The 72,089-nt window shown below is 39.4% G+C and overlaps 3 protein-coding genes across 3 annotated transcripts in view; 2 read left to right on the forward strand and 1 right to left on the reverse strand.

Moving 5' to 3' along the window:
* Positions 1 to 4,799, forward strand: part of tmie (transmembrane inner ear) — a gene marked incomplete at its 3' end in the record, with an annotated part of 12,721 nt that extends 7,922 nt beyond the window's left edge. The window contains exon 4 of the mRNA XM_083689675.1: positions 4,459 to 4,799. Within this exon, the coding sequence (XP_083545801.1) occupies positions 4,459 to 4,799 (341 nt within the window). The remainder of the gene's footprint in view (positions 1 to 4,458) is intronic.
* A 3,633-nt stretch (positions 4,800 to 8,432) lies between these two features.
* pth1r (parathyroid hormone 1 receptor) lies at positions 8,433 to 48,350 on the reverse strand (the record flags this gene model as incomplete). The annotated part of the gene is made up of 13 exons (XM_083689674.1): positions 8,433 to 8,795; positions 9,064 to 9,105; positions 9,797 to 9,938; positions 10,208 to 10,302; positions 10,684 to 10,750; positions 11,032 to 11,092; positions 11,860 to 12,013; positions 13,260 to 13,446; positions 17,211 to 17,305; positions 20,005 to 20,129; positions 20,502 to 20,612; positions 28,730 to 28,832; positions 48,279 to 48,350. 13 exons carry the CDS (start codon positions 48,348 to 48,350, stop codon positions 8,433 to 8,435), a joined length of 1,617 nt encoding a protein of 538 aa, XP_083545800.1.
* Positions 48,351 to 63,881: 15,531 nt separating this feature from the next.
* Positions 63,882 to 68,017, forward strand: myl13 (myosin, light chain 13). The gene is made up of 6 exons (XM_083690087.1): positions 63,882 to 64,033; positions 65,703 to 65,730; positions 66,186 to 66,335; positions 66,914 to 67,087; positions 67,343 to 67,420; positions 67,784 to 68,017. Exons 1-6 carry the CDS (start codon positions 63,932 to 63,934, stop codon positions 67,810 to 67,812), a joined length of 561 nt encoding a protein of 186 aa, XP_083546213.1. The 5' UTR covers positions 63,882 to 63,931; the 3' UTR covers positions 67,813 to 68,017.
* Positions 68,018 to 72,089: the final 4,072 nt, after the last annotated feature.

Consider the following 72,089-nt stretch of genomic DNA (forward strand, 5'->3'; position numbering starts at 1 on the left):
TGCCCCCCCCCCTCTTCTCTTTCCTCCTCCCTGTCCTCTCTCTTACTCCTGCTCCCCCCCCCTCTTCTCTTTCCTCCTGCCTGTCCTCTCTCTCTTCCTTCTGCACCCCCCCCTTCAGCCGCCCTGGATGCTGCAGCCCTGCCTACAGTCTCTGAGCAGGTGCAGGCTCAGAGCGCGAGCAGCAACCAGCTCCCTGTGGTCAGAGAGGAGGACGAACACAGCGGGCCCCTCACTCAGCCTGAGACCGGATGACTTTCTTCTCCTCCTTCTTCTACTTTCTTCTCGTTTTCCCCTCCCTCTCTCTTTGCTCCTATAACTGACATACCCTAGTGAGGAACCCGCCACAGAGGGAATACCAGAGAAACATTTAGCTCAGCGTTCACTGCTTCCTGGACAGACCGACTTGAATGTGGAGAATGTTGCCAGAATGTTGCCAGAATTTTGCCAACTGTACAATTCAATGTATTTTATGTATTTCATCTTTTATATCTTATCATTGTTATTTTTTTTACTCATAAGCCTGGTCTGCTACTTGTTGATACATACATATGTTGATGACATATCAATTGTACATCAGACAAATCAGTTTATCGTAGCCTATTTAGGATGTAAAAACTAGAAATGAATCTTCTAGGTTTCTGTCAGTTATTATGCATGTCTATGTCTATGGCTATGGTTTGTCTTTTTCTGCCTCTCTTTTTGTCTCTCTGTCTGCCTCCCTCCCTCTGCAAGCTTGGTTTTGAATAAAACAAATATATCTCTTCCCTTTCTTAAGCACAAGTAAAAACATTTCACATACAGTGCCCTGCATAGGTAATGGGACGGCAAAGCATTTTTTCTTATTCATACCATTTCCAAATTAACTCATATTTAGTATTTGGTCGACAATCCTTTGCACCAGACACTCGGTGTCTTCTCTGGTGATGCTCTGCCAGGCCTGTACTGCAGCCATCTGTTTCTTTTCTTTTGAGGTATTTTTGCCAAAATTCTTATCATCAGGAAATGCATGTTCAGTTGGATTTAAATCTGAAGATTAATATGGCCAGTCAACAAAAGACGTTTCTGTACACTTTAGTACTATTCTGTTGCTGCTGTCAGCAGTCGCATGATCAATTAAGACAAGTTAGCCAGTTCGTGTGGCAGCTATACATGCCCAAACCTCACACCCCCTGCACCATGTTTCACAGATGAGGTGGTATGCTGTAAATCTTGGGCAGATCCTACTTTCCTCTTGCAATCCCTTTGGTACATTAGTACAATAGTACAATAGTATTTGTCTCATCTGTCCACAAGATCGTTTTCCAGATCTCTGCATGCTTTTTAGGTACTTTTTAGAAGACTGTAACCTGACCATCCTTTTTGAGGATAAATTACCTGGGTTTACCTGGGTTCAGCCAGGACACTTTAAGGAGGACGGGGCAGCCATCAGGTGACGGACAGCTGATCTCACGTATGAAAGAAAGCAAAACACATCACATGTTCGTGGGACTTAAAGGCTTAAAAGAGCTGAATTATGTAACACTCCAATATGGTTAAACAGTGTTTTCGCCAGTGGCTATGCAACTTTCATTTGTTGGTCGTCCCACCGGCCGCCCCAGCTTCCACCTGCAGGTTTGCTTTGTATTTACCTACCTACAGGGGATTTGATGGGCTCCCTGTCTTATAATATTGTATTTTATGTTGTTTAACTTCATCCAATTATGCCAAACCTAATGTATTACCATTTTCATTAAACTTTTTAAACCGACGTAAGTGTCCTGACTGAACTAGTGGTTTGCACCTTGCAGTGAAGCCACTGTAGTTCGGCTGGTGACGTATTTTGCGGATGGTTGTCTGACAAATTTACACCTACCTCCTGGAGAGTGTTCCTGATCTGTGGGACAGTTGTTTGGGTTTTTTTCTGATGTTGGTGAGCATTCTTTGGTCATCCACTGTAGAAGTCGTTCTTGGCCGACCAGCCTGTTTGCGATTGCTGAACTCACCAGTGTCTTTTTTTTCTTTTTAATGAAGTCAATAATGGCTTCCTTGACTTTCATTGACATCTCTTTGGTCCTCATATTGACAGACACCAGTAGCTGACTCCAAAGGCAAATGCAAAGCCTAGAATCAATACTAGACATTGACAGCTCTCTTATGCCTGCACAAATTATGTGATGGAACACACCTGACTAACCAGAAACACTTGTCAAGCCAATTTTCCAATACTTTTGGTGCCCTGAAATAGGGCCGGTCGATCTGTGGACTGTGGGGCTGGTGTATGGGCCGGTCGATCTGTGGGCCGCGGGGCTAGTGAGTGGCGTGATCTGTGGGCCCCCCCCCGTCGGCTGAAAGTTTTGTTGTCCCAGTCCGTCCCTGACGGGAACAAATGCATTTGGGGAGTGAGACTGGGGGGAGGGAGTGGAGCTTTAGCCATTATAAAGCAAAGGGATGAACAAATATCAAATCGTTGCACTCAAGCATGAACTCACATACAGTAGCTCTCTATGGTGTTTCCCTCTGGATTCACTCAAAGGAGACACAGTAAATATGCAAATGATGTCCCAGGGCCTCTCTCCACTAATTAAGACGTGCATAAATAATTTAGTTTAAAATATGTAACTGCGTGTGTGTGATGAATATGATAACTTTGTGCAAACACTTGATGGAGGGGAATGCATTTGTCTTGCAGACCATGTTACACTGCATTGCAAATACATGTACATATTCAATTACAGTAATTAATACATTTACAATTTACACATACATAATCTTAATACAGTGTGTTTTACAACATGATTCATTTATGTTGGGTGTATCTTAATCGAAATTAGGGCCATATCCAATCAAAAGCTGCAAACTGCATTTTTAATATAATTAGAATATATCCTTAATGTACTTTATTTATTGTTCCCATAAAAGAGTCTTTCACATTTATATACTCATTAGATGCATCCAATTATGACAAGTTGAATTTCACTTTTCTTCTTCCATGGGGATTAAAACATCATGACTCCCAGCAATGGCATATATGTATTTGTTATGAATAATATCTTATAAGAGTCACATCCAACATGTTTGTCCACATCCGCCACTCGACCCCACTTCCTTTTTAGCATTGAAATGAAGGAAGAGCCCCAGTATGATTCACTGAAGACTTCAGTTCAACAAAAAAAATAGCAATAACAAAGCTTTTTTAATGAATCAGAATCCGGATGACACCTGTTTATTTCACAGTTGTCCCCAGGAACCCATCCTTATTAACCATGTTGAGCATTATCTCCGATAATGTGTTGCTCAGCAGCTTCTCCTCAAGAAATGTCTCCTCTGGCTTAACTAGATGTTTTAATCATATTGTCTGGAGCAGCCACAGACTCAATAATGAGTAAACAAATAAATAATAAATAATAATGATTTTCAGTTCCTGAGGTGATATTCATAGGAGACCCTTAAAGCACTGATGTGAGCATTGCAATGAAGCATACATTTCTTCCCCCTTGTTATACAGATTAAGCAAAACCAATTAAAATGTAAAGCAAGTATTGACTTATAGACTTCTAACTTTGACCAGTGCTGCTAATACTCACAGTCATGGTGTGACGAGACAAGGGTGTCAAATTTCTCACAACAGATTTCTCACCTCCAATGTTGTAAGACATGCACAGACTCTGGCGCAGATACAGTATGCATGCTTGGTTACGTCTGTTGACATGTACACATCTATGTCTGTGTCTAAATCATCTCAATATTTTCATCTCCCCTTTACTGCATGTCTAAAAATGGTCTTTAGTGTCTTCCAACCCAGATAAAAGTAAATACAGTGAATGTGTAGAGTAAGGATCAGCTGGATCAGTGCCGAAATAGTCACATCCACCATTGATATAATTACCACTTATCATTGATCTTACTAGATCTTGTCCATTTTTCCTCAGTTGAATAACGTGTTTAGCCTACGTTAAATTTCGATGGTGTTCCAAACAAAACTCATATAAAATACTGGCCACATCAAACCAGCCAGATATCGCTAGTTTTATGAGGCTAATGAAGTACAGTAGAGAATGCAATAAAACCACTTCTCTATTTCACTCTGTTTTTCTTCTGATGCTTTGTTGTACCGGGCCATTTAGATTGTGACGGTCATCAGTATCAATAAACAGCCCTGAGGTAATATTTTCTGGAGTGCTTCTGCATTGCCATCTCTGAGACTCTGACAATTATTCAACAAACATCGGCTGATTATAAATCTCTGATCATTGCTTTCTCAGCCACTGCACTGAAACCTCATTAAGTCAATGAATAGGCCATGCTCATTAGAATGGATAGAGACAGATGCACTTTCATTAGAATGTGACCCACTTGAGGCAATATTATACTTTCCTTTCTACTTAACAGATTGTTGCAGGCAGGGTTTTGAAGATAACTAATGTTGTTGTGGTATTCATATGAGTGATTGTTGCCTTGTGCTTTTCTTTCATTTCTTAGCTGCAAAAGTTGAGGAAAAGAAAGAAGAGGTTACAACTGTTTCAGGAAAAGTGGACGCTGAAAAGGGGGATAAGAAAAAGGACGGCAATAAAAAAGAGGGCAAGGGTGCCAAAGAAGGAAAAGGTGATGAAAAGGATGGAGCAACAAAGAACAAAGGTGAAAAGGGTGAAAAGGGTGAAAAGGGTGAAAAGGGGGCAACGAAGAAAGGAGAGAAGGAAAGTGAAGGAAAAGGAGGAAAGAAGAATGGAGAGAAAGGGGAGAAAGGAGATAAAGGAGGAGATAAAGGAGGAGGTAAAGGAGGAGCGAAGGGAGGAGCCAAGAAACCCCCAGCAAAAAAGTGAACATTGGATCGTTAACACTGACTGTGCTAAAAAAAAACTTTTCATATCAACATTGTTTTTTTCACTTGTCGATTTTTGGATACTTTTTCTAAAAATGAAATTTGTATATTTATTGTATATAATAATAAAAGCACATATTAACTAAAATGCATTGTCTTATATGTGTAGAGTTTAAAACAAAAACAGAATAAGTACGGGAATGCACACGATTATAATATTAGATATCATTTCAGATGATTAAAATAAATGATGATGGTGAGTAAATACCATTTCAAATTCAATGAACAATAGATTTACAGTACAATAATACATTTATTGTCTTATTCACAATACAATGATGAACATTAAAGACTGGAAAACATCTTCATTTTCAATCAAACTTTACATTTACATTGACTTGTCTACAGTACAGTATATCAAGATGGCGTGATCAACTACTGTAGGTACCTGGCATTAAGCAGATTCATAAAAAGACCAATTTCTATTTCTCAGGGGACCATTACATTTTAATATGAGATGAAAAAAACTATTAACATATCAAAAGTGTATTTCATACTTCCAGGAGAGGTAATTCAAAAAAGAAGAGTACACTATTAGCTCTGTAAGATTTGGTGTATTTACATACTGAATTCCAAAACACAATCAATCAATTTACATGGTACAATCAACACAAAATATAATAGGGTACTAAAGTGCTCAAATATAAAATACATGTCAAAACTGCTTGAATCACTGGACAGTAACACAACAGACTGGCATATTCACTGTACATCATACTCCAATCCAAGATAAGTAACTAGTAGCATGTTGATTGCTAGCCTGGCTTTATGGGTGCAATCTGTAACTTTTCATTTCTGGTCAAAAATGCTGCATTTATTAATAAAACCAAGGGGGTGGGTCGTATTGAATGAAACGGTTTCTCTGCTAAAAAGTGTTTGTAATGTTTTGAGTTGCCACTGGGAGAATGAAAGTTACAGAACGCACCTTTAAGTGGGTGAATGTAGGAGTGAAATAGACTAATCTACACTTTTTCCCCCCCATTTTGGACGGTATTGTTAAGTGAGGCTTTATCTAAATATCTCCTTATGTCATGCAAAATACCTGTGATCTCAGTAAGGCAGCAAATCCTGCCTCTACTCTTTGATATACAGTCAACCTTAAGGTGCCCCAACCATTCCTAATGACCATGATATCGTCGAACAGGATAACCACTGAATTGAATTAAAATGTCTGTGAGGATAACCACATTGAGAGATTAGGAATTCATTGTAATGCAGACAGGTATAATGCATTATTACTTATTATAAGCATGTACTATATAAAGATTTATTACAAGAGTAATAATGTGTTATGTCTCAATTACTTGACTGACACAAAATGGCTAATAACTCAATGATGAGCGACACGTGATTATTGAATATGCATTATGACTGAATCCTAATGAACTACACCTGCCAGGTATTACTAAAATGCACATTATATACTGGGACTTACATTTGACACTCACTAAAAGACACAAATACTGGTTATGAGTAACAAAACCAAGGTTTCTCAAGTGAGGAATGTTCAATGTGTAGACGTTCTAATAGAGAAGTTCAATCATGACTTTGTTTACAACTCGAAAAGCGTGGTGTTGCAGCTTACAAGAACAATACGTTCAGAAATCAAATCACCTCCTCACACACCGCCTAGACTGTGGAGCAGCAAGGATGATGCATATTGCACTCAGATTGTATTGTATTGTATTGTAACTGTATACACTGATATTTTACATTTTAAAATTGCTATAAACCTAAACTTTTCAGGGGTTGTTGTGTTGATAAATTGTCTTCCCGGTTACTTTTACTCAACACAATGCCATGTTTTCCACATTGTTTACCCGGAATTGTGCGCCAGTCAATACGCAACTGCAGAAGGTTACTTTAATGTAAAGTGTTACCCAGTTTTGTTGCTTGAATCCCATTAAATGTCAGTCAACCGCCACATTCACAGACACATATGTGAAAGGAGAACACAGTTTTGAGTAATAGCAGTAGGATATTATGTTTGTCAGGCATTTTATGGAAATCTTCATTCAACGCTCCAGATACTGTACAGTATGCTTTCCTTACCTACAATATATTCTCCAGTTTCAATGTACTTATTATTATTATATACAGTATAAAATATTCCAAATATTCCACATCAAATATCATTTCCAACCTCTGTACAATATCAAATTAGAATACATATCTATCTATGAACATGAATACTATTATAGCTCACTATGAGAATGGATTTTTGATCTTTGTAAACATTGTGACTTCTATGTAAATGTATACATATATACAAAAAGAGCAGCATAACACTGGACCATATAAAACCTGTTGTGTGCTATTCAGTTCTGGTGTTCCTTCATTCAGAATTTGAGTCTCCCTTGGAATCCCAAGGGAATTTGAGATTCCCTTGGAATTCCTAATTTAATTAACATTCCATTGGACAACATTGCCAGTTTCCTGCACCCTATGTTTTCGAGGGGGTGCCTCCCTTTCAAATGTTAAGAAGGAAATTTGCTACAACTACATAATGTCAAAACATTCTCCTTTGATGTGATCTCTCCGACCCTTTACCCCAAAAATGGAGAGTGGGTCTCCAAGAAAATCTTCTTTTTTTGGCATTACATTATGTGACATCACTGCAGAATTCAAATCATCAAAACATCATTGAGACAAAGTCAACTTCCATCACCATTCCACTGTTGAATACAAGGATAGTCTCTTTTAAATAGCAAAAACTGTACAAAAAAGTTGATAATCATGGGAAAAAGTCTTACTTTAGCCATTACACGGCTGTGAAACAAACCTACACCTAAAACCGATGCACTATAATGGTAGGCTTAGATTACCTGAGTCTTATTCCCTTTTACATTGAAGTGGGTTAGGTTATCTAAATTTACATCCATAATTCCAAACTAATGGAAACAATTGCGAGAGTTTCTTAATCAGGTATAATCTACTGCAGGCATTACCTATAACCAGAAGAGCTGTAAGCTCCTGCTACTACAGAACGAGGATTTACTGTTTTGTGTAGACAGCTCTAAACACTGACCTGTGGACTCTGTAAGCTTATAGTCAAACAAACAAATTAAGCCAGCAGTTCATAGTCCAGTTCGAGTACACACGACTCACTATTTTGTAATGACTTTACATACGGAGTCGGAGACTATAACTTCCCCTGGAACGATTCTCTACAAACACACATTCAGATTCCAGGAGGACAGTCGAAACACTTGAATCTGAAAAGTTTTAAATGTATTGTGTACGTTGTGTAAACGTGTTTTTATCATCAAAACATGAATCGCAGTCTGTTCTCAGCCTGCAAAATGATCCGTGTGGCATGTAGAAATAGTTTTAGAGAGAGGAAAGGTTTGCTACAATGGAGAAGGTGATTGTTTTGGTGTTCCACCTCAAACAGAGGTATCGCCTTTTGCCATGAGCCTTTGTCCGCCAAAACCCTGGCTCGATTCACAGGAGAGAGAAAAAACTGGCAATGTCAACGCAGTCATCCTCGTATAACATCCTGAGAATAATGACAGTCTCGTGCCTCATTTCTTCCGGGACTGAACCCCTACAGACATAGTCCTTGACTGGGAGGTTACATGACTGTCTCCCTCTCTTCCTCCACCACGGGCGAGGGTTTCTCCTCCTCGCAGGAGCGCGTATTGTTCGAGTGCTCCTCCTCAGGAATGTGGAGCTCCTGGCCGGAGGAAGGGATGGAGTTCTCCGAGACAGAGCCGTTCTTGACGTACCCTGGGAGGTTCCGGTGTCCGTTGACGGCGACGGGCCCCAGGCGTGTGGTGAGGTGAAGGGCCAGGGGCCCCCGGGCCGTGACATTGGTCACGCTGGTGTGTGATACCATCGGTCCGTAACTGTACGTGTTACTGCCACTCCTGGCTTTCCTCTTAAAGTCCAGGGCTAGTGTCCGCCTACTCCAGGATTTCTTGATCTCTGCTTGGACCTAAAAGTAGCATGGAAACAAATATAAGATTATCACGAGAAAATAGATTGAATTTGTAAATCACTGGGTCTCATCTGTTAAGCTGCACAATGCTAAAAGTTGTACACAGCAGTACTTGTGTGAATCCTATGCCTGTACTAAACCAATATGGTATACATCAAGACCAAATTTCGCTCTCTGGAATCACATTGTCAATCAGCTTTGATTGATAACCATGCAGAAACTCTCACAGACAATCGGTAAAGACGTTAACCAAATAAGTCCTTACCTCTCCATTGCAGAAACAATATATAATTGCAACAAAGAATCCCTGAAAAAAGAGAAACACAAATGTGTCAAATATTGCTACTTATAACTTCATCTGAGTCTATGAATACCGAAATGTTGATATGAAAAGCCAAATGACTCCAGGTTATTTACCCTCCGTGTCTGAACCAGAGCTGTATAGTGAGACTAGATGACTGTACCGGGCAGCTCTCTCTGGTATTCCTTATCACAGTTTAATCGCAACTCAAAACCTAATTATGTCTACAGCTAGACTAGATGCACTGCTACTGTCCCGTAGTGGCCTTGAGCAGAATGATTTGAGGCGGCCAGACTATTTTTGGAGATCTTGGATGTTATGTTGGTATGTCATTCTAGGCCTACACTAGCACACCTGAGTCAGCTAATCAATCTTTTTTTTTTTTTTTTTTTTTTTTTAATTAGAACATCAGGTGTTTTAGAGCTGTGTTGAAATAAAATAAAAGTGCATACACCCTCCTATAGTTGTCCAGAAGTAGGGTTGGCCAACCTTGATCTATCCCATTTGACTCTAGTACAGAACATTCCATAGGCTCAATTCCTGGCGGCAAGACAATGAGTAAAGCCCACATCATAATAGTCATGGCCTACTGTACCTGGAATGAGTTGAATAGTCATGGCCTACTGTACCTGGAATGAGTTGAATAGTCATGGCCTACTGTACCTGGAATGAGTTGAATAGTCATGGCCTACTGTACCTGGAATGAGTTGAACAGCATCTCGTAGTGCATTTGAATCTGCCAGGGAACTCCAGTCACCTCAGTGTAAGGCATGGCCATGAACACAATGTAGTGGACACCAAACAGTGGCATCAGGACCAGCGTGGACTTCAACAATTTTCTATGAAGCAGAGCCGATGTTAAAAATTGTACCTGCTGCAAAGACCACCTTAAGTATTTCATACCTTAAATATTCATATTTAACTCATCAAAATATGAAGTCTCAGTTAGGCAACTAAATATCGCAAAAAAGTTAACCACAGCCGAGGAAAGGGTAAAAAATCATGTTAGGTTGTGTTTTCAGTGGGACATCCCGTTAAAGAAATGTACTACTCTTTGCATGACAGTCATGACTGGAAGATTGAGTTTTATCTCATGGACTTGCCTTACCTGTACTGTTGTCTCGTATCACATCTGCCAGCATTTGTTTCTCTTAGTTTAGTTGCCAAAACTCTGATTATATTCAGGAACAGCATAAAATTAACCTAGAGGGAAGACATGACGCAATTTATATCATCATGCAGTTGATCATGCTGTAATTGCAACACAACAAAGAATCGTGACCTAAAAACAGGCCTAATAAAACCCACCAACGCAAAACATACATCAACACTCTAAAAAGTAGGGGAAATGATAACATTTTTGAGTTCAACTTTATTTTACAAAAAAAAAAGTGGAAATTACACAACAATAATGCATTACTAGACATTTGATACCAGGTGGTGAACATTTTTCTTTTATTTATTTGAAATAGGTACCAGAATGTACCCGTATAATTTCCTTGGAAATACTAAATGAATACTAGTGGAGACTAAACTGTCAAAATAAAAGGCTACCAGGTTTTAACATTTAAAATATTTACTTACCACTATCGCTGTGAGAATGGGCACTTGAACTATCCATTTCATATTGCCTGCACTTAGATCCCAGCACCTGTGAGGGATAAACAGGACATTTAGTTAAGAAAGGGTCAGCTAAACTTAAGTGTTTGTGGGTGTGTTGTGTATCTGTTTGACTGTTGGATCATGGACTTGGGGTCAGAGCAGAGATGAAATAGCATACAAAAGGTGGGTAAATGTTGGACTCTGCTTTAAATTATGAGCGTGAACTCCAACATTAAGAAAGGGTAAAAGGTGGGTAAATGCTATTGCGCTTCACTACATTACTGGGTAAAAGAGCTTGCATAACATCATACTGTTTAGTCAGTCACTCACTCTGTGTCTGCCAAGGTAGCTCGAACACTTGCCCAAACTGTCACAAACATAGCTGGGACCCCTGCAAAACAATATCACTTTAATTACTTTATAACATAATAATAACAAAATAATATTATGAACAACTCAGATTAAATCAACAGCTGAAACCTTGGAGTCTGCTTCAGCTTTAGAGTCTACAATCACACAAACAATAATCCAACAAAATCATTCAATTCAAATCATCGTAGTACGTGATCATGTCCTTATAAAATTTAAGAATATTGTTTTTAGATCCTTGCAGTGAGAAAATTGAGCAACACGGCATCCACATTGTATGCGCTGTGCTAACATAATCAATACGCACAGTGTGTACAATGCAGGCACTGTGAAGCCTATTTTTCTGTAACTCTCAAATTCTGATTATGATGGTTTTGACACAAACGCATGAGTCATGTTTTCCTTTGTCCTGACACCGTAATGGTTCTACTGCCAACCTTAATGGTTCTAAGCCCTCCTGCCAACTCAAATGTAGAGTTACAATAGGCCTACGTATGACTTGTTAGTCATGGGTTTTGTACTCTTGCTGGGTTTTGTACTCAGTATAAATGACTTGAACATTCCAGTTTTGGAGTTTGATAATATAACCGATCCACACAAAAACAAGTGGAAATTAATTTTCTATGGAATCTAATGAAAAGGTTTTTGAAAAAACATTTTACACATATTTGCACATTGGTAAAAAAAAGAATCCTAATCTATACGTAGACCACTAATGATACAGTATCTTACTTCAGGAGGTAGTGGTCTACTGTCAGTTACCATACTGATGCATAGTGTCAAACTTACCCCATCCAATCAGAGTAAATCCCCAGAGATACTTCCTGTCTGAAAAGAACGTCATGAAGATGAGACTGTGGAGATAGAGGCCTTCGACTAGGATCCAGTAGTAATTGGTGGCCAAGAAGTACAGGAACAGAGTCACAGCCACTTTGCAGCCAATCTAAGACAAGACGACACACAAATAAATCAAAAGTTCATGATATGGATCCTTTTTGGATGGTCAATTCCAGCATCTGTCTGTCAGAATGAAAATATCAATTCAAAATGTGAAAAAAAGTTTCCTTTTAAGGAACTTTTTAAGTAATATAGCAACTTGACACCATAGCATCTCTATCATTCTATGAATCTCTACAATTCACCTTCAGTGTACTCAATCTACTCTGTGTAATGACAGATGGATAACATTTTATAATAACTTGTAATGAATGAGTATTTCAGCATTTATAAGCATTATCTGTAAATACAAATGCTTATCAATTAAACTCAGAATTAATATTAGATAAGCAATACCATCAAATGCAAAATCTCTGTGTTATTACTGTAAATCATTGTTGCAACATCTCCATGACTCTAGGCCCAACTCATGGTTGGTTCACAGTGTGATTTCTGCTAATCCAATTAATATGCCATATCGTTCAAACCCAGGGTGTTGATAGAATGTGTGCAAACTACAAGGGATCCCTGCCGATTCAGCCGGTGTATACCCCAAGGGAAGCCGACCTTTATGCCTGGGTATCCAACCAGCACTTTGATGTAAATGCCTAGTGTCTGGTCTGGGAAGCTTATTCTAACTCGGGATAATAGCTTTGAGACTTATCTTCTTAGCCTTTTCTCATATTCTGCTTCTCTTCACTTTTCATAGTCTGACTCTATTGTGTAAAATAGATAACCGTTTGGCCTAGTAGAGCAGCAGGAGCATTGATTAAGCCATTTGAGAATTTCTATGACATACAATACCGTACAGAAAGAGAACAAGGATAATGGAGATCATATGTACTGAATGCTGTTAGATAACTGTTGATGCAAGAACATATTGAAGAATCATAACATGTACATTGCACAGACTGCTCATGAAAGCTAAATGTGTTTGTCCCAATGGGCAAATTAATTAAAACATTTATTTCTTGTTAAAGGACAAGTTGGCCAATGACGTTGCCATCTGCTCTCTATAGTCCCGGGGCTACATACACTATCTTCATTAAAAATGAAATTAATTTAAAATGTTTGAACGCAAATAACACTTACTTACAGTAACTACACTACAGTCCTTCACAAACTAACAGAACGGCCTGTGAAGAAATGTACAGCTTTGTCAGTGTCAGTATAATTACGCTGCAGCTGCAGTAGGCTATATGAGGCATGGTGTTTCAAATGTGTATTATTTACATGAAATACTGTATACTTACAAACTGGGTTTTGCTGGCCGGTGGTGCTTCTGTGATGGACTTGAGGTCCTCCACACTGACTCGCTCCATGTCCTCCAAGGCAGAGCCCGAGTACAAGACCACATCCTTTACAAAGATGCTGATGCCTCGTAGCATGAAGGACACAAACAGGTGCATGTGGATATAGTTCCTGGTACAATGTAACCGTCTGGAGGGGGAAACAGGTGGAGAGAGAGACCATATGATAAAAAGGAAGAATTTTAGCCACACACACACACACACACACACACACACACACACACACACACACACACACACACACACACACACACACACACACACACACACACACACACACACACACAAGCTGGACAAAAAGTAAAAACTGTAGGAGAATAAAGTTAGAACAGTTAGAAAACTAACTGTTTTCTACAGAAGCTTTAGTGATAATAAAAATAATTTAAAAAAATGCTTCAAACAGCATGGTCTTCCATTTCAATATTTTAGGTTTTAAATCACTGAAGCTTATTATTAAAAGATCAGTGACCAGCAATCAGTGAGGGTACATTACTGTATTATACAAAGGAGGCATACGGTAATGATATTGATAGCCCAGTGATATTTGATAAGCAAGGATAAAATACAGAATTGTACTACGAAGGCTTACGCAAGTTAGTCAGAAAATGGGTTAGGGTGTGCATGTGCATCTTTGTGTGAGTGTACGCATGTTTGTATGTGTGTGTGTGTACGAATGTGCATGTGCATCTTTGTGCGAGTTTATGTTTCTTTGTTTATTTATGTGTGTGCGTGTGTGTGTGTGTGTGTGTGTGTGTCAGTGTGTGCGTGTATGAATGTGCATGTGAGTCTTTGTGTGAGTGCACACGTCTGTGTGTGTGTGTGTGTGTGTGTGTGTGTGTGTGTGTTGAGTATTTTCACACTCGTGAACAATACTCATCCTAATTAGAGCCAGCTGAACTCCGCGCTGACTCTAACACATTCTTGAGATTTAGGAGCTTGAAAAGCACAAATATTGAATTGCAGGGCTCAAAGTGAGCTGTAAAAACAAAATTGCAAGCATGTGTTGAGCAGATCCGAGGGCATGTGAATTCTCTCCCAGACAAGCAAAAGTTTATCTGTCACAATATTCTAAAACATCCTTTCTGAACATCTAAAATGGAGAAAAAAAAATGTTGCCATTTGTCCAACTTTGGGAGTGGACTTGCTGTCTCGTCAAACTGATTACATCACACAGATAGAATCTATGGCATCCTCTCATAATAATTAAGGCATTTTCATTCAATACATGGCAACTAATTTCGCTCTTCAATACACATCAACGCATTATTTTCATTATAAAAGCCGGTTTGGTTTATTTGGTTTAGAATACTGTACACCCTAATCATCGTATTTCTTTGGCAATAAGAGGACTAATTTAAGGCAGCCAATAATTATTTTACTCATTATTTGCCTGTGTCTGGCCTCGGCAGCCGTGCTCATTAGAAAAGCTGGCTGTTTGACGACATATCCTTTGGGGAAATATTGATTTGGAAGTTGAGGAAGGAAAAAAACCAATTCCCTGAACAGTTCCCGTGTGCACAGTGGAAGGAACACAGCTTCTAATGTGAAGTATCCCTCACTTAGTCCTCCCCTAGAAAACATTTACCAACACCCGTGTCTGAGGGCCTTAAAAGCTGACATGTTGAAGGGGGAGACATGGCTGGAGTGCTCCTGAACACGGTTGCTGGAACGTCAGTGAAGGCCCCATGGGACGTCTTATTAAACTAATTTTGCCCATAGTTTTCCGGTGCCAGTTTTAGGGCTTGCTTAAGCATGTTGCTCCCTCTCTGAGTGCCTGCCTGGACCTAAGTCACGTCAAGTGGAGCGTTTGTAAACAACGCCTTTGCACCAATTCTCGATACTCCCCTCCCACTAAACAAAATAAGCAAATAATGGAGAGGTTTCTTTGCATTAATTAAGTAGAGAAAAATGAAACCATTCAGTGCAACAAGAATTCAAACCTGGTCATGGTCAATTCTTCAGTCAAACTCTGATAGCTGTGAGTCATTACAGTCTCTGTTGTGAACAATGACAGAATTCTATCTGGTTATAACAAAACAACCTATTAAATTCTCTTTCAGCAGAAGCATTTCACCTCACTCAAGTAGCTTCCATGACAATCTTCTTATTCAGCTCAACATAATAAATTGGAGCACTGTAAACTGAATCTATGTATGTTTGCTGACAGCATCTCAATAAGTTGAAACACCACACTGATACTTTGCAGATGTATTTATGTAAACAGAATTATACAAACATTTCATATGGATCTCTAATGCCTGAGATCAATACATAGAGTATGAGAGAGACAGAGTATATAAACATCAACAAGAAGACGTATTGTATACTGGCCTGGAGGCATCAACCTCATAGGCAGGCTTCTCTAATCCTTTTAAAAGTCAAACGCACATGTAAAAGGTAAAGGTTAAACTTGAGAAGGTTAAACGTATCGGGCATGCTTTGTTCTCTTGTTTTACATTTTCATGTGTACGCTACTAGAGTTGCACGATATCAGGCTGTAGACTGTATGTTTTGTTTTGTTTTATGAGGAAGCCCCTAATTCAATCAATTGCAGATAAAGGGAAACCACACTGTTAGTTCAGTCACAATGTTTATGCTGTGTTTCAAGAACAGATGTGGCTGGAAATGGTCAATGATTATCTTATGGGGTATTTTTTAAATCATACCTCTGATACAATAAGAACATAAATTAAAGTACATCTCTTTTTTTCTTTATTATAATGGATTAATGCCTTTTCCCCTTTCACTTCACTGGCTAAGACCTCTAATACACCATACATATTAATTATTCATATGCACTGGCTGTGTTTAGTCAGGACTTAAGAATCATTAGAATACTACATTTCGGATTTTAAAGAGCTTACATATTGAATATAACCTAAACCTCTGGTCAAATGTGAAACGTCAATGCTTAATAGCAAATAAAACAGAACACAAATTTGAAGCAATAATGCCATGTAATGAAATATAATTCTACATATTTGCAAGAACGTCTATACACCAATAATTTGCTAAAGTTAAACAAATTAAAGACACAAATTGGACACAAAATCGCTTGTTCTTTCAGTGGCTATGCACCTTTACGCAAATGTGTCAGCTGTTATGCTCCACCATGTAAACCACATTCAAAACAAATATTGATGTTGTCTCCTGGGTTAGAACAAGCAATCGAGTTACGCAGAAAAGTGTTCCAAATGTCTGTTATGGTGGCAAAATTGTCCACCTACTGCACATCTTGTGCCCTTATCATCAATCAGATACACATAGGCTACTGTAGCCTACATACACACAGGTGGAGAGAAATATGTTCTAATAGACTAAGAGCAATGTTGTGGCTCAAGTAAAACAAATGTAATTAGCCTACATTTCGACATACAGGTATGATGAAGGGTACGTGTCTGTTTTTCGCAGGCTGGGTGCGCTTCAGATGTAATCGCTTTGATAATGCAAACAACTGTTATTGTCTGTCTATCTATGTTGCTGATATCTCCATTGCGGGTGTAATGGGTAAGCTATTCATAAGTTCAGTTTCGATTCACCATGATGAGAGTAAAGCTACGGTGAGGGGATGGGGGCAGGTGTTAATTGTGATTCAGGAAGTGACTTGGACTTGTTGGCTATCAAAAAATAGTGTGGTAGTCATGAAAATGGTTCCAGATGTGAGATTTTGAAATTGTAACAACTTTATTATTTTTTATTAAAAAGTGTCACATCCCGTCCGTGGACCTCTGTTGGGACAGCTAGTGTTAAAGTATACGCACTCACCATACCATCAAATATTAAACATGGTTGTCTTGTTTTTTCTACCATTATCCCAACTAAAACCTGGCCATAAATTCTCATCCAAGGGGGTTTTGTTAAAGGGAAAGATTTCCAGCGACAACAGAAACTCACCGGAAATATCCCAAGATGACCACGGCCACCATAAGTGATCCCAGAGAAATGGAGTAGCCCACAGTGTAGATGAGATACAGACGGTCAAAGACTTCCTGTGGAGAGAGAAGAGGCCATTTAAAAAGGAGAATTTTGGTCATGTCAACAGTGTACTGTGTTTTGAGTACTCAGAAGTGAATAGTGGCGCTTGGCTGGCAAGGTAATTGTGTGATGTGGCTCAATAGGTCTATGGTCAGCATAAGCCTTGAGTTCTTTATTGATAGCTTCAATATATAAAATGACAGAAATAGCGAAGAAACCTTTGAAACAGGACCAACTAAATTAATACACAGTACTGCATCATCTATCAAGCTAATATACACACACACAACATACACACGCATCAAAACACATTTGCCCCAGATATCATGGACCACTTTGGCTACATTTTCACAGGCACAGAGTATAATGTTACACCGACAAATGACCCACAGTTGGAAGCTAACGTTGCAACACAGAAACGGAGGAACAAAAACAAAACAGCATGCAGCGAAAGGTCAATGTTTCATTGGCATGCACCTTTGCTTTGATTCGTTTCAAAAAAGTTCATTGCTTTTGACAACGAGCTGCTATGAGGCGACCATGGTGTCCCCACTAGTAACCAGAGATTTCTAATGAAAAACAACCATTTGGCCTGAGTGATGAAGCTGACAAAAGCAGGGTGGGGCCGCGCTGGGGCTTCTAGCAAGGGAGATTACTGCAGAGAGCAAGGCAGCCAGAGGACATAATCGGGAGGGGGGGGGGGAGGGGGGGGGGCACCGCGGCTAACGCTAACCATGGTCTCTGGATCAACACACACTGACTGGAGGGGCCACTCTGAGGGTGATGTAACCAGACACTCAGACTGCTGTTATCATTTAGCATTTGGGACCCAGCGCCAAACCTAGGGTCTCTTAAGTTGTTGCGGTGGTGTGGAGTAATTGCGCCATGAAGAGGAGGGTTTAATTTGGTGCGTATGCATTTTTCATGAACTGCTTGCAAAGATTCCTGGACCTGGGAGCCCATCAATGTAAACATTTGAAAGTCGAAAAAATTGGGGGGCCCTCAAAATGTGGGAATGCCCATCTCTGCCCACATCCTTTATGTAGAGAGCCACATTTTAAAAAGAGGACAGAAGAATGCATGATGTGGGAGAGCCATTTGGTTGGATAGTATGAAGTACCATTGTGGTGTGCAGTCAGTGGTCTCCAATGCATATCATTGGAAAGTTACAGCAAAACGTAGCAGCAGTGAGAAGAAAACAGACCCTGTTTACCTCTGGGTAACACTTTACTTAGAGCATACAGTTATATACATGTTCATAGCATATTATAAGACGTTATAAGCATGTATGACCGCATGATCAAATATATTATCATCTCTTCATGATCCTGAGCTATAATCAGCCATTCTCCATCAGTTGAAAATGTGAATGTGTGTGCCTCACAGAGAGTGTTACCAATCTCATTATCTGACTGCTGAGTTTTCTCAGGGACACTGCTCCACTTTCTCTGGCTCTCTTATCTTGTCAGTTGTAATGAGACTGACCTCACAAGGGTAGAAGAGACTACTCTACTTCAGGTACCTTTCTAAACTCTTGTCGCTGACCTTCCTTAGGTTAAGTGGAGAAACTATTCGCAGATGTTTTGCTTTGTGCTCTGGGCTCATCATTGAGGGGGTTGATTGCTGTGCCTCTTTATCAACACCATGTGATAGAACTGACAATCTGATATCAATGGCAACTGAACTGTGACTGGAAATCTATGAGATGAATGAGCTTGTCAAATAACAGTTGTTGTGTGAGCATATCACCTATTGGTACATATTATGGATTTCTGGTCAATGTAGTAACCTGTCATGATAAAGGGATATGGTAAAGTAAATACAGCAGAATAGAGTGAATTGTCATATACATGTAAATACAGTATGGACACATTTATATGTTTTTTCACACTGTTTTTCATTGTTAAGTTCCCCTCAAAAATTAGTCACACTGATCATAATCCATTTTATGCCAGTGGAGGTGGTTTGTCATATCAATACAGGATTTATATCAGATTGTAAGAACTAGTTCAAGTGAGATAAAGCCTAAGGTAATCTATTTTTTAACCCATCCCATGGACTGTTCAAATACAGTCATCTCCCTGGGAAATACTCTCCTGCATCAGTAAAGAACGGTCTTCCATTAGAAATTAACATTTTTTGGGGGGGACAAGACCCTTCTGGCGACATTCCTCATCTAAATGGTAAACAGGTTTCATTTGTGCCTTTACTATATTTGGCCATAGTATTGAATGAGCAGGAGATGAGCAGGAGAAACATCAGAAACAAACTAAATCTAAAACAAGGAAAGCATAATAAATGGGTGACATGAACCTGAACACATTGGCAACACAGGGTGATTGAGCCCTTAGAGACATACTGTAGCTCAAGCAGGCTTTCACACAATAAGCCCCTTATATAATAACGTCTTTTTAATGTGTGGCAGAAATTAAAACATGCCAACAACTGCACACCACTGAAAGGGCCTTTTGTTGAAGGGGGATCACAAGTCCAATATTAATCAAAATTACATTGACTGTGAATGTGATTGTTATGCAAGCCTTATGCAGCCTTAACCACAAGGGCAGAAATGTCACACGTTTGTTGTTAACGAATGCGCCTCAATAGCTATTGTTTTATATGTTCCTTTTGTAACGAGTCGCTGACAAAGTCGCCATTGTTGTAATGGCACAGAGCTACTGTACAGTAATGCTGGGGTGGCCTTGACACTCACCTTCTCATGGTTTTGGTTGTAGTGTGAGAGGAATTTTGCACATTCACTGTAATTGGCCCAAGTCTTGTTGTTGGTGGTGGTTATCTCCCAGGTTCCGTTGTTGTCACAGCGACGGTACGCTAGTCCTGTTAAAGACACACAATAATATAAGTCTATCATTCAGTACACACTTCAGTACACATGCTTAACTAAAGGCTAAAAATAGAACATCTCTTAAAGTAGCAACCATGTAGGCTATCGTATGCACATTCACACATTGCTAAAATTTAACTTTTTTTGTGCCAACCCTCCTCCTGGAGAACGAAGGTATTCACACTTTTGGGCTTTAACAAAAAGATGCAAGTGTGTTTGTTTGTGTTTGTCTTCTTCTTCTTCTTCTTCTTCTTTTTCTTCTTCAATGTATGCACCATGAAGCCCTTATTTATTTGACACTACCCATCATTGTAAATGAGCCTCAAGGCCAAGAAGTGTTGAACTGCATCCAGGCCCAGTCTTACCTTTATGGTTGAAGTCGAAGATGTACTCAGGACAGGAAGTGGACACCAGCTTCCCTGGAGACCCCTCGGGCCAGCAAACGATGCCATCCCACTCTGGCGAGCAGTAACCATCTGCGAACACAACAGCGGGGTGACATTTAAGACTAGGGATGTGGAGTGCTCACTGCCTCCCTCCAACATTACATGGCTGTAGGCTTGTTTTCCAGAGCGCCAGTGAGTTATGGTCAGGTTATCCTCTCAAAAACAGGGTGATACGTTAATGAACTTTAACCTAATGTCATGACCATAAATAGTATGCAAATTAAATTTCACTTGTGACCCTGACGTAATGCACAACTCCAGTCACCCAGACCTGTGATGTCTACTGGGCAAAGATTTGGTCTTTCAGAGAAGATATCCCACTGCTGATCTCCATAAATCAAACTCCAATAAAACCTCAACTAACCAGCATGGGTTTCCCTCAACACACATTGCTCTATGCTCATACAGATGGAACAAAATAGATTGCGTGGAAAGTGAGGATCACAGAATACAAAAGGAATATCAGAAATGTTATTATTATTGACATATGTAATGCTATGAATTATATTCTATTTACATATTATATGTTACTTTATTGTGAAGCACTTTGGTACATCTATGGATGTGACATCATTTCTAAATATGGATGACTACTAAGAATAACAACAAACGAAGAATGACTCAACAGAAACAATGCTTTTCTCCATTGATTTTATTTTGTAAAATGGTAAATGAAAGAACTACAGTAATAAATGCTTTCAGGCATGGGGCGCCAATTTCAGTACCCTGCGTGCCACCGGTGAATGGGCATCTTTGGGTCTTAGAAAAACGCTTATCTCGCTGTAATCAGCTGTCGGTGACCATTCTTCTCCATTCACCCAAGCGAGCTCATTTCCGCGTATATATTTCCAAACTAAATAACGACTACATTTCAACCACATAGGTCCTAGCTGCTAGTTTCAAGGTCATGTAAGAAGCAGTTTGCATTGAGCAAGGGGAGGGAGAGAGCAGGAGACACTTCTGAATTGTCATTGCAATTCCCATTGGGAGCGAAAAGAGGGCGCAATCCTGCATATGGTGCCTTTGAGTCGTCAGACGTTGGCGGCAGAAAAGTGGAATGGGTGACCAAGGAAGTGTGGGCTTTAGGCTAGGTTGCGGTCAGTAGTGGAGATATTAAGGAATGAGCTAAGATAGAGAGGGACTTGTGAATAAATGGGTACCTATGACAACTCCCCCATTCCTTGACTTATAATCCAAATAATGGATTGATGCACATGCCAAACATTCTGTATTGTTCTGTAATGGGCTATCATGTAGTTACAGAACCTAAATTAAATCAAATCTGTGTCTGGGGTGAGAACGTGTGAAAAACCCTAATCAAATGTTTGTTCCTTATTGTAGCCACGATCAAATGTATAGCCTTGTGTGCCAGAAACAATGTTCCAAATCAAGTGTAAAATTAAAGTCTCATTGCAGTATGTCTCAAGGAAATGTATTCACAAGTCATGCTTCCGGCCTTGATAAGGCATTTGATGTATTGTTATGATTATAGATGGCTAAATTCTAGTCAATAAAGAAGAAGAAGAAGAGGAAGAAGAAGAAGAAAAAGAAGAAGAAGAAGAAGAAGAAGAAGAAGAAGAAGAAGAAGAAGAAGAAGAAGAAGAAGAAGCATTGCAAAACAAATTCAATCTTGGAATCTTCCCCGACAAATGATAGCCCAGACAGACAGAACGGCAGGAGCACAAATCACGATATGCCAGAATATACGCACAATTTACTACCAACATCTGGCAACCGAGGTCAGTGCACAAGGTCAACTTTAGCTTGCCTCAGTTCACTGTGACAGAGGCACGAATGAAGCGCGCACGATTGCTGCATTGTCACATGCAATATATTTGGCTCCATCTGTACCATTTATCAAATCATTCATACTGTACGTATTTGTTTGTTTGTATCGTCTATGAAAATGTGCTGCTTTTCATGACGAGGAATCTCTTGAAAAGGAGATATGTAATGGATAAATAATGGATACATAAGAGAAGAAAAATCATGGGAAACAACAATCACAGGTTTGTTTGTTGTAGTCGGTTCCTCAAGGCCTGAGACTTCAATGTCGCAGTCATGAAATAACTTCAAGGGCAACATGGGCAAGCATGTTTCTAAATGGGCAACTGACAGTGTACAATATTACCACAGCACTCGCATGCTTCAACATATAGCATATCTTGTTCTGGTCAATTGGTTTCAATTATGGATCTTATTTCCAAGATTCCATGCAAAATCAAGAAAACAACACCAACAACGGTGCAGTGTTCTGGCACTCCGAATGGAAACAAAGATACTATGTTACACCGCAGAGAGATTAAGCCGGGCAAAAATGTTGTCCACCAAGCTCTCTAAATTCCATCTCTTGTTTTCTAGTTTTAATAAGTTGCTGTTTGTACAGATGTACTGTACATGTCAACAATTTACAATGAACTGAACTTGCTTTGTCAAACAGCCTTGCTTTGTAGAGGCCTAGAGATTACTGCATGAATCCTCGCCTTTCGGTATCCACAACTGCATGATCCCTGAAACTATATAGGCAGCATTTTTGGACAAAATGTTTCTTAATTGTTCACTAAACCAATGTCTGCAGAGGCCCCAGCCCTCCGATAGTGGAAGTGTAGTCCCTTTCCCCACAGATTCCTGGCAAACACTGGATTTTGGCTTGGCTTTTATATTCTATTATTGAAAACATCTGCCCCACTCTCACCACTAATAACTAGTTAAGGATAAAAACTAAAACTGTGTTCTCTTTGCTGTAGATCTATTATTTTCTCGTTCCTGTAATCAAAGTCACAAAGAAACATCAGAGGCTATGACGAGATGCCTTTTTATGTGCCTTCAAAACGGTCCGTCACTCTGTGCACATAATTAAAGAGTAGACTGCACCGTATGCATTCAACTGATTTTTGGGAGATTTCTGGCTTGACAGAGAGTGAGCTTCACGTTCTAAAAATCACATGTCCTGCAAGTGAGAGAGTGAAATCGGTTTGAAAAAAGGTGCCGCTTTGCCATCAAAATTACGCTTTGCCGTCATCTTGTGTTTTACTACCCTAGGACCACCTACTAACAGGCTCAAATTAAACACCGAACACACACATATAATTTCCTGTAAATTCCATGACCATGATTTAAATATAAACGTGACTATGGAGGACTTTGGTATCGATGATGTAATTGAGGTTTTTATTAAGGTTTTCTTTTCCCTCCACTCATTTGATTCAGGCCCTGCAGATGTCAAAACATATATCGCCCCCAAGTTTTGATATATGCAAGCTTTTATGATGATTGCTGATGTTATTCTACACCCAGACCACAGGTTTGAATACTGAGCTATTTTCACACACTGCAAGGTCTGGGGCCTTGAACCCACATCCCTCCACTGTCCTACCCAGGCAAACCTCAGTGTCTCCCTCAATGAAAACCTTGTCTCAGGGAAGTAATGGAGACTCCTGCGTATTTGAGGCACAAATGGGAAATAATAACAAATAGATGGGGACTTCACAGTAAAACACTGCAACACAAGCAAGAGTCTGGCCTTGACTGAGGCTGGCGCCACACCACTTCCAAAATAGCTAGAATAGCAAGATCAATTCATTACTATTTGCTAATTTTACGTAGCCACACAGTGCAAACAATTTGAAACAGTCCTCACTCCACAGTTCTAATAATAGCCTGGCTAACCATGGGTTTACGGTGGCAGGGAACACCAAGGGTGGTCACACAAGACATGGGCAAGACAAATCTGGACGAAAAGCCAAAGTCCTCAAAAATGCATCCAGTTGCTATTCTTTGAGTTTGACTCAGCACACACACAGGTTTCAAGGTTTTTCCACAATAGGAGACCGAAATGAGCAGAGGTCCAAATAGAGTGAGGTCTTGTCTTGGCCAAAGCCTTGCAAATTATGAAAAAATAAAAACTATTCATACATTTTAATGGCCAGTAGCAGAGACAGTTTCCACAATCATTTCTGCAGGTCATCATAAGGCTTAGTACAACTACAGTAAATCATGATGTGGAACTCTCAACCACCAGGTATAATACAGTACATTTAACAATGATCACAAATCTATCTGACTTTACAAAAGATATGGCATCTAATCAAAAATGCTTGATGACTTGACTCGTGTAAAAGAAAACATGTTTTAAAAAAAATCTAAAAGTAAACAGATCATTTAAGGGTTGAAGTAAGGTTCAAATTCAAAAAGCTTGTAATCACAATGCTATAAAAGCAAATAATCTGAAATCAAGCATTCCAAATGAGGTCTTAAGCATGTAAAAAGCACATCGGAGCCTTTTTCTCTTACCTAATTTCTTTTTAAGCTATAATTGGAAAGACGTGTGCAACCTTCCAAAAGGGGTCGGAAAACAGCCATCAGATAAAGGCCAAGGTTGATCCACTCCACCAGCGTCATAAGGTACTATAAGCACCTCTGACACACTAACCCCCCCCCCACCAACCCCCCCAGAGCCATGAGCTATAGCATCATACAGAATCCACATCCAGATACAGCACCTTAGGCCAAATCTACTGCACACCTGTGATCGGAATGCGGCCACATTCCAGTGTGTTCAGATGTTTCTGACAGTGTCAGTGCGCACACATTTTGATCAGTATGTTATCAGATCTGCCTGGGGGCAAAACTTTTTTTTTTTTCCGATTTCTGCTCCATGGCCTGGGGCACCCCCCCCAAAAAATACGATTTCTGATCTGTGTGGATGCAATCCAGCCACCGAAAGCACATACAGCCTATAAACCAAAGCGCTGGGGAAAGAATACGGACATAATGTACTGAAGGCAAAGGACACTGATAAAACATAAAACGTGTATCTGTGATCTGTGATAGTGATCTGATCATTATGTATTTTGTATTATCATTACGGATAACAAAATGTGCATGTAAATGCAAGTTGTATACAAGAGCCATACAGGATCCACATTCAACAATAGCATCGTCCACATCCAGCAACAACATCAGATAAGAACTACATACAAACAACAAAATCCAATAGAAGCCACATCCAGCGACAGAATCATATACAGTAGAAACCACATCCAACAATAAACATTGTATAGACAGGAAGCACATACAACAACCACGTCAAATAGGAACCATTTTAGCATCAGATAGAATCCACATCCAACACCAGCCTCATATACAGTACAGTAACCATGTCACCGAATGTGTCTTAAAATGTGCTACTACTGTATCTGCACATGTCAGCAAAGGGAAACCATCAAGTAAAATCTTTGAAAAATGACATGAGATTTGTATTGCTGCTCATTACAGTGGATCCTAATGACATGTGAAATGTAATCCTACTGTATGTAACATTTAGACCTTATACAGTATTGGAGGGAAAATGTAGAGGGGGTGGCTTTCCCCCCCGGAAATCTACTCCAAGATACCTGGAAAAGTTTAAAGGCCTGATTTGACAGTGACACGCATGTCATGTCAGGCTGAATTAGAGATGACGGTGGTCAGACGAGGGAATTCGAGCCTCATCTTAGAAAACCCTAATGTGTATCTGAGTGCTCTGCTCAGTGTTAGTGTCTGTGATCCTCTGATCAATACACTTTGAGGAACTGCATGTGCACTTTTTTCCCTTTTTCCTGTAAACACCAAAAACATCTCTTACAAACGGTGTTTTAATGATAGTCATCATCGTACACAGGGTGGCTTTGAGTCGTATTCTGAGTGAAAACAGAGCCGTGGACATGTAGAATATATTCACACTTGGGAAGATATTGTGAGATAATACAATAACGCTGGGTGCATAAACAATGCCCTTTGTGTTCTTAGTTTGGAAAATAAACATTTGTAATGGTGTGTTTCATTTATAAAAAGGGTTTTGTTTAGAAAGTCTTAAGAACCCAGAATACAAAGAGACCACAATGCACCAGGGTTAAGGAGAAAATAATATGACTGGCTGGATACCAAATCCAAAAATGCTTCAGAACAATCAAAAAACTGACCACAGAAAGAGGGATGCTGGGGTCAGCCCAAAAATTACGATTTTCACACACCCACAAGTAAACAAATATGTGCTGGAACAGCTTTGCTCAAAAAAGCCCCTTGACAATTCCAAACTTCTAAAAAAAGCCACAGGGAAAATAGACTACATTCTTCGATCTCACTTTCATACTACGGTCCATTGTATGCAAAGTCATAATAAAGTAGGTGTCAGACACATGGCTCCTCTGAGCACATAATTAATGTGAATCAAAACAACCTTTCACCAAAATGGAATTGGATTCAATGCTGATTAAGAAAGACATTCTCCTCGCATGAGATATATCTATTGTTTAGTTTTCAGCTTTCTGTCAAAGCAGGCACTCATTTATCTAATAAAAATGTTACGTGAACCATTTCACATCAATGAAACAAGAAAAAAATAAATTAAATACATGTCAGGTTTCAGAAGTTGTACTTATTTTTATAGGTAACACTTTATAATAACGTTCATTTATAAACAATGCATACATAATGAACTCATTATTTACAAATTATTATTCCAACATTTTAAACATTAATTTATTATTAACTAATCATAAACATTTAGAAATGATGTGTTATAGAAATCAAAACACATTGCACCAAGCCATTTGTAGACCTTAATACATAAATTGTGACCTTTTCCCAATTGTTCCTCATATTTTATGATTGATTTGTAAATTCATCCCGCAATCATTTGTTAATCCTTTGTAGTTTTTTGCAATCTCTAATCTAAAGTTTAAATAAATACACATGTATAAAGGTTTATCAGCCATTTGTAGACCATTCGGGCAAATTGGTAGGTTTGATCATCTCAATATCAAAAACCATACAGTGAAGCATTCAAATGACTAAATAAACCTACAAATTCACAGAGGAAATAAAATGATTTATATTTCTCTGAACAATTTCAGTTATATTTGACATAGGAGAAACAAACATTTAAATAGCTACCATACAGTCAAAAACCATCATCAAACACATTAAACTAGAATTCTACTGCAGCTAACTAGCGTAGCTCACTTGCCAAACCACACAGTAGCCAGTTCGCTAACAACATCAGGTATCTATGCAAGGCTGAATAGCTACAGTCCTCAAAATAACAATGTTATGTGCTTGGTCTTGGTACAGTTAAACCAAATATTTAAAAACATTTCCATGCAGGTTCCTTGGTACCTGTACTAGCTAGCTAGCCAACATGGCTGTACATTGTCATGAAAGGAGAAGAGGAACTTAGTTCCCGCGTTGCAAAACATGAACGTTTTGCTTAAAAGTGCTTCCTCAAAATATACATTTTCAAATAAAATGTTCATATATATCCTATATATTTCATACACATATAAAAAATAAATACTGGACAGTTGGACTGCCAGTTGCTGCTACATTCTGCTGGCTTTACAAAGCTTAGACGTTAAACAGAGTTGTGGCTAGATGGTAAACAGCTACAAATGAGAGTGACATCAATGAAAATTGTCTGTTAACCTTCAGACTTTTATTTGGGACAATAATTGCGTCTGCAAGCTGTCTGCTGCAATATGTCCTACCGGCTTCACTGAGCTATGCTTCACTGTCTAAGGCTTTTCATGACAAGACATGTGTTGGCTAGCTAGCTAGTACAGCTTCCAAGGAACATTCATGCAAAAGATGTGGTTTATTTGTAGCGAGATAGACATCAAGCACACAAAATTGTGATTGAGGACTGCAGCTCGTAGTTCGCCTTGCATGGAAAGCCTAATGTCCTAGGTACAGTAGCTAACTTATTTTGTTGTTGTTGTTTGCTTTAACTAGCTACAGTAACTGTAGTAGTATTCTAGTTTCATGACTTGATGATTTTTTATATTGTATGGTAGCTAATTACATGTTCACATTTCACTGACATTGTTCAAAGAATAAAAAAATAATTGTCATTTCTTCTGTGGTTTGTGGGTTGATGATCAAACAATTTGCACCAAAGGTCTACAAATGATGTTTAACAAATAATCTGTAAATCATTTGCATAGTATTTATGAATATATCTACTAACAGTTTATAAAGCATTTAAAAACATTTATAACTGTTGGAATAATGATTTGTTCATAGTGAGTTTATTATTTATTTATGGTTTATGAATGTCTTATAAATTAACATAAAGTGTTAGATTTTTATAATTGTTCACAAATACTCACCACCAATCTTGTGTTTGGACCTGATGGCTCCTTCACATTTCCGTTTGGCTTTAAACAACAGGCCGATCTGTTCTTCTTTGGTGAGCACGTCATCTGCATATACCTGCATGGAAGGGCAAATACATGGAGTTGAACGGGTAATGGGTGAACGGGTAATGGTGACCGGGTAATCATTATCCCTTAAACATTAAACAGTAAATTCAACATGAGACTACAACACTTCATATACTACAGTGGAGCGCAGCATTGCTCTGAGACCTAATTGGATTTGCTACATCAATGAGCATGTGATGCAAGTTGACAACGTTCTGAAATACATTAATTGGCTGATATCCAGATACGAGTTTCTTGACAAATACAGCTGCTGCACACACGCCACACCCATACTGTAGAGAAACAGTAACCCCAGCCAACAGCAGTAGGTGGTAGTGGTGGGTGCATGGACACTATCCATTATCAAAATCCCATCAAACCTATCACTGGCACACAGCATCCTAAAAGGCAGAACATTTTCCTCCTCAGTACATTTAAAACAAAGTCAAAGTCGGGGCACCATGCCAACTGTAAGTCATCATGATTTGTGTAAACGTAAGTTGGTTACATATTTTTATTCCTGTCTTAACTGCCCATGAATCAAAGGGTTATAAAAGACCTTGTGGTTCGTTTCTTGTCTAAACAGTATCAGTTTCCCTCTTTGTTTATAGTCCCAGCTGGTACTCCTGTGATTTTAGCCACTCTGTGGGCAGTATCCATTAGGCACTAATCAGACATGACACTGTCAGAAATGGGGAAGAGAGACATTTTATAGCAAAAACGTTTTCCCTCTAACACCTCACAACATTTTCTCAGCTTTCAAACACTGGCGCTGGAGAGAGGGATAATAGCCCAGGTGTGGTTTTCCATTCAAGGAAGCGTCTTCTCTTCCAACAGGTCCCTTTGGCTGGCTTGGCTGTGTACCCTGGGATCAACTCCCATCAGCAACAAATAAAGTCGTATTGACTTTGACAGGTGTCATCTTTGGCATTGGTGACAAAAAAGGTGAGGTGTTTCACAGTGGGTTTCATAGCCAAAACCTTAAGCTTGCCAAAATCAATAGTTTGGAACATCATAAAAAAACATGAAAAATAAAGAAAACACTGGTGAGCTAGCCAAAACCATAATTAAAAGGAAAGAAAGCACTGGTGAGCTCAGCAATCATAAACAGGCTGGTAGGCCAAGGAAGACTTCTACAGTGGAAGACCAAAGACCATAATTAAGAAGCCCCCCAAAACAACCGTCCCAACGATCAGGAACACTCTCCAGGAGGTAGGCGTGAATGTGTCAGAGACTACCATCCGCAGAATACGTCACCAGCTGAACTACAGAGGCTTCACTGAAAGGTACAAACCAGTTACCCTCAAAAAGGATGGTCATGTTACAGTTTGCTAAAAAGCCAGTAGAGGTCTGGAAAGTGGTCTTGTGGATAGATACGACGAATATATTCATGTATCAGAGTGACTGCAAGAGGAAAGTTTAGAGAAAAAAATATCTGCCCAAGATTTACAGCATAGCACCTAATGTGTGAAACATGGTGGAGCGGGTGTTATGATTTGGGCATGTACAGTATAGCTGCCACTAGAACTGGCTAACTTGTCTTAATCGATGATACAGATTTATAGATGCAGTAGCAGAACATATTCTGTAGTGCACAGAAACATCTTGTCTGTTCACGTACAAGCAAATTCGAAAATTCATTGGATGGCACTTCATCATACAGTAAGATGATGAACCAAAACATACTGCCATAGCAACTAGGGAGTTTTTCATAGGCAAAACGTCTTGTCTGGCCTAGTCCAATTTTCAGACTTAAATTCAAATGAACATGCATTTAATTTCCTGACAAGATTTTTGGCAAAAATACCTAAAACAAATAGCAACTAAAAAGATGGCTGCAATACAGGCCTGGCAGAGCATCACCAGAGAAGATACCCAGCGCCTGGTGGGGTCAATGAGTTGCAGACTTCAGGCAGTTATTGCATGCACATTATTGTTTACCAAATACTAAACATGAGTGTTTAATTTGGACATTATTTTAATCTGTCCCATTACTTTTGGTGCCCCAAAATAGGGGAACTATGTATAAAAAGTGTTGTAATTTCTGTACAAATATACCCTTAAATAAAATAGTAATTGTTTGATTTCAAATCCAAACTTTTGTAGTATAGAGGCAAAAGAAGACAAAATGCTTCACTGTCCCATTACATCTGCAGGGCACTGTGTGTAATGGGTTGGTCTAATATTGATTTCAATTAATTTTAAAGACAAACTTATTTTTTGCATGTGCACACTTTGTGTTATGGACATGGATTGGAGCACCAATCAGGAATCTCTAATCATTGGGCAACTAAGATATGTGTGTTTTGTCTCTGCAGCAAGAGCTTACAGCCCTTTCAGAGCTGCATATTCAACTGCAAATACCAGGCCCCCACAGGGTTGCAGCAAATGAAACCATAATGCCTGGATCCATCAATATTTTCACTACTTTCAGGCTCGAAATAAGGATGTCCATTTTGAGACCTGAATGGAGTTACAGACGGAAGACGTTTATGGCTTTGCACAGTAAACAACCACAGATGGAACAACATCTCACCGCGGACGAACAAGGATAGATACAACCTGTTTACTGTACTGGCTAAGCCAATATAGAATATTCCAACGTCCATTCCAGAGACGCTAAGATCATTTTCATCTAAATCGTTGGCTTCTGTTACTTTATGCACAGGTTGTGCCAGTGACAAGCCAGAAAAGCCGCCAAAACGGACTTGCTAACGTCAGCTCTTGAATAGACAGGTGTCTTCAACATCAAGGGGGGGGGGGGGGGGGGGTTGTTGTTTCTTCAAAACATAATAAGTGCAAATGGAATGACATTGCTGTACATTTGTGTCCAAATGCAATATTTTCAATTTCAAACAAACAAATACATTTTCTTAACAGTGTAGCCCTTAGCACACTTCTCTATTTGACACCATATTCATTTATCACACATCATTTTTAAGAGATTTGGCCTGTGAATGATAAAGTATTGCCCAGAATAATAGTTTAAGCTCAAAAACAAACTAGCACACAGTAGTGTGTGCCAAATTAGTACCAACCCTGTTTTTTAGGCATAGAGTGGTAGTAGTGGTACTTTAAAAATAAAGAATGTCTCGCACTGAGAGACAGCAAGCCAGTATGAGAGCACCATCTTGTTCTTTTCTTTATGTTTAAGGGCTACAGTAGGCCACCTGGAGGGAAACAGCATGTCACAGTTTGTAAGTCTTTTCAAAAATGATTTTAACCTTGGGGTTATGGGGGTATTGTCGTCGTCTTAAGATATAGAACAAAAATCTCAACCGTTCCAATATGGCTAGCTTTGTCAACTGATCGATATGTGTAACAACAAGAGGAGGTAGGTTCTGCAGTTCATTTAGGGCTTTGTGTCATGTGTCAAATCAGTCAAGAAAATGGGTCGAAGTGTGCAAGGGGCACGCAGTGATATGAAATTGTCCTCCATCTGCAGACTCCAGACAGTGTTAAACTGGCACATATCTTGGTGAAGAGATTACCTATTTTTATATCAAGATTGAAGTATCATTTTGGATTAAGCCATCCCTAGAGGAGGATCCAAGGTAATAACTCTGTGCCTGACGATTCTTTTTTGAAAACTATTCCTTCTCTGCTGGCTGGAGTCCAAACCACCAAAGTCAACATAACTCTCACAGGAAGAAGCTTGCATATTCTTATTTACAGCATTTCATTCAAAAAATACAGTATTCTTTTTGTTAAATACATTTGACAGTGTGCCAAAAAGAAAATGAGAAAAATACACACGCCATATAAATATGAGTTTTCATCATTGGGTCCTTCTAAATACAAACCCTACTTCAATGAACCACACGTTTTCTGTTTGTCTTCTGAGACTGTGGGTGAATGACTGACTGAAACTAAGTAAAGGAAATAAATGGACCAATATTGAGTTTGCTGTATTTAGGCTGGAGTGACAAGTCTATTTCAAACTACAGCACCATGTTGGACCACAGACTGTTACAAGTGGAATACAGTTGTATACGCCCTTTCCTAATCTGTGGACACTCAATAACGGCGTGGGATTCGGTGTATTTTCTAGATTTTTATTTGTAATTTTTTATTTTACTGTTTTTATCTTTATGTGAAGCACATTGCATTGCATTAATGTACAAAATGTGCTATGAATACATACTGATTGATCTGTCGATACTGCATCCATTCAAAAATGAACATTAAAATAGTTGCCTGCCACTTTGAGTGTCTAAAGAGAGTATTCTTTTTGTCAAAGCAACAAAAACCAAAGCTATGTTTAAGTAAAGACTATCAGACAGTCTTGATTATGGACAGTCTTACACAATGGAAGTTTTTTTTTTTTTTTTTTTTTTTTTGTGGTAAACCAAAGCCTGCTCCTGAAATGGTCCTTGGTGTATTGGTGGAAACTGGGAATGTACAGTAAATTCTCACATTCAAAAACAGAACAACGATGTCTGTGCTCCTAAAAGATTAAATAAACAAATTACCTACTAGCAGATGGTTAGTCATTACTGCAATTATATGAATCCACAAATCAAAAGATGTGCAATACTAATATGGTTATGGCCAAGATTCCCCTATTACCCTATACTGTATGCTTGAAACAACATATTTACTGACAAACTAACCTATGATTGATTACCTATAAAAAATAGTTATAGATACTGTACCAAAGACAAATAACATGTAATTGGCTATGTTGTACCTGTGTATTTTGTGGATAATGTTTTGGGGATTTGGGGGGGGGGGGGGGGGAGTTTAATTTGAGAACAGGAGTATCACTGTAGGAAGGAGTACTCACAACATGCAAAGAGCTAGGCCGTTATGCTTTAGAAACTATAACATGCATCGCCACATGAACACTTCATGCATATTAAATGCATGTAATGCTTGTGAAACCAACTTGCAGTACTTGAGTGAAAAGAAGAAAATCTGGTCACACAAACATAATCATAAACTGTAAAGAGTTAATACTTTACTGGCATTCATGATTGTTTCCCCTTTCAGGAGATTAAGCTTATATAGTAGGTCTTTCTACAGAGCCATAGGTGTAAATAACTAACATTAACATACAGAACTTCTTATTTTTTATATATTTGAAATTTGTCATGAAATGAAATGCAGCAATATCGATATATAAAATCTTGTTGCTTTTCATTTCATGGCAAATTTCACTTGACAGATTTTCAAAACTTAGGTCATTTAGGGATAAGCTCAACACCAAACATTAAATCATTTTAATGTGGTGGGGGAGGGGGGTTGTTGGGTTAAGGCAAATACTGTGTATTATTGACACAAAGGTTCTGTGTCCAGAAGTTCTGACTCCAGATATATGATTTGCCTGTCAACACAGACCTCCTGATCAAAACTCCAGTAGCATTTTAATCAAAAAAATCTGCCTCATATCAATTCCCTGAATCACCAAGTATTTTTGTAATAATGGTGCTCTCTGTCGGTTTATATGTTACTGAGGATGGGATTCTTGGGTAAATGGCCATGTAAAGTGAGACTTACCATTCCAAATCACACTTCGTCACATAGATGATAAATAATATACAGATAATATTTACCCTGGTCGCAGTAAAGCCCTGTATTATGGGAATACAGGTATATGTTTGTTTTTTGTACTTGTGTTGGTCATTTGCCCTTCTTTACACCATAGGCTAACATTTCCTTCCTTGTTGTTGGCTTATTTTCAAAATGCGATCCCAAGGGCTTTTTGACTTTCCCCCACTTTTTTTTCTTAAAAAATAGGGGATCTTGTAAATTATAGCTCCACCGAATCTTGTTTTTAATGGCCTGTCCACTATCTGGAAAAAACATGAATATGTTACTTTTGACATATTGCACCGCATGAATGTTTTAGCGGATGAAGTTGCTGGATATTATAAACTCTATGAGTCAGTGCCACTCCTCTTCAACTGTGCAATTTGCATTTGATGATAAAAACCACAAACCACAAGACTGGTTGTCCTTTGGAAATGCTCGCAAACCACACTCTGACTTAAAGCAGCATTCAGTTCCTAATTATACCCTGCCCTGGCCAGATATGCTTGAAGAACAGCACTTTTGTCCCTGATGGAAACATTGTGTGTGCATTGGGAAGCCGTGTACATATCATGGGGCCAGAAGAGGTCCGTCTGTGTTGTTTTCTCTAATTGAAAATTGAGCACTTATTTTTCAGAAGTTATGTAAGTGCTTTTAATAAAGGGAGTATGGGGCTATTCTATCACTCAAGCAATACCAGGACAGCATTTCAATTTTCATCAAAAGCTTAAAAACTACAAATGGTTACATAACAATCAAAGGCACCAGACATTTCATAATATCCTAATGGATGTTAGAAACATAGCCATTAATCACACAGGGGGAAGAGCGGCGGGTTGCCAGCACGATAATAGGTTACATTTACATGCATCTGGAAAATACAGTATATGCACAGTTTGTCGTTAAGGGTAGTGATTCTGTGACATATGTAGATTATCTAGATTATGGATTAAATATATTTTTCAAATGGTCTCCTAAGAGCTTTCTATTTTAGCATTTTACTCTGGACTGTGATACCATAATGGCACATTATGTCCTCTCAGTTACTGCATAAAATCATTAACAACAATCCATTTTCATCTATATCTCTTTTTTTTTTTTACCATACAGTTAGGACAAGTGAAACTTCAACTGGAAATGGGGTACAGTATCCTGTGAACTTTTCATAACAACCTTTAAAGGACAGTGTTTGAACATTGGCTCTATCTCCATGTTTTTAATCTCATAATCCCACAGGTCTAAACATCCCCTACTACAGTATGGTTTTACGGTAAAGTGGATTTTTGTGGACACATTTCTGTGTCTGGTAGCAGATAACAGGAAAGATGCACGATTGTGGACCAACATGATTGAGGCACATAGCCATGACCTCATTGTGCAAAAGATATAGGTGAGCTCGCAGAAAGCCAGACACTACAATATTAACTACCATGGACTGCAGGTGAGTTCTAATGGACTCATTCATTTTTCAAAAGAGGGTTACAAAGAAAAACACATCCAGAGGGGAACGAAGAAGAACAAGACTCCTGAAACGTCTGAAAGCCCTGAAAGGGTAAATGTTGTTGTTTTTTCCTGACAAAAAGTTCTATAAATGAATGATGAAAGCGAATGAAAAGTCCAAGACATGGGACTTCAGAGGTTCGGCATAATTCACTTCAAATACACCTTTAGACACACACATATATATATATATATATATATATACACACACACACACACACACACACACACACACACACACACACACACACACACACACACACACATCTAGGTTCTAGGTTCAGGTTCAATTGTTCAAACAGCCACATCTCCAACTTTAATTATTGGAATTATCATCATGACACTGACGTCTTAGGCCTCCAATCAGTAGATTTCCCCACTGTAATCCTAACGCAGAATCAACATTCTGAACCGCAGCTGAGCCTCGTTCAATAACGCAATAGTTCAGTGTTATCTTGCACACGTAGAGCAAAGATGCATTAACATTCTAAGCAAGTCTTTTTCCTCTGATTGTGTTGTCGACAACAAAACTTTTACTCTGAAGGTTCCTTTCACTGAGATTGCAACTATTCACACCAACCCGCCACCGTGATAGTTGTCACATTTCAGTGACATCTCACAGTGTCAGAAAAGCCTGTCAGTGTTATTCAAAAAACGTCCATTTCCACGGCCAAGGCCTTGCAGCCATTCAATCTGCTTTGCCAGATAACATAATAGGGTGGGCGTCTCTGCAGATCAGCACCTTCGCTAGCCTAAATGGATCTGACACACTGATACATCAGCCAGCGTCAAACCATAAACGTATCAAAAGACCTCCAACGGGCATGGCAACTGAATCATGCTGCTTACTCACGCTTGTTATATTTAAATGGGGAAGGCTGCTAATTTTCTCGCATTCTGTGGAGAAACAGCTTTCTGATGATGTTCTTGGACCACTCGACTGGACCGATAGTAAGAGATTTGCTCCTTCGTGTGGGGGTCATATATTAACAAGAGGAAATATAGTGAGGACATTTCAAAATGGTGAGCTATTTTGCCTGTGAGAGGTATTAGGTCATGCTCCAGAGAAGATTCCAGATGAATGAATTTCCCTACATTGAGACTGATCTAATTCAAGCATGCTTAGGTTAAGGGGGCAATCTGTAATTGGTACATTGATTTTTGGGCTTTTAAATTAATGGTATATGGCCTTTGATTATTGAAGATATCACTTATAAATGCTTCATGAGCTTAGTTCAACTGTCATTCCCCATCAGAACCCAAATTATAAGCTTGTTTTACTGCATTGTTTGTAAACAATACAATTGTAAACAAACACTGTATAGCTGTTTTACAGAGGTCATGCACAACTACATACTGTTTGCGATAAATGGATGTTAGATGTATTTATGTTGCCAACTTTGCTTTTTTGCTGTTATTTGGGCAACTTAAATAATGAATGAATCATCAATGGTGAGGAGAGAGAGAAATGCACTCATTGAAGAACACGATAAAGCAAATTGTAGAATTTAATATTTTTATCACAAACTCTGAATCGGACCATTTGAATACGCAATGGAAGTCCTGTGTCATAAACTGCAGAACGTAAACATAACTGGAGACGTGTCACTTTTGGAGACAGGTTGGACTGGTAAGTAATTAACGGTAAATATGTGTAGTCTGATCCTATGTGGACTGTTTCACCCCAAGATGAACGGTTTTCAAGCTAAAAATGTAAAGTAAAACATTTAGTCATTTACTACTGTTGGCAACCACTTCAACGCTCTCCTAGCAATCATAATTAACGTTGCTGCCTGTCCCCAGAAATGACGAGTGTGTGTCTCCAGTTATTTTAACCTAGGCCTACATTCTAGAGACGGAGTACGGACTTTCATAGCGTATTATGACCAATGACGTAATTAAAATATGAAGTGAGGAATATAGATGTAATATGGAATATGTACAGTCCCCTGCATAAGTAATGGCACAGTGAAGCGTGGTTTCTTCTTTTGGCTCGACACTCCAGAAGTTTGAAATCAAACAATTACTATTAGGTTAAAGTATGGCTTCACCATTCAGAAATAACACTTTTTATGCATAGTCCCTCTAATTCAGGGTATGCAAAAGTGATGGGACAATTGGCTTGACAGATGTTTCTGGTTCATTAGATGATGCTAGATGGTCATTAGATGGTTCATTATTAGATTCTAGGCTTTGCATTTGCCTTTGGAGTCTGATATTGGTGTCTGTGAACATGAGGACCAAAAAGTCATCAATGAAAGTCAGGGAAGCCATTATGAGGCTGAAATATCATAAAAACATAGCCAAAGCCATAATTAAAAAGGAAAGAAAGCACTGGTGAGCTCAGCAATCTCAAATGGCCTGGTAGGCCAACTTCTACAGTGGTTGGCCGAAGAATGCTTATCATAATTAAGAAAAACCACAAAACAACTGTCCCACATATCAAGAACACTCTCCAGGAGGAAGGCATGAATGTGTCAGAGATGACCATCCACAAGGTGGCTACACTGCAAGGTGCAAACCACTAGTTACCCACAAAAACAAGATGGCCAGGTTACAGTTTGCTAAAAAAAAAAAAAAAAAAAAAAAAAGAAAGAAAAAGAGCCTGCAGAATTCTGGGAAAAGGTCTTGTGAACAGATGAGACAAAGATTAACATGTACCAGTGTGATGGTGAGAGTAAAGTATGGAGAAAAAAAGGAACTGCCCAATATCCACAGCATACCACCTCATCTGTGAAATATGGTGGAGGGGGTGTTATGGCTTGGGCATGTATAACTTCTACTGGAACTGGCTCACTTGTCTTCATTGATGATGTAACTGCTGACTGCAGCAGCAGCAGAACAAACTCATTGGACGGCGCTTCATCATACAGCAGGACAATGACCCAAAACATACTGCCATAGAACTAGGGAGGTTTTCAGGCACAAAAAGTGGAAAGTTGTTGACTTGACAAATCAATCTCCAGATTCAAGTCCTATTGAACATGCATTTTGTTTGCTGAAGAAGAGACTTAAGGAAAACGTCCTCAAGACAACATCTGAAGATGGCTGCAGTACAGGCCTGGCAGAGCATCACCAGAGAAGATACCCAGCGCCTGGTGGGGTCAATGGGTCACAGACCTCAGGTAGTTATTGCATGCAAAGGATTGTCGACCAAATACTAAACATGAGTGCTTAATTTGGACATTTGATGAATCTGTCCCATCACTTTTGGGTACCCTGAAATAGGGGGACTATGCATAAAACGTGTTGTAATTCCTGAGAACTAAAACCAATATGTGCACAAATACCATAAAATAAAAGCTGAGCATCTCTACTTTAACCTAATAGTAATTGTTTGATTTCAAATCAAAACTTTTGGAGTGTAGAGCCAAAAAATGCTTCACTGTCCCATTACTTACGCAGGGCACTCTATGTCTATGATAATGACAAAAAAAATACTCAGTGGTAGTTACGGCCCTGCTTCAAAACATGGTTAAAACTATAATGTTGATCTTGTGGATGATCAGTCTTTGCATCCATAGCTCTGTCTATGAAATTGAGAGTGGTTACGTTTCTCCAGCCCCATCCTTCAGCTGTTTACCAAAAAGTGCCGCTTTGTTGTTTGAGTTACAGATTGCACCGTAAATGTGTCTTTGAAAATACCCCCAAAAAAATGTGCGTCTTTGTTTACAGTTTAAAGTGTTTAGTATTTAAGACTTAAAAAGATCAATACATTACAACTGCAAGCTGACAAAATATATTAAATACTGGCTAAAATGTATATAGAAACATTGTGAATGTTATCTTCATATCTATCTCCCTTGTACCTCTCTAGTGCTAAGCACACCAGCAGCTGCCTGTGTAGAGCACAACATCCAATTCCATAATGAGGCAATAAATGAGAAATCTCTTGTTCAACAACTTATCTGATGTGTGCTCTGTCTGGTCATAACAAATCACTACTTTTTCCATATTTCACCACCTCCTTTGTCTGAGTGAGACAAAAGTATGGCCCCCAGCACACAGCATGACCATTTCTCTGAAACGATTTGGCACTCAATTTCTGTTTGACAAAATGGGTGTGGAAAAAGTCAATTTTACCAGGCACTTTAGCTTCCCTTACGGCGCCAAATAGCCCCCTTTTTCCACTGTCATTCAAGGGCACAACCGCCTGAGGAGAATTGAATGGGTCGTCGTTTGTGTAATACCCCTAATTGCTACTGCCTTTGCAATAAAGCCACATCCAAATTGGAGGATAATCAGTGGCAGCTTAATTACCTGAGGTGTCTCTTGTTGCCCTAAACATCACACCCTTTTGATTGTTGGAGGGCTCTTATTGACAGGAAGGTCAGACTGAATCTCAAGTGTTTTTCAGATGAGTTCCACAAGCACTGGTGTAAAATCAGATAGGTCTTTTGATGTGAAAGCACACTAAAATGAGGCGGGAGCACTTAGAAAGATAAGACGGACCGCCTGCATTGTGTTGTGCATGCACCTCTTCGACCCTGGAGCAGATGCTGGCCACAGAATAAGCGTAGTGTTTACTTGTAAATGTAAACATCATTACACTCTATTGTAACTCACTTTGAATCATTACAGACGTACAAATGGAAACACTGCTATGGTTCACTGCCATGCTATTTTTGAGGCAGGTGAAGAGGACATATTATTTTGTGATAATTTCCTGGTAGTGAAACGACCGCTCCGATGATGTAATGTTAAAACCTCTATGAACACATGACACCTCACAATTTGCATATGCTGCCTCCGTCCTATGGCGTTACTAGAGGGGCCAGAGGGAATAGCATGGGGTTTTTGACAAGCATTGGCCTCAAGGAGAATACATACGGCTACACACAACATACTTCCATGTAGTTCAGATTTCAAGCATTAGAGGAAAAACGTGCGCCTTGAAATAGAATCTTCCGACATGCCAGCATCAGTCAAGCCTAAAAAACCCCAAACAACAAAATGCTACTGTATCTGCAAGGTTTTGAAATACACACACTCGCAGCATTTCTCACTGACGACCCAAAACATGGGTCATTTTTGGGTTTGATTGCATTCATTGGGGGGGAACCACGCTGGTCAGTCCTGTGTTACCCTGTAGGAGATGTTTAACAGTAACACTTTCTATGAGACACACACAACAGTCATTATAGGCATGTACAAAATGTAATACAGTAAAACGTTTTTTTTCAACTGACCCAAACATATCTGATTAAAGCTCAGGATCATTATGAAAACACATAAGACATTATAATCATACATGCTCATAAGTCTTATAGAGCGCTATTAAAGCACTGTAACGGTATGCTGTATATTGTTACAGTAAGTGTCATGCATCTACAGCACACAGCCCTTAGTGGATTAACATCATAACGGAAACACTACTAGCAAAGCCAACACACAGCATGTTCTGTATTTTGGCACAGATCACATGAATTGCAAACAAATAACTTGCACCCCTTAATCCTTTTTCAAAAGGCCTGGAATGTGTATAGCTGTACTCTAACAAATACACAAGTGTTAGCTTGCTCCATATATGTAAAGTGCAGTATATGATAAAAGTGATGCAAATTAAATTTAAATATAGGAGCATCTACTTATCAAAATACTGTGGAAATATTTGTCAGTGAAAATATGAATTTCTTGCTCCTTTCACAGCTTAGCATATAGATACATACATGCTTCAACTGTACATGGTAGATTCCAGTTGAGTGGTCTGCTATTAGCCTTTCAGCATGGGCTTTCCAGTTTCCACATACTACAAGGCCACTGGCCTTTGAAATCTTGTATTTATATTTGACCAGAAATGGGTACTGGGGGTACCTCGAGAAAGAGTCTAAGTCAATAGGCGACAGTGTGCTAGAATGCCAAACTTCGAGGACCGGACAAGTTGATAACACACATTTTACAGTAGCCTGTATGGTCTTAGCATACATTAATGTTCAGGCATGAAGGCTCAAACGGCCCTGGATAAATGAGGCCCAGTGTTTCCCTCCAACGTCACTGAAATAGTGTTTCTCAATGAGTCACTCTATTTACGTATCTCTTACACCATCATGTCATGGTGGTGAGTGGCTCATAGGATGACTGTCATTGGATTCAACAACTTGTTCATTCATTGTTGTACAACAAGGTCTAATGTGTATCCAGTAGGTCCAGTTATCCTTTTGCCACCACTCAACTGACCATCACCCTGATCATGTTTTGAACATATGCTGGAAAACTTCTATTCACATTCAAATGACCCTCAGTGACATCGTGGACAAACAGTGCTCATAATCTGGGCCAAACTCCACGTCACAATAGACCATAACCCTGATCATGTTTTGAATATATGCTGGAAAACATGCATTGATTAGGCCAACAGAGTTCTATTCACATGGATAAGCTTGCAACAGCACTCAGAGATGTTCTGCTCTCAATGGATGACATGTTAAATACCACATTGCTAGCAATGCAGCCATCCGGGCAGGCCTCTTACTGTTATCTGAATTGGCTCCGATCTACCCCTGTTGCTGCCTGCAATAAGATGATTTCTCTTACTCTTTTTGCTGGAAAATTTGGAGCTGTGAACTGCATACTTACAAACCCATAAGCCCCAGAGGTTTGAAATGAAACTAATAAAGGTCCTTTTAAGAAATCCTCCCTCCTCGCTGCAATATGCCATGTGCCAACCCAGGAGGAGGAGGGTTGGTCCTGCCCAAGAACTGAGCTTCATCCAAATCACGTCAACAACCGTATCAGAACTGAGGATTCCTACCGCAGATCCAACACCCCCCTTGACCTTGTAAATGGATTCTGTGAAGGTCCATTTGATGCTCTGTTATAAGAAGAAATACAATTTTAAAATCAAAATGAAGCATATGTCTGAGGTTGTGTTTGAAATGCTATCCCTAGGGCACCAGTGGGGGAGGGCGTTGCAGGACTTTGTCAATGGGGAAGGCAGCTACAAGGCTGAGAACTTTCACAAGTCAATGCAATTGAGGTGCCCTGGGAGTTCAGGAATGCTCACCACATGGAATTCAATGCCAGAATTTTCATACAGGGGGTAGCAAGGAGAAAGAAGAGGCTACAGGACAAAACATTAGATTGGTGATTCAGCGTTTTTCATGGCAAATTTACTTGACTGACTATTATGTTCTTGCATACCATAGAGCTGATACAGAACAACACTGTTCACCATTTCTTATTTGAAATCAGAACTCAATTAGTAGCAGCAATCCAGAGAATTGGCCAACTGAAACTATCCAACATATTGGCAATGTAAAACAATGAAATAACAAAATTAATGTCTCCTACCACAGAAGGTACTCACACTTACTACAAACTGTGGCTGACATTCAGTAACACTTTCCATAATTTTCATACTCTGATACTGCACTTTGATAAAGGTCGTTGAAGGATATTGGTAGTAATGCATTTGTATCAGCTTAGAATAGATACAAAAAAAGTCTGGTTTGCTAAAGCTTGTTAAACCATGTCAATAAATTGGTCAATGTCATATGTCATGTCGCTTTGTAGGAAGTAGTATCTGTGTCATTATGACAATCACAGAGAACGTTTTATGGTTGTATTGAATATGGCTTTCATCGGTAATGAACACTTTAAAAATGAACTGTACAGTAGGTGGTATTATCAAATGTTGGCAGTAAAGCACAAGAGTGATTTCCCTGAGGTTGGACAAATCATTTCACACATAGCTTTACCATTTCAGAAAGCCTTCCCCCACATATATATTTATGTCTCTTGATATCATTTTAAAACATGACAACTGCCCACATGCGACAAAATCACTCTTTCTTTACCAAGGCCCTATGAAAAACCAAGCGTAGACATTTGTGTCTGTGTAAAAGATCAGTACAGTCAGTTCCCCATTTTCCTCGTCACACTCTTCTGTGCCTTTTGCTGGTATTTAATACTGTGGCCTTTCTTGGCCTTAAGATTTCTGCTTTTCTAACTGTGGGTTTAGGTATTATCTTCTTAAAATACTCCATGCAGAGATGATTAATTATGTGATATTATTACATGATATATGCACAGAGATGATTAACCCAATGATATGCAGTCAGTGATAGAGACAATACTGCCTACTGAGTAATGTGGTGTTACTATCTGAAAGGAGCTACTGTACGGTTCGTGTTGTATTGATAACAGCACAAACATTCCCCAAAATGTGTACTAGCATCAAAGATACAAAACTGCACTGGCCTGTGAAGCATTTTTTGTCATGGAATTCCAAAATAAGGCATGGTGCCCGAACTATTAGTCTAAAGACATAAAACTATATACAGTAGAAATGTAATGTTTCATTCAAACCCAAAATAACATGTTTCTCTTTGCTAGAAGAGCAGTAGGAACCGTACAGCAGAGGCACATCATTCAAATATCTGTGTTAGTGGTGTAACTTTTTCAGTGAGGTGTAAAAGTGGCATTGAGTTACTCACACTCCCGCATTCTTTAAGTGGAAAAGTTTGGAAAAAAAGAGAAGGTCACGGGAAGTCAAGAAAACAAGCCCTTTCCTGAGTCAAACACAGCCATGGTATAACCTTACCACGCCAATGAAACTGAAGCCTCCACTATTAACAGGCACGTTATGAGACTGAGTCATATGGGCCTTCTCAAAAGTGTGCTGTGTGTCAGTCAACAGCACTGTGCGATAGCGAAGGATACGTTTCTAATAGAGGATTTAAGAAGTCATAAAAGGAATGAACAGAACAACTTTAGAAAGTACTTTTTTTTTTAATTCTAAGCGCATAGTGATAGTGTTGTCCATGGAATGTTTTCCCCCTTAAAGTTGCCTGGTGTGAGAGGAATCTGTAGGTAATCCCATGAAAAATCAGGAAAACAAGTTTTAAGAGACCAGTGACGACAGTGAATGACCTTTCTCACCTAGCATCCAAAGAGATGAGCAGAAACACATTACTAGGAAAGAACCTTCTACGGATCCGTAAGTGCTCACGCAACCTGTACATCTTTACTTCCATCTCTAATTTGACAGCAATATTATCAAGTTTGTAATATAATAAAAGACATCTTTCAGACTGCGTGGGAGTAAATTAGATGTGTGTATTCTGTGTCACATCCATGAAGATTAACTTGCTCCCTTCTGTCCTCTTCAATTGTGCTGCAGTCCGTCTCACACGCATTACTCATCCTGCCAACCCCTGGAACCTCAACATGACGTCTTGGTGTGTTTTGGTGACTGGAATAAAGGGGGGGGGGGGGGGGGGGGAGGCAAGAAGCCGTCCCTGAATAGTATTGCTACTTTTGTTTATCTTTTAATCCTTTGTTGTAAGATGTGTTGCGACGTGTGAAATGCACTTTAAAATTAACTTGATTTGATTTATCTGCTCTGTTATGATGACTGCCATTGTTAGTCCAGTTATCCACCAGCTTGCTCTGAGATGCCTTCAAGTGACTGCACAAGGTTAGGAGCCATGAATTGAAAAGGCTGATTGCAATCACGCTAATTTGGATCTTGAATGGACACACAAATAGAAGACCAATCTAGTGAGAATTCTCGCCACGGTTCGACACTACTGTCTTGGCAACTGCAGTGTGAAAAATCATAAGGGAAAAAGTTGCCCCCCCCCCTTGTATGGCGATGGTTTAAATATCTGTTTCCAAACAAAAATACACATTATCCTGAGCCCTAACCTCTCCTTCTTCGGTGAGCTCTGTGAGAATTGTAGAAGTTCTACCATGAAGCCTTGCAGCTGTCTCAGTTGGATCCATTGGTGCACCTTGGAGGTCTTAGGGTTCAGTGATACATGATGCAATTTATGATTGCAAGCCTCCCTACTTCTCTCAAGCTATTCTGAGGGCACTTGAGGTTGAGGTTGAGATCAGAGAAGCATCTGCCGACTATACAATTATTCACACCTACATGACAAAACAAACCGAAGAAGCCATAAGAGGATCATATATAAAATGGAAAAAATTGTTGCCAAGATTGAGGCATGTACTGTAGCGAATTGACTACCATTGAATTCACATCCTACTCAAGATGAGTCAAGGGTTCAATTATGGCTTTGATTAAAATGTTATGTCAACAGAAACAGGGCTCAACGTTAGTACCTAGGGATTTAAAACGGTATACGGTATGGCCAACAACTTACATCAGCTACAATTGATTTGACTAGCTGGAGAAACAGACAGTTAAAAGATTGTAACATGTTTCCAAGCTGAGAAAATGTGTCCTCCTACTGAGCATCAGGGCTTGTTTAAATCATAATGTGGACAGCGTGTGGCCAGGTAAAAACCTGGTGCCAGTCATTTTGACTTCATAAACAGAAGACTAAAAGCAGGTGGCAAGTAGCTAATGGCGCTTTCATATCATATCAGTGTCACTTCAAATCAATTAGTGTTAGCTAGCCAAGGAAAACAGAAGCATCTATTGGTGACTCACAACTGGTATTTGTCCTGGGGAAAGGATTTAGCCTATGTGGACCACATCATTTGCAACAAGTAATGATGTGAAATATTTGTGTTGAATACATACTCAGTCGGTGATGAAGTTGACAAATGAATCAGGTGTCTTTGTCTAAATAGTAAGTGGGCCATTCAATAGTGTTAGGGTTAGGGTTCTACCACAAAGAGACACTGACTGCAGTCTCCACCACCACAGCTGACAGTGTGTGAATTGCATTTCAAGTCCTTATAAAATCCATATCAAAGTGTTTACCCTGTATGATGTCATTTACCTACACCAATGTCCTTGACACAACAAGTATTGTACAGATAGAATTTCTCGGATAGAGTCAAATTTTTGGTCATTGTGTCCAAAATCAAACCCTTTTAAACAGCGACCTATATTATACTGTACGTTACATGTTAAAGTCTCACTCTGAGGACTCAGGCACGTGTAAGTTATCAGGGAGCCAAAACACAGTCATGAGGTAGGAATTAGATGCCCACCGAGGTTCCTGAATGAAGCGCTTCCTCCTAATGAATGCAATAACCAAGTGAGTCACTCTAGAAGAGAGGATCCTGCCAGGCAGAGCGCTGGCCATGTCTGGGAGTTGCCACTTAAGTAAGAGTGTCAGGGTGAGAACACAGCAGAGAGTGACATTGTCTTCACAGATAATTCAGCTACAACAAGCAGACTTTATGCACCGTCGGTCCATATCAATATGGGTTTTTTTTTGATAAGATTTGGAATAACATGACAGAGCTCAATGAAAGGACCGAATTAGCTTCGGCCTTGCGTCTCCTCTGAGATGGTCTCATAAATGTTAGTTATCCATTCCTAGTCTTGGCGAGCAGAGAGATCTGTCATTTTTGGTCATACGATGAAAAAACACAGACATTTGGTGGAAAAGAACACACACAAAACATCAAACTGAAAGAGTAAACAGAATTCACAGACACAGCGTTTAACGACCGAATGTTGAATCAGCTATAAATACACAGCCATGTTATAATTGTTTTCCTCTGCCATCTAAACCAATGAGCCTAAGAAGTCCACTGCGGCACAGGGACGGACCACATCACTGGGAAAATGCACTGTGCCTCATAGCCTGGGCGAACTGCCTGTTGAATGCGCAATACCTTTAGCCAAAAAACACACAACCAGCTTGGTGCACTGCTCTGCCTCTGCCTGCAAAGCCACTGTGTAGTGACTGTACATATATGCAGAGGATATTAATGAATATGTACCCCACATATTGCATGTACACTCCATTTTGTATGTGGAAATGGCCACATTGAAATCCCATAGCAGTTAATGGACATTATGAACGTAGATGTGTACTTACTGTAGGCTATTATAACCATCATAGCTGAAAAGACATGTCCACGTTGCAGAGGATTAAGCTCAGCAAGTGATGTTCAAGTGCTTACTCAGTGATGGAATTAAAGTATGATTTGTGTTGAATTGAAGTGAATCACATTTGGCAACTAGTACCCTATAGTAAGAAAGGCACCCCTACAATTAATTAACGCCTATCTTGAAGCACTTGTTTATATGGCAACATCTATCTTGAAGCAGTTTGTATGGCATTTATCTCATTTAATTAATGCACTAATGGGTATTAAATCCACAAGACCTTAGGCCACTACTGTCCTTTGCCTCAGGACAGATGTAAGCATGCTGGAATCATGTCTAGGATGCACCAGTAACCAGTTCTTATCAACCTCTGAGTTGTCAGTTTCACTTGAGCCATGACTGAAAATCATAACTTCAAAGTCATTACTGAACAATGTAGTAAGATGTTTTCTAGTCAGCTTTTCAGATGGGTGCAGCTGTCAAAATGATGCCTGCCTTACGATATCGACTGTCAAAGCTTTACAGGCTCACATTTCCATGTTATCATTAAGTTGACATAACATGTATGACCAAAAGGTCCGTGTTGTCATAGCCGCCTACAGATAAAAAAAACAAGCCCAGGACATGCAGTACGTGTTTTAATTTTTATGAGGAAAAAATACTTACCAGACAGACACTACTGAAGACCGAGACGAGGAGAAGAAAGCCCAAACTGTGGGGCACGACAGTGGATCCCATCCCTGAGACAACTCTATCGAACCTCCACGAGTTGTTTCAGAAAGCAAGTTTACAGAGATTGATGCCCAGTTAAAATGACTTCATCTACTGGTCTTCAAAGAGCGAGTCATTTTTTTTTTAGTCCCTCTGTCCTCTAATTATGCCGCTGATAGTGGCTTGTAAAATCATAACTGTATAATCTCAAGCTTTCCCTGCAGTCTTCTAAATCTGTTACACGTTCAAACTGAGCCCACTCACTTTATTTCTCTGCATCTGTCTGTTTTTTTTTGTTTTTTTTTCTTCAGAAATTACATCCACATGTCAGAACTATTTATGTCGCTCTCGTTCTGCGGTGGGAAGTTCAAATGATTCTTTGTGGAGAAGAAACCAACGCTGTATTTTTAGGTCTTTTAAATTTCCCCTCAGACTAACTTAAACACTTCAGTATGGAGCCGAGCGTCTTTACACCATATCCAAAAACTTTCCTTCCAGAGTAGCAACGTCCAAATGTTAATTGGTCAGTGGACAAAATGATACAAAACATATCACTTCATCACATGTGCCGCTAAATTCGTTAGTCCACAAACTCAATTCCTCTTGTGGCTCATGTCAGCTCTTTTAGCGCAGAACTACAGAAGTTAATGCGTCAGCCAATTATTTCAAAACGCTTGCCTATAAAAGAGGACTAAATTTAGGATGAAATTACCAAATGTATGTCATACATACAACTAGCAACTTTTTTTAGGTTACACGATATGGCGTTATACATCTTTTCGTTCAGAGTTATTCTCTCAAACGTGGATTTCGGAACTGAATACATAATGGACCATGCATATCAAACATCTACTGTTTTTAGACGTCGTATCGCTATAAAAAGTGTAACTTGTATGTATGAAACCCCCAAACCTACTCTGTGTACGCATGGTGATGTAGACAGTCCAAGGAAAACGGCAACTAGCCTATCAAGATACTACTTACTATTGAGAGAAAACAAATAAACCCGTAAGTATTTTAGCTATCATAGAATCGACCACGTCTTTAAACGAAGCCTGCTTTCAAAGTCAATCTATAAATTGAGGGTTAGTTAATAATTCAAAGCGACTCCAGATGTGGACGGCAGCTGCTCGTGATCAGTTGTGAATATGTGGATGAAAAAGCGGATGGAAAGAGGCAGGTATTAGAGGGGAGCGTGAAAGGTTCTCATTGGTCCGCACTCTCTCTTGCGTTGGATTAAACCACGACTCTGAAATGACATATTTTCTCACCCCCTCTACACAATCTCCACATTCAACAGATTTCTGCGTGTTGCCAATTTATTTCTGCGAACCTCTCTGACAAGTTGCATCTAGTGTGATTACAACCAAGACATAATGCAGAGGAGGAGTAATGTATTCCAGGCACATTTACACACTTGTATTTTTCCATACAGTCTGTAGGCTTGTCTTCACCATAGTGCTGTCCAGAGATGTGCATAATCAGCCAATTAATGAACAAATACCTACAGTATACAGTAGCTGAATAACAAGGAGAAAAAAAACAACAATGTACACTTGATTCAAAATGACCTGTCATGAGCATTCAATTAGAATCCCTCAAGTTTTCAAGAATTCCCTATCCCCCAGGACCTCTATTTCATCATCCTGAAGAGTTAGATCCAATACTATCTCTGTAATACTATTAAGTCATGTGTTTTTGTCACAGCTTTCTGGCACTCAATATATGGATCTTATATATATGGATTATATATGGATTGTGCACTCTCTGCCCTTCACAGGTGCAGTTGACCAATGCAGGAGAGGATATCAAGGATATCAGATCTAATGCAATAGCCTTCTTCTAGGTGCAAATTCCTGAGTGAAAAAAATAACAAATCTATTGGGTACTGGTGCAAACAAACTCATGCTGAGAGGCAGAAATCTGTACTCTAGCAGACATGGGGATCTCTATCTTATCGATGCTAGACTTTTGCATTGATTGATGAGTAAACACATGTCTCAAACCATAAAAGCTCCATGTGTATTGTGACTGGTTTTGTTGCGTGTCTAGTGGAACACTTATAATCAATCTGTCACATACTTCTTTTGCATTTTAGAATACAGTGGTACCAAATGCAGGTACAACCATTCAGCTCACTGCATACTCATGTTGTACAAGAAGGGTTTTACTGGCAAATATCACTGGCCAATTATATGACAGCATACACCAGTGTACATCAAACTGTCTTACATAGAGACCCATCACCTAAAGTCTCAGCTTTTTATAGTTACTACATGAATGTACCACAGCGTAACAACATTGTCTATAGTCAGTGAGTCATTATACAGGGACGTGCTGTAGGGAACTTTTGATTTGAATTAAGACACCATATCTATTATAAATGGGAGAGAATGGTGCCTCAGTAATTCTCAACCATATGTCGCTGAAACAAAGAGAGTAGAGATTTGACATCAACATTTATGCCAATTAGCAGACGCCTTTATCGAAAGCGACCTACAACAAATACATTTGTTGAAGTAAGTGAATCATCTATCCATCAGTCATCATAAGATAAAGTAATCAATGCTCGGACCAGGGGCCATAGGCAGTCACAATGCTAGAATGTCCATTGAAAGTGCTTTCTAATCAAGGAGAGGCTTAATCTGTGTTTGGGGAACCACCCCTCAGAGTATGCTGTATTCCCAACCTTGCGTTGTTGTCCTACTGGCAGTACACTCTTAAAAAAAAGTTGTTAGGGTTCTTCATGGCACCGTTGAGGTGCAACAAAGTCATTTAGAGAACAATTTCATCAAGGTACCTGTTTCACCTAAAAGGTGATATTTGGAACCTTTCCATCAAAGAGGTGCTATTTGGAACCTTTTTGCATGTCTCATTCCATGCAATGCCCCTGTTTGAAGTTGGGATGTCACATGAACATGAGCACATATGTAATACAGTTGGAATCAAACAAGAACCAACGTCACAGGTACATTAATTCGTGAGATATTACAACATAAAGAACCGAAACTCACAATTACTCACAATTCCACAAGTTTGCTGGGGAATTGTGGGTAATTGTGAGTTTCGGTTCTTTATGTTGCATTCTCTTACTAACTGACGTACCTGTGATGTTGGTTCTTGTTTGATTCCAATTCTATTGCATCTGTGATCTGTGAACCATGATTCATAAACGACACCATACATGGTTCATTTAAGGAACGTCCTATGGGTCTTTATAACATGTTGGTTCCATATAGAACTCTTAGTAAGAAGGAAAAGCATGTTCAGTTGTGTTTCAGTTGTATTTGTGGAAATGATGTACATGTAGTTGTCGTGATTCTAATCAGTATGCAGAAACAATTTACATGAATTTATTCTTGCCTGTGTAGTAACAGGGAAGCACACTAATTCATATAATCTTTTCTGCTACTCCTCATACAGCTTTTATGCAAAACATACCATTTCAACTTTATAACGTGCAGAGTCTAAGTGTAAGAGTTTAACTTGAGTTACTTGTATTCAACTATTTTATACTCATTATACTTTTCAAAATATTACCACTTAAAAGTACACATTTTAACATCGAGGTCTATGGTGACTACAAGATGAAACTCTGCTGTTTGTACACCTTTTAAGTGACACACTCCAAACCAACTTTAACATGTGCAGAAAACCTATTAAATTGTAAACCCTGCAAAAAGCTTTGTGATACCTATTATACTTTTTAAACTATTCAACTTTTTGTAACTCCAAAAAGTCCCATTGGTTTAACATGGAATTAAAAGTTAAACTTAACTGAGAATTTAGCAGTTTGAGTTTATGGCTACCAGTATGTCGCTTAGCAACCAGTTGTAGATGACCAAGAAATTTGTTTTGTAAGCTGAAGTGTGCAAATGTTGTAAAAATAATACTTGTAAATGTAATACCTCATATTGCGTATAGTCCTACAAATGCATTTTCACTGATTAAAGCAGCCATATGAAAGATAGCTAATATCACTATTGATAGCGAAAAATCAGCTAGCATGTACCAGAGTGATTGCAAGAGGAAAGTTAAGAGAGGATCTGCCCAAGATTTACAGCATACCACCTCATCTGTGAAACATGGTGGAGGGGGTGCTATGGTTTGGGAATGTGTAGCTGCCACAATAACTGCCTAACTTGTCTTAATTGATGATGTTACTGCTAACAGCAGTTCTTGACTGGCCAAGTCAATCTTCAGGTTTAAATCCAATTGAGCATGCACTTAATTTCCTGATGATAAGATTGTAGGCAAAAATACCTCAAAACAAACAACAACTAAAGATGGCTGCAGTGCAGACCTGGCAGAGCATCACCGGAGAAGATAACCAATGTTCAACTTCAGGCAGTTATTGCATGCAAAGGTTTGTCAACCAAATACTAAACATGAGTACTTTATTTTTTACATTATATGCTTTTTTCCAATACTTTTGGAGCCCAGAAATGGGGAGTAGAAAAGGGGGAGTATGTTTAAAACATGTTTAAGAAATTAAAAGCTGAGAATCTCTACTTTGACCCCATAGTAATTGTTTGATTTCAAATCCAAACTGTATATAGTACAGAGTATAGAGCTAAAAGAAGACAAAATGCTTCCTCTTTCCAATACTTATGGAGGAAACTGTATATTACCTGTATGCCCAAGAGGCAAATTCTGACTGAAAACAGTATGGTTTGCGGAGACTTTATTTTGACATCCATTCCAGAATAATCTGACACATTGTTCTACATTTATGTCATAATGACATAGATTTTATATAACTACTTTATTAAGGCTGTTTCTTATTATGGGAAGTTCTTATGTCAGACATTATAAATCTGTTATGTACCACTTCATTAAACCTTTAAAGTTGTAGTTATTTAAAGTGGGTCTATTTTAAACTATGGACAATATATCTGTATCAATATAACTATATCTTATTAAGCAAATGCTTGCCATTAACAATGAATGATTAATGTAGCCCAGAGACAAAGGATAGTTGGTTTATTGCCGCTTTGGTGCTTCAGAGGTTATGCCACAAATACATTCGAAAATACAGAGCAAGACTTTCCCAACGCACAGACTTGTGTCTCCCACTAACATATTGCCCTCCAAGAAAAACATGTGTCATCAGTTTATTTGACCAATCATTTTGGGCAGTTTGAAGGCACCCTTATTAAATCACTGACAGTAAAATATGTGGTAATTTTTTTTATCCCTGCTCCTATCCCCTTGCCTCCATCATCTTGTTTGTCATTGAATCGCATAACCTCTGACCTCTTTGACTTCCATCTGGAAAGCACAGAGAAAATGTCAGCCAGCATCAGCAACTAAACAGATGAGGGGGTATTATGTGAGACGAGTGTTAAGCCTCTTTAAGGTATAAGAGCTGTTCATTTTTAAATTTGGAGAGCCAGTGTTGAAAGCAAGCTTCCAGCTGACAGAATGATATTTAACAATTCAACCAACATAGGCCTATGTAGGCAGAGAGCCATGTAATGTGCCAAAATATTTAGAAATTTGCAAAAATGCATTTGAAGGCCCAGATAATTTTCAGACAATTGTTGCCCACTAAACCCAAAGGTTTCGATGATTTAGGTGTTTTTTATTACTTTTACAACAGACACACAGCTTACTCGTTGGGCTTATATCTGTCTGGGGCTTGGACTGGAAGCTGGTCTGGGACTCGGAATGGGAGTCAGTCTGGGACTTGGAATGGATGCCAGTCTGGGGCTGAGTGGGCTAAAACCACCTTTGCTCCTGTAGCCGGTTTGAGACTGGGGCTTGGCTCGGGGGGCTTGGGATGCTTGGGAAATCAGGGGACTGGCTCTGTGGACTCAGGATGCTCGGGAAACCGGGAGACTGGCTCGGTGGGCTCGGGAAGCTCGGGGGATCTCCGATGACAACTGACGCACTGGGCGTTGAGGTTTGGGCAGTGGCCACTCCGAGAGGTGTGAGTGTGGAGTTGCTGGAGTGGGCGAGTGCCTGGAGTGCCTCTGCCCTTTGGGAGAGCTGCTCTTGCTGCAGATCCAGCAGTACTACTCGGTGAGACATGACACTCCAGAGCTGGTTGATCTTTGCTGGGTCCATGTTGGGGTCTTAGCTTGCTGTAAGGCTGTGTGGTGTAGGACCCAGGAGAAAAGAGGAGACCAGACGAGAGAATGCAGTTGAAAGGCAAATAGGCCACTTTACTGAATAATCCAACAGGATACAAAGGAAACACTAGAGAATAACAAAAACCCAGGAATACTCGAGACAGAGGAACAAAATGTAGAAACTGCAGAAGGCTCGAGTGGCGAGAACACAATGTAGGCGCATTTCCAAGCTAAGAATACGAAACAACACAAAACACCCTCCCTAAATTAGTAAGGATAAGAAACACCTGGGAGTACATAGTACATAGGGGGGGTGGGGGGGTGGGGGTGGGGGGGGATCTCTGCCACCCTCTGGTGGCCAGACGGAACCATGACAAAAGTATTCTTATAATCTCAGACAGAAACTATTACAATACAAGGTTCTACACACAAGAAACAAAAAGGTACTTATTTTCATAGGCTCTGGTCCTGTAATTCAGTTGCTACACACTTTGGAATTCTGTTATAGACACTTTGTCTTTATGTCTGCAAACTTGTATTACACCTTTGCCTCATTTGTTCCACTTGGTATTAATAAGCTAGATTTATGGAAAAAGATATTGCTATGGTCTTAATAGCGGCAAGAAAATGATTTCCAGCAATAAACTGGAAATCAAACAACCCTCCTACACTATATTTTTGGTTAAAGGAAATCACACATTATATATTAGATAAGATCTGTTATTACCAAAAGTAAATGGTAAAAGGCAAATAAAAGGTAAATAAATAAATAAAAGGTAAATTAAAAAAAAAGGTAATTATCAAAGGTAAACCTGAGGACTTCATCAAAATTTGTCAGCCTCTTATAGAGTTCATGGCTTCTTGGACAAAATAATTGTTTTCTTTTATTTGTATGTATTTATAGATTCTATTGACATGATATGCCTGAAATTGTATTTGTCACTGTAATTGATTGTACTTTTTTTTTTTTTTTTAATCTAGTTGATTGGTTTTGGTTTGTCTTGCTTTGTTATTTTTGGAACACACAAACACTCAATTGCTTACACATAATCCTAACACTTACTCCGTGGTGGTGGGGTTGGGTGTGGGAGCTGAACTACGCAGTGACCCAGACCTTCCACGGCTGGAGACAACACACCCTCCCATTCATATGTATTGTACTGTAAGTGTAATTGTGAAAAACTGGCCAGTATATAGATTGATATGTTATGGGTAGTGCAATGTGAATTGGAATATGCAATACTGAACAGTATAATGTTGGACTAGATACATTACCTGAGGTAATGGAACAGTGAATAATCTTTTCTTCTTTTGGCTCTCCACTCCAAAAGTTTGGATTTAAAATCAAACCATCAAATTACGAACACTTTTTTATGCATCGTCCCCCTATTTCAGGTACCCAAAAATAATATAATGGTAAGTCAGGTGTGTTCCATCACATCATACGTGCAGGCATAAGAGAGCTGTCAATGTCTAGTATTTATTCTAGACTTTGCGTTTGCCTTTGGAGTCTGCTATTGGTGTCTGTCAACATGAGGATGAAAGCGGTGTCAATGAAAGTCAAGGAAGCCTTTATTAGGCTGAAAAATCTGAAAAGATTACCAGTAACATAGCCTGGGAGGACCTCTGGAGTAACCCCAAGCTTGGTGGGCAGACTGGGTGAGAGTCTTGAGGCACGACCACATCGGGCAGCCCCTGAGGTTCGCCGTCTTGGTGTGGAGTCTCTTGGATCGAGTCGTCACCAGATCCATGTTTCATGTTTCACCTTGTGAGCACCTGTTAACTCCTTGAGCTAGAAGGCTAAGGGAAGGTCTGTAGCTAGCGTGTGACCCTCTGATGGTTTAAAGAGAAGCTATTTTATTAAGGAATATGAACCACTTTCAGTACACATTTGTTTTTATTATATTTTAAAATGTTACAACCCAATGATGTCTTTGGGTTAACCACACATTACATGTGTAATGTATCGCAGTTAAAAGGTAGAAACTATCTGTTTCCAGAAAGTTTTCGTGCAAATCAGCGAAACACATGATTGATTTGACACAGCAATCACAATTTGCTCACTCACAGCTGCAGCGTTTCTAAAGTGCTGCTATGCTAGCCTGATGCTCGGTGATACAGTATTTTCTAATCTTGAAAATGTTTAGTGATAATCTGTCAAATATTGTATGGGAACATGGGTGAGAAAATGTTCTCATCTGGGAACCTGGGTGAGAACTTGATATTGGAATGTCAAAACAGAATGTTTGGTTGTGAGATTGTGTTGCAATGGCAGGCAGGTTCTCTGCTCTGTTAACCAATCATTACTAGTAGTAAGTATAGGTTTGTGGTCTAGCTGCTGTCTCTAGACTGCTCCCAAAAGACTTATAAAAACACTAAATTTGGGTACAATGATGAAAACAGGCATTGTAGTCGAAGTGAATATTTTATAAGAAGTATACCTTAGTGCACCTATAAGCATCTTGCATTTTCTAATCAGGAACTGCAACTTGTATAGAAGTCATGTGCCTATTGCAAGTCAGATGTTAACTCCTCTGCTCTACAAACTGCCGTGGGTTAAAGGAGGCTATGACCAATGATGTGGAAACTCAGAGAGAGCACTCAAGTTCATGCCCCTAGCTGCACAATGTGACCAAGTACACAATTCATAAGCCTGAGCTGACAGAATCAGAGCCCTTTTCCACTTCTTCACTAAAGACTAGTAGATACTTTTTTTTAATCAATTGATCAATATTGTTGTCTTGGGATTTGATGTAAGGTTACTTACTTTGGTGAAGGGTGTAATCATGTCATCACAAGCAAGTGATTGGAAAATTGTATGTTTTGTACATTTTTCATGACAGTGACTTTTTCCAGAATATGTGTTTGAACCGTCAGTATTGAAGCTAGGGGATTTTGAGCTCCAAGGCTTCTGAAGATTTATTCCTGAGAGGTAACAAAATAGGAGATAACAATATTATAACTCACCTACATATTTTCAGCTTTTACTTTTCTATTTTGAATTCAATTAGTGTTTCACAACTGGCAAGGTAAAGGAACACTCTCCCGGTGTCCCAAAACAATGGTTGTCTCACATCCCCAGGGACGTTATTTCCAGTTGGACCTGACAACTCAACCTTATATGAAAGCAAGTCTTATTGCTTTGACAGCTCACCACTCAGATCTCCCCATGGAACACTGAGAGACAGGAAATCAGATCTGAGCTGGATAAAGAGCCCTCCCTGGCCTCCGAATGTCGGTAGAAAAACATGATAAGGGTTTCAAACAACCTGATAACCTCATGAATTGATTGTGACTGCCTATTCTATGGGTTTATTTTCACCATAACCAACCATTTCAACAGGCTTAATGGCCGCTGATAATGACAACTGACCTAGCACTATGACAAAACTTTAGAATGTCAGAATACATGCAGAAATGTCGATGTTGATACAGCAAGCATTCATTCAACGCAAATAACTATAAACTCTCTATACTCTAATTATAAACCTCAACTCACACACATGCACACACCCACTCACACCCACACACACACACACACACACACACACAGACACACACACACACACACACACACACACACACACACACACACACACACACACACACACACACACACACACCCACACACACACACACACACACACATATTACGGAAGTGTGTGACAACACCCGGGGGTTAGAGATGACTGTGTAGACTGCGATGTTTGACAGTGTCCTTGACTGTGCCAACAAAGTCATCCTGGTAGGTTCACATAGAGCCAGCCTTGCAATGGGGATTTACATTGTAAGTCAGGGCCAGTTGTGTTGCAGGCAGTAACACATACAATAGAGTAAGGGAATAATGTTTTTTCTATAGATGGTCCAAACCTTCCCACTGCCTGTGGGGAATCTACAAAGTAATGGTGGTTACGATGGCTTATATTTGCGACACATGGCTCACCATGGCATAAGATAACGGTTCCACCCCACAGCAAATGGTTTCCTTCTTTTACGGCTTCAAGAAGCCTTCATACAGCTCTTTTGAAGAGCGTCACAAATGATTAGGTACATTTGCACAATATAAATGGGGTCATAATGGTCTTCACTCCTGGTGCTTTGCAAAAATGGATTCCTGAAGTATCTATGTGTTGATTTGTGAAGTATCATATGAAAGGGTTTATGAAAGCCTCAGAGATGTTCATTTATTCTGGATACAGTCAAGTTCTGCTCAGGAGACTGAAAACAAGGCAGATGGTGACCAAGACCTAATTTGCATTGGTGAAATGAATAAATTGATGAAATTTAAACCAGATTTGTGTCTTTCAATGCATGCAATCAGTACTAGGTAATGCCAGGAGAGAGGTCAAGCAGATATTCCATTGTCAACCAAGCTTTTTAATTCAGATTCGACCTTATGGTGACATTTTGTTATCCCCTGACATTAAGGCATCTGCAGCAGATCACAGAAGAGGAGATGCTGCAATGGGTCCTTTTCTTCAGAAGCGTATTTTAAAGATGTGGAGGTGATGAAACATTACAATCCATCAGTGCTCAATATTCAAATGTATCTTCATGCTTCAGCTCATATTTTTTGTTAACTGTAAGATTTCCATGACATTATTTGTGTAATAGTTGTATGATGGGGGGGGTCACCTGATCTCAATGCACTCGACTCATTTTCATTCACTTTTTCTTGTAATTTTATGTCATCTTTTGTAATATTTACAGTACAATCAAGTGGAGGCTAATGAAGGCAGAAATTAGAGGACAGGCTAATTGTAATGCATGGAATGGAATAAGGAATGGTATCGAGCCCATCCTCCGATTTCTACCTCCACCGGCCTCCCCTGCTCTAATTACTCGCTCATAGTCCCTTCCCCCTCTTATTTCACACTGGGATATCTGACAAATGGATTGACCCTGGGGATATGAGAAGAAATCATTCCGCAGAACAAAATATGAAATTGTACAGATTATTCTCATACAGAAAGGAACATGTATTCATTACATGTCCTATGTCAACTCTGTAACCAGAGGAGTGCTCAGTTATTCAACAGTCTTTAACTGAATATGGTTTAGCAATAGCTTTACTGTAGCAGCCTCTAGTTAAGTGTCAGTTTGCTCAATTCAGTATTGTCACATACTTTATGATTTTTAAAACTGACCGACATTGTACTTTTAAGTTAAACTGAGTATTGTGAAGGTTGAAATAGATTTAAAAGAATGGAATAAACTTCTAAAAACGAGTTTGCAGTGTCTATCTACAGTATTTTATTCTTATCAGGAGGTCTAGTGCTGCTGAACAGAGTAAAATGCTGACCATTTCATGATGACACACTATCCAGATTGGATTGTATCCTTGAATCCTTCCATCTTTAATTCATTATACAGTACTTAGTCTTATCATCATAGTATGCTTTGGTTGTGTTACAGTAGTTATGGTTGTAGTTTCACCACAACTCCACAAAGAGGTGATGTAGAGCAATGGGGTGTGTTTTTAAATAATCTCAACTCTCAATAGAATTGCATTGCACATAGGCCTACTGTATACCATACAGCATCTTAAAGGTAGACTCAGCCTTTTGATCTCCATGATGGAATGAGTTCAGCAATGTTTCAGCTTCACTCAAGCAAGACATTTCACTTGTAGTGAATCTGCGCACAGGAGCAATACAGTGTGACAGCCGCACGACAAGAAGGTGGAACCATCTTCAATTCACCTCGTTACGGTATCTCCACTGGATGTTGCACTGCTATTAGATGGCTACGTCATATTGCTGAGGCTACGTTTCACTTGGTAAAGGTTTCAAATCGAACTTCAATTTTATATCTCAAAATAGCACATGGTATCACCAGACACTGTTGATATAGACTATGCATCTCAGGGAAAGGTTACGCGATCCGGAATTAGGTAAATCTGATAAATGATAAAAACACCAGACAACATTTACAATTACATTTATGGCATTTAGCAGACGCCTTTATCCAAAGCGACTTACAACAAATACATTTATTTAAGTAAGTGAATCATCTATCCAACAGTCATCAGAAGACAAAGTAATCAATGGTGTGAAATGTATTTGTTGTAAGTCGCTTTGGATAAAGGCGTCTGCTAAATGCCATAAATGTAAATGTAAATGTTGTCTGGTGTATTTATCATTCAAATCCTAATTCCTCATTCTTTCTGTTGATTATCCCTGACAGAATACGGTCGGATGCACTAAATTAAGTTAGGACAACTCCTTATGATGTCACTACTGCCATGCCATGTATTTGGATTGCCATGCCACTGTATTTACAAGCATAACCCATTATGCTTCTACAATCAAACATAATTTCAAAATATAACCTCCGGTTCAAAATTTGGATCAACAATGTTTTCAATAACACATGTTCAGTTTAGCTACAACACTGACATTGTCCCTAAAACGTTTCAGTAGTAAAAACATATAAGTTGAATCTCAGTTCATTTCCCGAAATAGTTCCTCAGTAAATTAGGGATGTCAGATCCAGTAGCTCTCACATTTCTGTATCCTGCAGGAGGAAGAGCCCCATTACGCAAATAGATCCAGATATGCTACAAACGCTATGATAGCCAATTTTTCTGTTTCTCTTTTTGATCCTCCACCCTCCTCCCAGAAATGAGGGCTGTCCACATGATCTGTGGAACTCATACTTAGCCAGAATTATAGCCCTGCATGAGGGTAATTGTTGGAAGTACTGCCTTTGAAATTCACTTGTACTGCTATAACGCTGAGGTGGATATTAACTTAGACACTTTTGTACATCCCTTTTGGATTGATGGGCATCTGTGTTTCATTGTCTCATAATTGAATCCTACCAGTACAGTAAGTTTCATAAATACAGTAAGTCTACATTAAGGCTCTACTTTCGACATTAGTTTGCTTAGCTGCCACCTTACAGCTGCGTTGAAGGTCGCTGAGTGGGGCCAAAAAAACAATTGGCATTGTAAATCAGCTGGAGCTCTGCCAATGCCAGGAGAACAACAGGCTGACACCAGAAATAGCAAACTGGACAGGTCCTGCATGTTTTACGAGTTTCCCAATGGGGGTGGTCATGACATGGGATTGTTGCCACAGCCCCCTCGATGGCAATCACCTGATATTATCTCAGAGGGGGTGACATTTCGCTATGCAGGGCTTGATCCATTTATACCCTGACTGACACACTTTGTTTCCATCTGTGTCTCTATGTAGTTTGATGGTGGATAGGATCCTAACGTGGCTAGGATCCAGCCAACCATGAGTTGAATGGGTATAACCAACAGTAACACCGCAGTGTCGTCTGATTATTTGTATGCATACTCATCCAATAATGTTCATTTGATGGTTGTGCTCCCAAGGTAAGACATCAAATACAGATGATATTGTAGTTATGTAGAAACCTAATATGGACCTACTCAGTAGGTCTAGTAAAGTAAGTCAGAACATTTAATACAGTATGTTTGAGATTACTACTGACAGGTCCATGATAATGAAATCTGCCCACTTGGCCTTAAGCCTACATTGTCACTTTGGCTTTCTCTCTAGGTAGAGGGAGTTATAGCCCTGAACACCCCTGGATTAGCATCATACAGAACAGATTGACATTTTCCTGACCGTGTCTCCAAAACTGGGTCGTTAACCGTGTTTAACCATAGCTCAGAAAGAGGAAATCTCTCATCTCATTCAGTATTTATTTTCACTTACGAATACTCACTCATCATAACGAACAGGAAATCTCTCAACTCATTCAGTATTTACTTGCCAAATGTTGAAACACTTTAAAGACAATCTGGTGAAGGAAGTGAACGGAAGTTAAGTGGCAAGCTCAGGAGATTCTGAAGCTCAAGAGCAATCCAGATTTGGTTAAGCTCTGATTTGATAGGTGTATTTTTACATTGCTGCTAGTGATGATTCATATGCCTGTGTGTCACTACAACAAAGAAATGCAAACATGAGTTTTTCTTCTGTGTCCTATAATATCATCAAGTTGATACTGTACCATGCAGACACACAGGAAACTTTATTAACCGAAGCAAAGTAACTGTCATCAGTCAGTGTATTTGGTGGTGTTAGTACATTTCACATGACAAGCGTGTAGACCGGCTTTATCAGTAACTATATACCAGGATCTTTAAATACAACCACAATGCAGCTGTTAGGGACACGACTCCATGCAGCTCATAGACAAAGGGTAGGGCATTGTCACAAACAATGCAGTGCTGTCAAAGCAGTCACTTACTTACAGGAGATGCCACTTTCAGGCAGATTCATTATGGTGACTATTATTTGGCAGGTTGATGGGTACTAAACTGATTACATACATTATCTGAGAAATGTATGTGTTTTAATTGATTATATTGAGTAAACTGTTTTGTAAGTTTAAATGTGCTTTTGATTGTTCATCAAGAAGGGCTCCCCTGAAAAAGAGACCTTGGTCTCAGTGGGACCCCCCTGCATAAATAAAGATTAATTTTGATCTCCTAAGGGTATGCATGCTGAGTCTATTGTATCTGTGGCACAACTTCATTCTCTCTCTGTGCTCTTTTAAACATTGTTTATCATAATCAGCTTTATGCTTCAATAAACGCTGCATTTTTAATATGAAATATGAAATAATTCCTTGTCGTCTTTGCTCAACTGAGCATTCGGCATGGAACAAAAAAATAATTCTGGCAAATTGATCCTGCATGTGAACTGTAGGGTAAAACGCACAACACTGTGGATTTATCTAGGGCAAGCTGAGAGTTGACAAACACTCCTTATAAAACACTTTATACAGACAACAGAGTCTTGTAATGGATCAAGCAACCCATTTTTTCTAACAGGTCCGTAAGCCGTTATTTGACGGGCCGGTCCAAGAGCAATTACGATGTTGCCGGCTGGGAGTGCCACAAAGAGACTATCTCAAATCTCTCTTTCCATTGTTGGTAATGCTCTGCAAATCCCCTCCAGATCAGAACATCTGTCACACAAATAAATAATAATCTCAAATATCCAGTGCTTATCCACCCATCATATCCATTGTCTATGGCCCTGCTCATTAGACATGTCATATTCAGCTGGAGTGGAAATTGCAGGAGGTTATCTTATCATGCCCTGTGTGTTTTGAGCACATTCATCATCTGTTCTCTAATTGTGACATCTTTCTCCTCTTACACCTTTGCTGAATAAACCAGGACATCAAAAGAGATTCAGCCCACACAGTGTCATTAGCCTTCAACCATCCCAAACCCTAATTGTTCGAGATAAAAATAGCCGGATTCAGGCATAGGATTTTGACCCAAATTGGTTTCCTGTGTGCCATCTTGATGATGGCCATCCACAGCCTTCTCCCTGTCTTAAATAGAAGCAACAACACATGGCCTTTTATAGTACTCCCCCTATTGTTGGCTGCATGGCGGGTCAGGGAGTGGGGAGGGGTTGACACCTGGGGACAGTGAATAAAGAGCCCCAGCTTCTCCAGGTCATCTCTACCCAGAGTGTGCCAGACCCTCTGCAGTGTCATTCCTACTCCCTTCTGTGTCTTCTCCTGCAAAAGTTCCTCGCAATGGCACCCAAGAAGAAGGAAGAGCCCAAAGTAGAGCCCAAACCCAAGGCCCCAGAGCCCGAGCCCGTCAAGATCCCGGAGTTCGACCCCAAAGAAATTACGGTACAGACACCTAGCTTGATTGGCATGGTTGGAGGGTGAATATTATGTAATGACCAGTTCATGTTTGTCAGGATCTTCATGTTGATGAGGAGATCTAGATCTAAATCTAAAAATCAACAGGAATGCTGTTTCCAATTGTTAATTTAGTGTCATATTATTATTGTTACAGGCTAAAATCATTATTGAGCAATCAAAATGCAAATTTCCTTAATCTGAAAACAAATTAATCTATTCACTGGAAGACAAAGCTGACCTTTCAATGAGATAATTCCACTAGTCTGGTCTTTCATTGACAGTCTGTGTTTGAAGAACATCAGAGACATCATGTGACGTCCATGCCAATGGAAGTCCTACTGTTCAACAGCTTTTAATGGTTTAAAGACGATGCAAGTAGCATAACAGTTTGCTGCGCCTCAATGATCTTTACATCCAATGTTACAAGCTCTTTACATATCTACAGACATATCTAAGACATTTGAATAGTGGGCTTGAGTAATCTTTCAACAATGAATACCATTTACATTAATTGTATTGTATTCAAGCAGTAGCTTGAACTTGGTAATGGTCAGGGGGTTAAATTGGAGGCATACTGGCTAACACAAGACACATTGGAAAGTTAGTTTAATGCTTACTTGGCCTCTTCTCTATGTGTAAACGTTTCCTTGGTTGAGGGAGTAGTCATGTTACAATGCACTGAGGTGCAAGCCACACAATGTGATTTTCATTATGTCCATGTATAGCAGGCCACCCACACCCGAGTGTGTGCTTTGTGCAAAAGAAAAAAATGAATGCAAAGATAAATACATGTTTCTACTCAAGGCCACATATCTTTAAACATGCTGAAATAAGTGTTTTAGAAAATATATTTGCACCACTTCACTGTAGGGCTAGATATCCAGACAGTAATTGATGCTCCTACTGTGCCTGAAACAAATCCAACACACACAATACTGAAACCACTGAAAGGGTTACGGTTTTGCACACGTATGGAGGGCCTTTTTAAAAATTCATCATTACGTGAAGGAAGATAAAGAAATCAAATTAGGAAATATCTCCTTCAGTGCATGTCTTTGAAGTGTCTGTGACAATCAAGTCCAAAGTGCTGGAACCCTTTTGTTTTTGTTGGTCTCCACATATTTCTTACATTTGCGACTCAACACTTAACTCCACCCCTCAGCTGTGAACTCCGAACCCCTATTAATAGAGCGCTGTATCTTTGTCTTCCTGCATGAAATGTCACTTAATCATGGACGACACTTGTAACCCCCTGTCTTACCCAATCTTGTGATAGAATAACAAAGCTGGTGTTAAACATAGACACTTAAAACACTTGGTCAGAGGCATGTTTGAGGGAAGGGTGCTGGTGGACTCAAGGTCAGTCATAAGAATCCGACCAACCCTAGGCTGAGATATTTGGAATAAGCAGAGTGTAACTCGAGCTGGTGGAATCTCTCAAGTGTTTGGGATGTGGATAGGTGGGGTAATAAAAACAAAGTCAAAGGGTCATGCTTAACAGTTTGCCCTCCGCTTTTTAAGTCATTTAACACCATGGTTCAGCACATGCAGTTACTTTGAGATCTATATTCGGACCTAATATATCTTTGCATTTTACATGCCTATGCATCCTGAATCAATATTTTAACACTATTTTGGTTTCTTTATTTCACAGCTTGAATTCACTCCCGAGCAGATTGAGGGTAAGATTGTTTTTACAATTTACAAGATTGTTTTTACAGTTTTGTTTGTTTGTCCATTCAAAATGAGTGATACACCTAGACCACATCCGAAAACAGTTGTCCAATATTCATCTATCCTTTTTTCCTTTTAGTGTTTTTGTATTGTCAAACATATACTGTCATCTAAATGTGTCTGACATAATTGCAATTAATCATTGGAGAGCCTACTTTTCAGATGGATTATGTTAGTGCCACTAACATAAGGAATTGAAAAGAATAACATTCTCTTTAGGATCCACAGCCATTCTTGCTTTGATCTCGTGCCACTTTAATCTGCAGTCACACACTGTTATTATACCCAGGATGGTGACATTTTTAGCCTCTCCATCAGATATTCCTGAGCCTGCTTTCAGGGCCTCTGACAGCTTGCTCTCAGGAGGCAGGATACACAAATGACACCTCGGCTCTCTTGACAGATTTCAAGGACTCTTTCCAGCTGTTCGACAGGACGCCCCTCAACGAGATGAAAATCACATATGGACAGTGTGGCGATGTCATCCGTGCCTTGGGCCAGAACCCCACTAACGCTGAAGTCATGTATGTCCTTGGGAAGCCCAAGCCAGAGGGTGAGTCCGTGCAAATTTTATCAACGATTCAGACTTCGTTCTCATGTTCAAATGGTCTGATGTAGAGATTAGTCCACATCTCACAATATGTTGTTGTATACAGTAGATCCATATGTATGTGTCAATGGGTCAATGGAAAAGATTTGCAATGTCTAATTTCCTGGTTTTATTTAATATTTTCCATTGATTGACTGATTTTGAAATGTCACCCCTTTTGACGTTTGAAAGCATCACACAAACCGATGCTGATTTAGGAGTGGACTTTCCCTTTAAACTTTAAAAGTGAAGCATGTAGTGTTGCTGCCCCCACTGGCCACACAAAAAAACATGAAAATGTGCATATGTGACATATTCTAATAGCAACAAACATGTGCATGTAAAAAAAGCTCATTTAAAATAGGCACAAACTGGACCTGAAGTAAAATTACCTCAATGTAATGAATAGAAACAGCTGAACCTTAAGTCAAACTGCATACTTGGGTTTGACACAATATACAGTCAGTCAATTCAGCACCACTTTCCCTTCATTGGTGTGCAGACCATTTCTATGACATTTGATTTTGTTGCTTCATCCATAGACATGCAGGTCAAGATGCTGGACTTCGACGAGTTCCTGCCAATGCACCAACACATCTGCAAGGCCAAGGACCGCGGGACATTTGAGGATTTCGTTGAGGGTTTGAGGGTGTTTGACAAGGAGGGCAACGGCACAGTCATGGGCGCTGAGCTCAGGCACGTCCTGGCAACACTGGGTAAGTCTAAAGCCTCTTACTGTCAGTACGGAATGTAATGTACAGCATAGAAATAGAACATCTAGTAGGCCTATGGAACATACCACACACATACAGTATACTGTATGTACTGTAACTGATATCATAGACACAACCAGGCCTACATGATTTAAGGCACAATCAATGTGGACTTCAATAAAGTAGTAAGGTCGCGTAAAGTTGTACTGAAAACAATTTTGAATTTTGACAGTGATGTTTCTTCCTTGTGTGTTACAGGTGAGAAGATGAAAGAGGATGAGGTTGAGCAGCTTATGCAAAACCAAGAAGACTCTAACGGCGCCATAAACTACGAAGGTACGCATACAAACGTTACACCTTCTCGGGTTAGCTGGTTTTGACCAAACATGCCAAAACATTCCTCTCAATGTAATCACTATTTCTGCAATAGGGAATGGCGGTGTTAGCATGCTATACGAAATGAAGACACTTAGTAACTCAGCAGCTTTATTGCCTGACTGTTGAGTTGATTTCTAAACACAGTCGCCAGCCTCCCCACATAGCACATTTGATTGAACAGATAATAAACACAGAGGGAAAGGGTCCATTTAAATCCAGTCAATTGGGGTGAGCTGTGCTCCGATGTGAAGTGCTTTGTGCTGTTATCCTCCCATGTGTGTAATATGAAAATCTCATTCCCTTGTCTCTCTCTCTCCACAGCTTTTGTAAAACACATAATGGCATCTTAAACAGGTACAACACTTATTACTCTTAGTTCTGTACAGAAAAGGGGTCAAACTCACTCACACAATTGGAACAAGTATCTAAGACGTGTTTTCCAGTTTAATCGAAAACCAAGACACCAGACCATTGAAGATGGAAGATTCTCATGCTGTTGTAAATCCCCCCCCCCCCCGTGTTTCTCCTCCCATGTGTGCCCAGTTGGATCACTATTTCATCAAGTTAAAAGGACTGTTCAACTGTTCATTGTTTTTGTATTGTGAACCTTGTAGTTGACTCCAAACAAATAATTGTATATCACCACTGTTCATTTTGTGTCGTAATTAAACAGAATGATTCATGAACATGGTTTTCTCTAATGCTTTATTTCAGATGTTATCAAGTTGTATCTGTTGTGAGTTAAGAGTTGCTCAATATGTTTAGCTCCTCACATAAAACCAACAGAGGGAGCCATTGACCTAAAATACTGTTAACCTACAGAGGTAAAAAAAATAAGTAAAAAAATGATGTGCTTCCCCGTAGACAAGTAAATAATCTTCTTCATAGATTTTTGACTTTAGTACCTGACAATTCTGTGTGCTGCATGGGAAATCATGCCACAACATACATAGTCTCTTCTGCCACTCTCTGGTCTGGTGCATGTTTTGAATTACTCTCTTAAAAAATATTGTAAATTATGGTAAAGCTCATTATGGTCAGTATCCACAAAGGACACATTTTAGCCATTTACTCATCTCTTTTTTCCTTTTGTCTTTTCTGATTTCCAATGACTGAATGCTGACTGGTGTCTGACTGTGTGCTGTACTGTATGTTTGTTTTGGACAGAAGATGGCAGAGATGTGTTGAACAAAGCAGGGATATGTCCATTTTAGCAGGGATATGTCCATCAAGTGTTTTGATAACTGAATTTCCAACACATGATTACACGATTGATTTTTTGTGTGTCATGGCACTTTCCAGCGGTGCCCAGAACAAAACAAAACAAAAAATACTTAATTGAGCTTCAGTCCATTCAGATACTGAATATACACTATTTACACAACTTAATTTCATTTACAGTTATAAAGACTTTTTTTTATTTTTTTTTTTATTCTCACATATACCATACAGTGCAAGATTTCTCCTGTCCCAGGCATTGTATAGTCTATGGGCAACTGGGCAACATCATATTCTGAAAAATCTAACTCTAATTCGTCGTCTAACCAATACCCATGGATGATGACTCTGCTGAGGAAATTATTTCTTATATGTGTAGGATTTCTTGCCAACTAGACATGACTAAAGCACTTCTACTTCAAGGACACAACCAATGCTGTCCCTGACAGACACTCAAAAGAATCACCTATCTTCAAAAACTCTTGGCAGCTTTTCGATGTATGTTACCTTGACTACTTCAAATGGTTTTGACCTGTCATTGAGTCTTGTTCCGAGAAGTATGTTGGTTGAATTGAAAACCTGCATGCACACTGGACCTCCACCCATGATGAGAGATGAGAAACTCTGTAGTTGGTCCATTCATTTCATTCATTGTAGCAGCAGAGGGTGCTACTGGTCTGATTACCACAGACAGTCATTTAGCAGACGCCTTTATCCAAAGCGACTTACAATAATTTGTCATCGTAAGTGAATCAACTATGCGTCAGTCATTGTAAGTAAAACCATTTTATAAAATAATCACTGGCTTAATGGGTTGAAATATCTTGTGCAACATATCTTTGCCAGCATATGCTTAACAACATTTCTATTTCAGTCTGACTTCTCGGAAAAGTAAGCAGGAGAATTCAAGCACATTGTGCAAGCTAGGGTACAGTGCTTAGCAGGAGGGCCATGATGTTACTTAACCCAGGGGGGACGTCCTGCATGCTCACTTTTGCTCTAACTGACGTTGAAATTAATTATGACTGAATGACTTCATAAATAAACACTGGGCTAAGAGGCCATACACATCTACTGTGAGTGGTGTCCTACTGTGACTTATTAACATTAAGACTACAACTACTACAGCATCGTTTTCATCACTTCTTCCACCACTGCTTCTACCAAACACACCTGGGTCATACCTTTCGTAGTAATAATAATAATAATAACTTTATTTGTATAGCACCTTTCGTACAGAGTATGCAGCTCAGAGTGTTTTGACAGTTCACAACCGTATCACAATGATGAATAGTTCAGCACAACCATATCACAATAATAAATAGAACAACTTTAATAAAAAGAAAAAAGAATAAAAGAATAAAATAAGTAAAAACAGTAGTAAAATAAAAGTATTAGTAATTGTATGCCAGGTTAAAAAGATAAGTTTTCAGCTGTCGTTTAAAAATGTCGACTGAGTCCACCTCTCTAATACCTTTTGGCAGGGAATTCCATAATTTTGGTGCATAATGGATGAAGGCGACTTCCCCAATTTTCTTTTGGGGAACATTCGGTACGTTTAAAAGACCTGCCTCAGAAGACCTGAGGGCTTGTGAGGGGACATAGGACTCTAGAGATGTATGAGGGTGCTAAGCCAATGCTAAGCCATTAAGTAAATAATTAAGTAAAATCATTTTAAAATCAACTCTAAAAGACACAGGGACCCAGTGCAGTGCAGCCAGGACAGGGGTTATATGCTCTCTCTTCCTTGTTTTCGTCAAGAGTCTAGCTGCAGAGTTCTGAACCAGCTGTAGCTTCTTAATTGTCTTTTTAGGAAGGCCAGTAAAAAGAGCATTACAATAATCAAGTCTGCTTGATATAAAAGCATGAATTAGCTTCCCAGCAACCTGCTGGGTTAAAAATGAATGTACCGTGGCTATATTTCTCAGGTGAAAGAACGTTGTCTTGGTCACCCTATTTATGTGGGCTTCAAAACTCAGTCCAAAACTACACAGAGGTTTGTTACTTTCGATTTAATCTGATTTCCTAGCCTTTTTGACAGCATATCTCTTTTGTTCTTGGGGCCAACCAAGAGAATCTCTGTCTTATCCTCATTCGGTTTCAGAAATGTACAGTTGCGTATCATCAGCATAACTATGAAAGCTCACATCGTATTCTCTTATGATATTACTTAAGGGCAGCAAATACAATGAAAAAAGAAGACAGCTTCCTTGTGCAACCCCAAAAGAGACGTCATATCTCATATAGACTCGTAGTCTCCTAGACTTATATAGAATAGACTTATATTGCCTCTCTGTTCGGAACCAGTTTACGACACAATCCGAGAGACCAACCCATTTTTCCAAATGATCCAACAGGATGCTATGGTTGATTGTAGCAGTCTTGAGCATGCCTGGAGTGCCGGGGGGGATTGCACTTTTGAGATCTACAGTATTCCATCCATCTGAAATTAATTTAAAAACTATTTTATCCCAGATCTGCAACCAAAACCCCTACTTCCCCATGACCTACCACACATCCACAAACATTGACACGTGTGTCTGTGCTTGTGTAGCTGATTGTGGTCCTCTGTGGCTCAGTTGGTAGAGCATGGTGTTAACATGCTAAGGTTGCAATAATAGGTAAATAAAAAAGGTTGCGATAATATATACTGAAAAATGTATGCACTCACTGCAATGCAAGTCGCTTTGGATAAAAGTGTCAACTAAATGGCATATACAGTATGTTGATGAGGGCGGTGTAATGTCTCGTCCTGTTTGTTTGTCTTTGTTTCATGCCCTTGTGTGTTTCCCGCCTGTGTGATCGTCTACCCCGCCCTGATTGGATTCACCTGTTCCTCATCATTCCGTGTATTTAGTTTGTGTGTTTCCCCTGACTCGTTGCCAGTTCGTCTTTGTCCCTTGTGTCAAGCCTACCAGCAATTATTCCTATTTCCCTGTTGCCATCTCCCTGACGGATTGTATACCTACTATTCTGATTGATTATCTGTGTACCGAACCCTGCCTTGCCTACCTCTGGATTATCTGTTTTACCTATTGACTGCCTTCCCGTGTATCAAACCTTTTCTGGAGGTAAAGACTATTCTTTTGGATTTTAAGTTTTGGTCTCTGAGTTGTGCATTTGAGTCCTCTGCTTGCGTACTACATTCGTTATAGTACGAACTGGTCAACAATGGACTCAGCCGACTCTGCATGCTGAGCTTCAGACCCAGGAGAGACAGATTATCCGCCATGACTGACAACTCACCTCAATCTGCCTGGGGGTGAGTGGGCTGTCAGAGCAACACAAGGGCTTCCAGGCTTTCATCAACGGTCAGGTTTGCCAGCTAGCCGACCAGATCCAGCAGCTGACGACAGTCCTCAAGACTCTCGTCCCTTCCTTCCATTTATGGCATTTAGCAGACGCCTTT

This window comes from Argentina silus (genome assembly GCF_951799395.1).
Source record: "Argentina silus genome assembly, chromosome: 18".
NCBI classification, from domain to species: Eukaryota; Metazoa; Chordata; class Actinopteri; order Argentiniformes; family Argentinidae; genus Argentina; species Argentina silus.

What these genes read in the sequence shown, in the direction of transcription:
- myl13 (XM_083690087.1), top strand. Translation starts at nt 63,932, where the DNA reads ATGGCACCCAAGAAGAAGGAAGAGCCCAAAGTAGAGCCCAAACCCAAG. An exon ending in CACTCCCGAGCAGATTGAGG is followed by an intron (nt 65,731 to 66,185) that starts GTAAGATTGTTT and finishes CTCTCTTGACAG; the next exon opens with ATTTCAAGGACTCTTTCCAG. An exon ending in GCACGTCCTGGCAACACTGG is followed by an intron (nt 67,088 to 67,342) that starts GTAAGTCTAAAG and finishes TGTGTGTTACAG; the next exon opens with GTGAGAAGATGAAAGAGGAT.